This window comes from Theropithecus gelada, chromosome 17 (assembly GCF_003255815.1).
Source record: "Theropithecus gelada isolate Dixy chromosome 17, Tgel_1.0, whole genome shotgun sequence".
In the NCBI taxonomy this organism is placed as follows: domain Eukaryota; kingdom Metazoa; phylum Chordata; class Mammalia; order Primates; family Cercopithecidae; genus Theropithecus; species Theropithecus gelada.
In genome coordinates this window covers 91493387-91565475 of record NC_037685.1, presented here as the reverse complement: position 1 = coordinate 91565475, position 72089 = coordinate 91493387, and the positions used below count along the sequence as shown (strand labels likewise).

The window sequence follows — 72089 nt, the reverse complement described above, 5'->3', positions numbered from 1 at the left end:
GGTATATACCCAAAGAATTACAAATCATGCTGCTATAAAAACACATGCACACATTTTATTATGGCACTATTCACAATAGCAAAGATTTGGAACCAACCCAAATGTCCATCAATGACAGACTGGATTAAGAAAATGTGGCACATATACACCATGGAATACTATGCAGCCATAAAAAAGGATGAGTTCATGTCCTTTGAAGGGACATAGATGTAGCTGGAAACCATCATTCTCAGCAAGCTATCGCAAGAACAGGAAACCAAACACCGCATGTTCTCCCTCATAGGTGGGAACTGAACAATGAGCACCCAGGCCTGTCCTGGGGTGGGGGGAGGGAGAGGGATAGCATTAGGAGATATACCTAATGTAAATGACAAGTTAATGGGTGCAGCACACCAGCATGGCACATGTATACATATGTAACAAACCTGCATGTTGTGCACATGTACCCTAGAACTTAAATTATAATAAAAAATAAATAAAAGAAACCTTGTTTCCTTTTTTCTTCCCTCCTTCCTTTCTTTTCTTTCAGTCTTCCTTTCCAAAAAGCATTACACTCAAAAAGAAGAAAACCAACGCAAAAGTCATCCTCTAAATTGATAATATCTTCTTGAAGCTCTTTTATGTAGTGACGATCCATCTCCCACCTGTCCCACCTTCTAAATTTAGGGTTTACAAAAGGCTGTATTGAAATGAATAAACACCAATTTGTTAACAAATGCCTTAAAGAAAATTAGTTTTTTCAGGGCACAATGGATCCAGGCCCTCTCCAAATTCTCAAAGGCACTAGAAACATAACAACATCAGAATTCCTCTAGATTTATGCTTATAGTAACTCTTTTTGTGCAAGCAGGTATATGTTAAGTTGAAAATAAGTATTCTCTAAACCATAAAATAATTTTTCCACTGCAAATTATCAAATAGAAGAAAATAGAAGGAAAAACTACTCTTCCTGGGCTGTAAACCTGGCCCAGAAATTCACCGTAATTCATTTTATGCAATGCAACATGTATCCTTCCATTGCTAGATATAGATAAATCACAACAGACACACTGACATGCTTGAAATTGTACAGAGTCACTTCCCAGGAACTATGTCACATTATAGCATCCTTTTTATCATAAATATGTAATACTATTATGTATCCATAAAAATTAAAAGCAATAAACTTTTTAAGAATTCAAGCTGATAACAAATTATCATTAACAAAAAGAATAATTTCCATGGATCATGGTTGAAAGAAGGTAAACAGAAATTTCCAAGAAATATGTTTTAGGAAATTCTAAATATCATGCTTAGGAAGATAGCATTCTTCCCTGCTTAAGAATCCCAAATTTCTTCCTACAAACTTAGTAACAAAAAGATATTTTCTTTCATTATATTTTCACTCTTGTACTTAGAAATCACAGTGATCTACCTTGTTATATACAGGTCATATCAAAAACATTTGACAACATGAAAACAAAACTTAGTCTCAAGGAGGATATTAAAATATACCATGAATAAGACAGAACAACTATGTTACTTAAAAGGAAATCTTAATGGGATGCAATGGGTTCAATTGTAAAGTGTTCTTAATATTGAAAAGAGAGTAATTCTTATGAGTACATTGTACAATTTCACAGAAAGATTTAATCATTGAAAGAAGAGACAGATCAAACATGTAATTTCCTTCTTTCTGTGAGTAGAGGTTTTAAAGTACTTTAATAATTAACCCTACATTTCTGCTATATTTTTCATGTTCAACCTATTGCTAAAATGTAATAATGAGGGAAAAGAGAGGAAAGGAATGAGAATAGGAACTCAGTATTCTGGCAAGCAAAGCCTTTTGCACAGAAAACATTACTGTCAAAGTCTGTTCCACTCTGAATGCAAAGAGTTGGAAATACTTAGAGGAGCCCTGCAACGCTCTTAGGAGATGACTGAGAAAGGAGAAAAGTGACAGATGAATGGGATACAATTCCCAACGATGTCTTCTTTTGGCCCACAGTCTAGTGGCTGTGATAGAGACAGGAAGTAGAGAAACTCTCAGCAGACAGGGACAGGTTCCTGGCAAAGCCCCACCTTCAAGCTGAAAAGCCTGAAACCCATGGCCCAAAGTAAGAACTTCCATCCCTGTTTGCCCACTCTATCCCAATTGGTTCTTTCTGAATACTGTATTTTTACCAATTGAATGTTGCCTTTTCCACAACTACCTAATGCCTGGCCCACCCCCCATCCTGTGCCTATAAAGACCCTAGACTCAGCCAGTAGAGAGAAGTGGCTGGACATCAAAAAGAGATGCTTGACTTAAGAAAAGTGACTGGACATTAGAGAGAGGCAACTTGATTTCGAAGGAGAGAAGGAGAGAGGCAGAGAGGCAACTTGACTTCAGAGGACAGCAACCTGCCCTTCTCATACTCTTTCCAGCTCCCCTGTCTTCTGAGAGCCACTTTCAGGGCTCAGCACAATTGTCTGCATTTACCATCCTTCAGTTTGTCTGTGTGACTTCATTCTTCTTGGGCCCTGGACAAGAATTCAGGATGCACCAAATGTGGGCACCCAAAAAGGCTGTCACACTGGCCCTTTGCCCTCATTAGTGGAGGAAAGCCACCCCACACAACAAGGCAAAGGGCCCACTGAGCTGGCAACACACTGCTATCTGCATGCAGTGGAACTGAGAGAGCATAGTAACACACCCTCTGGGGTCTTGGGGTCACAGGCACCTGCACCTGTATGCTGCCACAGGGCCTGCATGGAGTTTGCTCCTGCCAACACCAAAGCAGCTGGTTCCTGCATTTGCTCACCTGCATGCTCCCTCCCACAAGGGGTGGGATGCAGCAGGCCTGAGTAAATGGAGTTTGCTTCTGCCAGTGCTGAAGCAGCTGGCTAGCTCCTGTACTCACTCACCTATGCGTTCCCTCCCACAAGGGGTTGAGCACAGTGGGATGAGTAAATGGGGCATCCCTGTCATGGGTTCCTCAAAGAGGTCAAACAAAATATCCTACATCAGCTGCAAGGTACAAGGGACCTTGAGCTAGCCGATAGGGCATTTCTATGTAATTACCTTCAACTCACTGACAATCATCTGCTGATTATTCTAAGCATGAGCAGGAAAGCATAGGAACGTGGATGAGAATGTCAGGTACCTATGAACTGGGTAGTTCTCAGAGTGCCAGTGGATTAAGGTGAATACTTGTCTCCTAACTAACTTTTGAGAAACAACCCATTGGAAGTCTCAACTGGAAAAAAAAGAAAAGAAAAAAAAGGGGAGAAGGCAGAAGAAGCTGTATGGTTTGAACACTTGATCATGGTCTCTGGAACCACTTGAGCAGCTGAAATGTTGAGAAATCACATGCAAAGCCTTCTTCAGGATAGAGCAGCTGCTTTATCCTGAGGCACTGGGGATGCCCTGAGATACTGCAGACTTTGGCTTAGTCCATTTTACAAGGACAAAAAAAAAATCTTGATGAGGATTTTTGCGTTACTGAAGTAAGGGAGGGTCCTAAGACCAATTGTGAGAGTTCCTGGGTCTTCTCAAACATGTGTCCTTATAAGCCCTTTGCCTATGTCTGTACCAGTTTGCAGAAATGCCATATATTCAGGATGGCATATAATTATTCAGTAAATCTCCATATGTTAAGATGAATACAATTACTACAAGGAAAAAAAAATCTAGAAGCAGACATTTGTCAATGTGCAGCATTTATTTTTAACCATTTCTCCTTAAAATTCTTCCAGAATTCTCCTTGTAAGAACTTCATCCTATTATAGGCAAAATTTAAATTTTTTAACTCTGATAAAATCAGAGCAAAGACAGCAAGAAACTTTTTCCAGGATGCTCTGAGGACCCCATTTAGTGCAGCACATGGAAATTGAGTCCACAGTGTTTCAGTCCTTTTGAAAGTTGTTTCTCTTTTGCTTTACTTTACTTGGCTGGGAAGGAGGAGAGAAGTGATATAAGCCCTTTAGAAAACAGAGAAACATGGCACCGTTGTGTCAAAACTATTTAGCAGAAAAGGATGCGTTATTTTTAATATATATTCATCACACACTGTATGATGTCTCAAATGTCATGACTGGAGAATGCAAAGTATTGTTAATATGCTTTGGAGCTCCGCCTTGTCAGCTGAATTAATTGTAAGTAACCAACAGATTGACAGCTACATATTGATGGATTGTATGGGGAATGATCCTTTAATGTTGCCATGTATAGTGTGGATGCCTAGTCACAGAATAAGTAATTAGCATATTTGACTGATCACATCTAGTCTTGTGTTTTTTCTTGTATCCATAAATACAACCAGTATAGCAAACAAACAAAATCCTTGCACAAATTGAGAATAACTACATGAACAGCAACCACTTGTCCTGTCATTTGTATCCCTGGCTGTTTTAAAGTAGTATAACAAGTGAGTTATCTATTCTAAGAACTAAGAATACTTGACATTGAATTTTTTCTTTTTTTTTTTTTTTTTTTTTTTTTTTTTTTTGAGGCAGAGTCTCGCCTGCCACCCAGGCTGGAGTGCAATGGTACAATCTCGGCTCACTGCAACCTCTGCCTCCTGGGGTCAAAAGACTCTCCTGCCTCAGCCTCCCAAGTCGCTGGGATTACCGGTGTCTTCCACCAAATCTGGCTAATTTTTGGATTTTTTGTGGAGATGAGGTTTCACTAGGTTGGCCAGGCTGGCTTGGAACTCCTGACCTCAGCTGATCCACCTGCCTCGACCTCCCAAAGTGCCGGCATTACAGGTGTGAGCCACCACACTCCGCCAACATTGAATTTTAAATAGGAAGGCATTTTTTTCACATACAAAAAAATATTAAATGTTTATGTACCAAGATGGACTCAGAAAGAACACATGTAATCATGTTTAGTTTCTAAACATGGCCAGGTTGGTGAATAGGAAGGAATGACATGGCAGTTGAATTGCAGGAACTCCAGAGTCAGGTTGACATGAGTTTTAAAATACTCCATTACTCATTAGCAATTATCTTGCACAAACTATTCACTCACCTATTCAATTTTCTACTTCCTAAAATCAGAATTATATAGCTGAAAGTTTGGATTTAAGATCATAGAATAATGTGTATGATTTAGCATAGTGTCTGGCATACAGTAGATATCATATAAATTATAGTTACTATTGGTAAGGAAACAGAATTAATAGAAATAAGGCCTTCTATAATTCTACAGAAATTAAGGATTGACACTATCACCTTTTACCAAAATTAAAATGGTAGCAGTGAGCAGTCAATGCAGAATACAGCTTTAAGTCCTTTCTTTCCACAGCTATTTTCAGTTTTATCTAGTTCTCATTCCCATTATGCCAATTCCTAATTTTGCCTTTCTTCACCAAAGTGGTCAAGAGAAAGGATAAACACCCCATCTACAATTATCATATTCAATCTTCCTATGAAATAGGAATTGACAACTAATCACTGATTTCACCCTATTCCAGAATAAGGCTTGTGGTTTTTTTCCTCATATGCCAAACCTCAACGTGGAATTAAGAAAGTGGATCTCTGACTGCTGGACAGTGACATGGCTGGAATTAGTGCTAAAATGTCTTTGCCCTATAGTATATTGATGCATCTTCCTGCTACTCTAGAAATTTTATTAACAAGGAGTTAAGCAAATCAAGGCATATTATAGATTTCTTGCTATGTTTAATTAGAAAACATTCAAAAATCCATAGTTTGCATAATCTACCTACCCTCCTGAGGCTGTTTCTTCCAGATACCACCATAGGTGGGAATTGAAACATCTAACAATGCATACTAATGAACTATGAGATTTAGTGTTCCAGGCCAACACGCAAGCAATCAAAGAATATGTCATGTGCTTAATTGTACAGGTCTTTGGGAAATGGTGAGGAGGTAGTTTTTTAGTACTCTTTTCAAGTTCTATTGCACACACTATAGACTGCCAATGCACTAATCTCCTGAGATTAGCACTTATGTAAATTTAATCAGTTTTCATTGATAGACTGCAAACCTCTTGTATGTTGCTTGTATTGTTGGATGATTGATTTGTTTTACTTTTCCACAGCTCTGCTCTTATCTTCATGAAGCCTAGATTTTCTAATCCAAAAACTTGCCATAGAGTTACAGTTTTTCCTTTGAAGACATGCCCTGATTCTGAGAGAGAAAAAAAAAAGGGCAAGAGAGATCCAAGCCTATTGTATTTCTTATAAAATAGTCTACAGATGAATTAGCTGCTGCTAAATAGATGATTTATCTTATACACAGGCATTCCCCACTACCACTTCTATCTTAATTTTTGTGGAATCTCAAATCCTGACAGGTACCATAAAGTGATGGCTTTGTTCATTTCAAAGTACAAGGAGGAAACAATCTATCAACAAATACTTCACTTGACTTTTTCTGTTGGTGTTTTGAATTCTAGCTGTGTTATATTCTCTCACATAAAAGCAAACAGAGATGCGTGTTATCTCAGATAGATTTGACAAACAAGTCAGAAGGGCATGTAGTGCCTTCCCCATAGCTTTTAGGAAGCAATATCAGCCAGGCTCTTATTTAAAGTGGAGTTGACCTTCCTGATAACTAAAACATAAGTTAGTGCCCTTATCGTTAGTCCTTGTGCAGGTTCCATTATTTCAAACCTGGAAGAACTCAAACAGATGATTCAGAGCAGGTGTGATTACTACTCATAAAATTTGTGTTGTATTTTTCATGCCCTATAGCAGCATCTCCAAGACAGGAAAGCATGACAATTGCTGCAAATGAAATCTCAGGACTGGCAACATGTTCATCTCACACCAGAGATTAATACATTTTGAAGTGTTCTGGAATACCTGAATGTACTTGTTGAGAGTTCTTAACAAAGCTTAAGGCCTGGAAATACACGGGTTGTTTGTAAAGTGATGAGGATAAAACTATTCAAGAGGTCAGCTGTCAAGATCCTAGGCACCCCATCAACCAGTAGCAAATAGCCTTCTGTAGGAGAGGATGTTCTCAGAGGACAAGTTCTAAGCTTCTTTGGCTTCACTCTCTGAAACTGTACATCAGGCAATGGATAAATAATCTATCAAAATGAACATAAATCTAAAAGGAAAGGGTCTTGAGTTCTAAAACTTGTTGCAACCCATGCTAGAGCCAAACTCTTTACTATTGTATCTCTACTTTCAGAGAAGCTTGTATGAGAATTGTATTAGTAATCTTCTCATCAATACAGCGTGCCCATAAGGTATAGCTGTGAGGTCAAGATATGGAGGTGCTGGCTTTGCTACCCAGAAAAACAGAAGCTGAATTTGATTATCAAAAATCTAGATTGCCTTGGAGTAATAACCTTTCCTCAGCTGATTCATATATAAAGTGAAAATAATAAGGAAATATGATCTTAATAATAAGAATTCAGGGAAAGATTTGTTGATGGTGAAAAAACACAAGTAAATATAAATATGATAATCATTTCTAAACTATAGGATGAATCTGGTACCCTACTGATTATTTTTAAAACCAGGAAAGCATCTTTTTGAGCAGGCTGACATTTTTCACCTCATTGATTCTTACTGCTCATTAAGACATGATCAACTGTTCATTGGCGTTTCATTTCTTTTAATTCTCTTTTCTCGTCTTGCTCAGCATTTCTCTGAATTAGTGCGTCATTTTGAACTAATAGCCACTGTAAGCCATTAGCAGCAGTTGATACCCATTCCTCTCTTCTCATTTCCTGACTAAATTGCTAAATTTTGCAGTCAGCCTCTAATGCAGTAACAAGAGGTGGCCACCTGGTAGGATTACAAGAAGCCTTCAGACTCCCCACTCCCTATCTATGTGTGTGTACCCCCCCCACACACACACACACGCATGCACCCCTCCCAGACCCAGGTTGCCACTCCTCAAGCCCCACTGTGGTCTTAGTCTACTAAAATGAAAGATTTCCATAAAAAGGAACACAATAGGATTATTAATATACCTCAGTGTGAACAAGTAGATCATTTCTCAACAGCAGGATTTACAGAGACAGGTCAGAGGAACCTGTTTATCTGTAGGAGTGGAAAGAGGTCAAGACACCCAGTGTGGTGGCTCATGCCTTTAATCCTAGCACTTTGGGAGGCTGAGGTGAGTGGATTGCTTGAGCCCAGGAGTTTGAGACCAGTCTGGGCAACATGGTACATAGTACATCTACAAATCATACAGAAATTAGCTGAGCATGGTGGTATGCACCTGTAATCCCAGCTACTCATGAGGCTGAGGTGGGAGGATAGTTTGAGCCTGGAGATGGAGGCTGCAGTGAGCTGAGATCACACCACTGCACTCCAGCCTGGGCAACAGAGTGAGATCCTGTTTTTTAATAAAATAAAATAAAATAAAATAAAATAAGGAAAAAGGAAAGGAAAGGGAAGGGAAGTGGGGAAGGGGGGAAGAGAAGGGGTCAAGAGCTCAACAAGTCAGTCAGAACAGGGCACTGAAGAGGGGAGCTAACACAGATCTCACAAAGGTCCCAAGTTTGCTTAGAGCTGCACATACACACAAACACACAAAGACATGACCAAGTAAGAGTTTGGCTCCATTCTCTGCCACAATCATTCTAGAGCTCTTTGTAGTTGCCTCTATCACAGTCCTAAATTATTATTGTATTATGTGTCATTTATATGTACAGCTCTCTCATAGGATTGCAGATGCTTGAAGGAGTAGACAGTGTCTTATTTTTTTAAATATCTGTCTGAGCACTAAACACTAAAGACAGAGTTGACAACACATCAGAATTACCTAGAGATAAATAGAAATACAAATTCCTGGATCCTTCCCCAGACCTACAGAATCAATATTTATAAAAATGTGGCCTGAGCAGATTTCTTGCAGTCTTAGGGATGATTTTGATATGCATATGGGTTGAGGCTAATTATAATATCTGTTGAATAAAGGAAATCGCTCTTCTTATATCCTTTTTGCTTACAGTCTACACTGAGGATATGTAATCAGAGTTGCAGCATTGCACAACTCCAGGGGGTCCAACTCACATAAAATGGAATGGGGAGGGGACCCCTTCAGACTTATGTGGCACTGGTACCCCTGGAAGACACACAAAAGCTCTGAGCCAACAAAGTTAATAGAGGAAAATCTGCTGATGCCTCCAAGTCTTCAGTTTTTATAACTTCAAAAACTTATCACTGCATGACTTACAAATCAAAAGAAAAAAAAACTTTCCATGATAAAAAAGAAACTGGCCTCTCATTTCCAATTCTCCACTCAACAATCTCAGCCTACAGCAGGGTTGACACTGCCTTATTATCTACCAGCATAATTCTAAAGCATTGCATCTTTTGCTGCTAAGAGTGTTGAAGGTCCTAATTATCTACCTAATGACTGCTACTTCCTTCTTAGAGGTTTACTGGGCCCTCCTCTGAGATAACTGCAACCCAATCCCCTTCCATACTGCTCCTTTATGACATGTCTCTTCCAAACATTACAAAACATGCACTTTGCCCAAAGTGTTGAAGACTTGGGAAATGGACTGCAGCTGTCATTTTGCTGGAGTAGACCAAGAGTCAACTTCCAACTGTGGTGATGTGTTTGCAACAGTAAAAGTGGCACCAACATTCATAGAGCATGGGACATTGATGCGTGGAGGAATTCTGTTCTATAGCAGGATGTGTGTTCCACTGCAAATACAGGTCTTGGATGGACATTCCAAGGAGGATGGGCCCTCTGATTGCACGACAGATTGCTAGGACCGACATGACTGGAGCCACCCCTCCATTTTTCCTCCAAATTCTTTACAGCACCACTTTTCAAACTTTCATGTGCTTACTAATTACCTAGAGATCATGTTAACACCCAAATTCTGATTTAATAGGTCTGAGGTTAGGCCTGGGGTTAAAATTCTAACAAGTTCCCAGGGGATGCTGGTGCTGTCTCACAGCAGACCACACTTCAAGTAGTAAATACTAAAGTACCGCATAGTTGGTGCACAAGGAACTTTGGTAAATCCTCTGTGGAGTTTATAATCACATTGTGCAATCTAGGTACAGAAAGCCTTTGACCCACATAGTCTTTTGAAGGTAATTTCAAACGCTGGTGAATTTAGAAAACAACAAACCAAAAACAGTTTTTCAGAGGGAAAAAGTGACTTTGTCATTAGCTTACCATGATTAAATTCTTTTATTTTTTTTCCCATGATTAAATAAATTCTAAAGGCAGAAATTAGATAATAGCTGCAAATGGTAATTGTGATATGCCCATATTTCAATTATTTTCTCAATTGCTACTGATAACTTCAAATCTTTACTGAAACAGTATTTTACAATTTGCATGAAAGAATTTTAAGCTGCAATCTGAGGTAACCAAAAAATGCTTCAGCACTCTATTCCACAAGAAAATATCCAGTACTTCTAGAAAGCCACTCTGCACACAAAAGGTTCTTCAAGGGCATTAGAGCCACTCATGGAGGAAGTGAAATAAAATGCAGTGGGAACCATGGCTCACCAACAGCAATGCAGAGCAGAATCCATGGGCAATTTTTGGATTATTCTGACTGCCACTTTCAGTCTTCACTCACCTTTGTTCCTGACTCGGTGGCCTTGTTCCCAAATCCGAATTCAACCCTGTTTTCATGACAACCTTAGAGGATATTTCTTAAAGTTCTATTTATGATTCTCTAAATTTGCACTTGAGATAGGAAATGTGAAGTGGATATGTGAGAATTTTCCTCTACAGGTGTATTTTCTCCCTTTGTTGACAGACTATAGCACTGATCAAAGTTTAGTTCGTAGGTATAGTTTCAGATCAAAATGTACCATGAATCAAAATGTAATTTTGTACCAGCAAATGAAACCCAGCCAGATATGTGTTCTAATATATTAATGTTACTTCCCTTCATAAGATGAAGTGGTTAAGCCAACAGTATACATCCTACTTCCTCTACCATGGTCTTAGGATGATCTGACAGAATCACCTCAGGGGAGAGGGGTGAGAGAGAGGCTAACCCACTTTGATGAACACAAGGGAAGTGGTGGGGGGTGGGCAGGTGGTTCTTACATAATGTCAATACAGTATTATACACGCACATATAGTCTGATCAGTCAACCTCCAACCTTATCAGTCCCAGACAAATCAGGACAATTTTCCCAGCACTATCTCAATTTTAACATAAAACTCCACATCCTATTCCCTGCCCCAGTCCTGGGGAAACTGGGGTGACTGGTCACCCTGGCCCTGAAACCTAATTCTACTCATCTGGCCCCACTTATGCTATGAAACAGCTGAGCAGTCAAGCTATGGTTCAGAAGGTGCAATCAAAGCCACATTTCCCTGTAAGCCTCGTCTATCCCAAGTGTAAATATATATAAATACTCATGCAAATATTCCACTCTGGTGAAAGAACTGGAAGAAGAAGGGAAGCTGATGATATCAGCTATTCCTTTTTTCCTTTTTTATACTTGCATCACGTAAGTCGAGCTTTGTAACGTCCTGAGTAAGAATGCCCAATAGAGTCAAATCAGGAGGTGAGATACAGAGATTGGAATACTTGCTTATTATTGGAGCTGTTTCGTGAAAAGCACTCTGAGGCACAACCCATTCTTGACATGACTTGCTTTGACTTGACTTTGACTTGCTCCCCCATTCCTACTTCACCTTAAACCTTTTGATAAGCAGTTTTAATACGTCCGAAAGCCCGAGGCTTGATTTCTACACATGGCCACAGTCTATGTCACCTGCACCAAGATACCAGCTCATCTCTGGCTCTCCTAGGTGTTCAGCCTCAACTCTAGTGGTCATTAAAGGTGGAGTCCATCAACACCTATAAAGGACTATTGAACACTGACAAGAGTGATTTGTCCTCTGAAAAAAAGAGGCTGTACTTGAGAAAATAACAATGAGAAATAGAGGAGTAATTGAAGATAGAACGGGAAGGAGCATTGTGTAAGATTTCTGGGTTTTATTTATGTGTCTGTTCTCTTGATACATACACACAGTTATGTTCTCCTCTCACACATTCAACTCACGTTTATTGAATCTCACACTAGACAAAAAGTGGTACCTTTCCGTTTATGTGGTGATGGTGCAGTAGAGGGTACTGCAGAAAAATGTACCAGGGAAAAATGTACCAGGGAAACCTTCTTACTATAAAAACAATGAGTTGGCTGAGACAAAAGAAAAGACTATAGCACTTTCATACTTATAAAGCTCCTAAAAAATAATCAAGATTAGTCCATTCTCACACTGCTAATAAAGATGCATCCGAGACTGGGTAATTTGTAAAGGAAAGAGGTTTAATTGCTCACAGTTCCACATCGCTGGGGAAGTCTTCACAATCATGGTGAAAGAGCAAGGGACATCTTACATGGCCACAGGCAAGAGAGAGAACGAGAGCCAAGTGAAAGGGGAAACGCCTTATAAAATCATCAGATCTCATGAAACTTGTTCACTACCACGAGAATAGTATGAGAGAAACTGGCCCCATGATTCAGTTATCTCCCACCAGGTCCCTCCCACAAGACGTGGGAATTATGGGACCTACAATTCAAGATGAGATTTGGGTGGGGACAAAGCCAAACCATATCACCTCCTTTACCAAGAATCCAAAAAAACAAACAAAAAGGCTTACAGCGTATCTTCTGTGTCACCTCTCTCTCCATATTCAGACCCTCTGCCTAGGATACAAAGGGCCTGGGCTCTCCCCGACCCAACCAGTACAGAAAATGTCTGGTCTTAACATATATCTGAACATTCAACCTGATCTGAGACACTTTGATTTTTAATTCCATAAATATCCACATCATAAGATAGAAAATGATAGAAGATATAATTCTTACCAAGTAATTTTCCTCTTTAAAAACATGTCTAGTTGTTAAAAACAAATTTCTGACCTGCCTCTTTGTAGATGATTGTGTGTTGACATTAACTTGTTAAATTCCAGCAGTTAGCTCATTTTAATTTTTCTTTGAAATTGAGTATTTTTCTTGAACTCCCTTCATGCACCTATAACTTTGCACCCTTACTCTGTCTTTTCCTACAGGAGATAATAGTCATACTAAGTTGAGCCCTAACAGATGGCTCTGTGGTGCTGTGAAGTAGCTTGGACCACTGGTCATATTTTATTCCAATCCATCCATCCCAGCTCTTCCCAATATGTACACCTGCCCTGTAACTCAGTCAGCCAAATCCTGATAAAGTCTATCCTTTTCACCCAATGTCACTGTGTTCTATTCACAGAAAGAGCCACACATTGAAAAGAAATAATTCACTTGAGCTTTCTGAAAAATAACTCTGAGTCTCATGGTGTTGCGCCAGCAGCTGCCTTTTTTCCATCTCAGCTGCCACTCTGACTCACTGGATTGGTCCCTGACAGCACAAGATGCCTTTGAGTTCTCCTTAGATGACTCTAATCTTACATCTACTAGACCAGTCCAGAGCTGCCAATTATGCCAGTGGCACCAAAGCACATTGGCTTCCTAAGGGGGCGACCCTGAGTAATACAAATTCACTATTCATTTTGAAATGATCACAGAATCCTTTAATTGAATATTAACCTGTTGCAGCAACAGAAACTCCCATTCTTCAGCAGTGACATAAGACTTGTAGAGGGTGAAGAAATTCTCATTTTTATCAACTGGCAACCTGAATACGTCCCATAAGGCTGCCCTTGCTGAGAAACTGTAGTAGATAAAGCAAAGCTACAGCAAAGTCTTTCTGGCACTCAAAGAAAAAACTGCTTTAATTGCTCCAGAAATATCTGCTTGACACAAAATATTATGCAATAGTAAGGCTTCTGTGTGTTTAATGATGTGTTTGTCCTGCAATGACCAATGAGAAAAGAAATAAGACATAGAAAGAAAGGGACCCCTAGTTGGCTCTTTAAGTGCTTATTTTAAAACACATAAAAAATAATGGGCACTATAATAGAAAACAACCAAGACAAAATCCTAGCTATTTTAACCTTTTTGAGTTTCATAAAAACTTTCTTTGATTCTATGCTGTTTTCTAATTATATTTAAGAGCATTCAAAAATTCACTTAAAGGTACTTGCGTATGAGACCTTAATGTATATTCATAACCTGATTTAGTGGGGGGGGTGTGTGTGTGTGTGTGTGTATGCACATACATGTGCTTATTTTTGCCTCTCATACACATTCCCATCAGTGTGACCATCTCAGATCATCAGCTCTGGTGAGACTCTCTGTAGAGCTGTAGAGCTAAGAACCTTAGCACCATATCTAAGACTGAACAGCAGCTGTATACTTAAAGCCTATCTTTTGTTCTTAATGTGCCAGATATATTATAAAGGATATAAGCACATATGAAGCAAACAGAAGTACAGCAAAGCATTTGGTAGCTAAATGGATATATTGCTTCTAATATTAAAATTATTGTGTGGTAGTCTCCCATTTATATTTTTAAACCAAAATCACACAATTATTCACTTTTAACGTGTCAGTTTTGAAACTGATTGAGAATGCTTAACATCTTTTCAGAAAGGCAGTAGAGTGTAGTAGTCAGGAATATAAGGGTAGGAGTCAGACAAAGAAGGGCTAGAATTCTACGCTGGCAACTTAGAGTAAAATGGGCAAGTTATTTAACTTCTGCGGGCCCCATTCATTTTCCTCATCTATAAAATGATAATAATACCTGCCTCATAGGTGTTTTGAAGGCTGAAAAAGTGAATGCCTATTTAGGCCACTTAGCATAGTGGCTGGTACAAATTACATGCTTAATAAAAATACATTTGCAGAGTTCACTACATTTTTATATTCAGTAAAATTTCAAATATGTAGCTGACATCAAAAATTATTTTATGGACATTTATTGATATTTATTGAGCATCTACTTATGTTCCAAGTACTATTCTAATTACAAGAATTACAAATAATAATGTAATCTACTTCCTTCCAATGATGAATCATTGTAATACTCATCTATATAAAGGACTCCTTGGATTATATAAAAGTATTCCTACTCAATAAAGACAATGAGAAAATACAGATGCCTGACCATATTGACACTGTTAATAAAGAGAATGAGAAAATACGAATTCCTTCTCCTAACTTTCCATTCAAATACTAATGTACAGACAAAGAGAAATGAAGAATTTCAATAGCTCTAGAAACTAAGAATATTGACCAATGATCTGCCAGATATTAGCCAAATCTGTGATGAAGTCCTGAGGCAGAAAGCAGGACCTTAAAGGAATGAAGGAGGTAGAAGAGCTTCCATCCAACATCTCCCATTGGATAGCTCTTCCTCTCCACTAAAGCTAGAGAAATATTCTGCCCCCATGCAAAGGCTTTCTATGGTGACCAATGCCCCCTTCTCTTTCATTTCTATCACCCTCATTATCTCCTCCACTCTTTTTTCTTGCTGTGTGTACTATTTGTCCTTTTTATCTTGAAGCAATTCTAGACTTATGTAAGAATTGCAAAAATAATAGAGAGTTCTCATACACCCTTCAACCAGCTTCCCGTAAGGGCATTGGTACAATATCATTAACTATGCTACAGACTTCATTCAGATTTCACCATTTTTTTCTATGTCCTTTTTAAGAATCTAATATTGCATTAAATTGCATCAAGTTGATACTGCAACTCATATTGCATTTAGATATCACGTCTTCTTAGTTTCCTCTAATCTATAGCTTTTCCTGTCTTTGTTTGTCTATCATGATCTTAACACTTTTGAAGAGCACCAGTCATTTTGTAGAATATCTCTCAATTTGGGCTTGTCTGATGCTTTCTCATGATTAGACTGAGTTAAGAATGATAGGAAAGGATACCAGAGACATGATATGCTCTTCTCAATCATATCAAGGGATACATGATATCAACATGCCTTAACTGGTGATGTTAAATTGATCACTTGGTTAAGGTGTTGTCATTTAGGTTTCTCCACTGTAAAGTTGCCATTTTCCCATTTGTATTTAATAAATATTTAGTTTCAGTCTCCCTTCCTTTTTATTTCTCATGTTAGAAATTCCCTCTTTTTCTCTGGTACTTCCAGTTGCATTTCACATTGAAGCTCAACCATGACCTCATGACAGTCATTCCCCAGGTCACTGGGAATTTATGGAGTGCACAGTGCTTCACAATAAGACAAAGGCATGCAAGTATTGTCTGACCCTTTCAACTGTAAGTTACAGAAGCCCAGCTTAAACCAGTTTAAGCAACAAAAGTAATCCAATAGTGGACTTTTGCAGAAGTAGTAAAATCTTTGGGCTCAAGAAACACCATTAAGGCTCTTTCTCTTCTTCTCTCAACTCTGCTTTTCTCTGTGTTCATTTGGTCCTGCAAAGTCTCTCTCCACATGGGGTGGAAGATGACTCACCAACAGCTCCAAATTCACAGCGTCAATCTAGCATCATGTGCACAACGGCATTTCCATTTCTAGATATTTGTGTATCAGTTTGGTAAATTGTTCTATCTGCCTACTTAACCTTTGCAGGACCACAGCTAAACCAACTCCTATGGTCTGCAGAACAGTTTACTCTGCTCCTGAATTTTTATTTTATTTTCTCTGGGTTTCTTTTCCTTTTACAATAAACATGCATCACTCTTGAAGTTACATAGTAATTAATGAAATAATTACAGTAGTGGTTAAATAAAATATATTTTAAATGAGAAAAGTATTCATTTTAAGAGCTCATCAACACTTTGAACTTCCCATCTACTGGGTCTCAGAGAGTCTCAGGAGATGTCATGAGTCTTTGAGAAGGTAAGATACTCTATTAGGAGTCCCTATTGCTGTGATATTTTTCTGCTAGGAACTAACAATGTGCCCACCATTAGCAAACAAAATTCCTGAGGGGTGATGGTGAATGTCAGCACTTTTTAAAGAGCTCAGCCTGAGAGCTGAACTCTCCTCTCATGGCTTGATTCTCGGAGGCCATCATCCCTCTCTTCTATCCCAGTGTGACTACATGCAAGGAAAAAATAACACTAAAATTTCACTGTCTGCTTAACATTCATTTATGGGCCAAGACCACAGCTTGTTAAATAATATTCTTTGTTAAAGAGAAAGAGTAGCAACTGCCCACCAGAAAATCGAATAAGAAACTTGGGGAGCCAGAAAATCTAGGCAGAAGCTTAGATCAATCACAAACCTTTTTAAGACTATCACCTTGCTGGGAGGCTTATCTAGGGGGAAAATGCTTATCCAGAAAAGACTAAAATTAGCCTGTAAGCACACAACTTAGAAGATTCTGGGATACTGTACTTTAAGAACTATTGACACAATAGTAATTCCTTGGAAATTCTCCTAAAGAAAAGAATGACATATCCCAGCAACAGCAAAGCCAAGAAGCTATTAAGGGAGGTTGTTAACAAGCACTACCAAGGCCCAGGGAAGACTACACATTTGCCTATGAATCCAGTAGCTTTTATTATTAAATCAAGAACAGGATGGTAACTACGTTAGGCCCAGATATTTCAGTTCAAATTGTATCTTCACATCAAACTAAATGCTAGAGCTTTCCTAAAGTCAGCCAGAATCGCTACGGCATCTGGTAAATTTGAGTAATGCATGGATATAAAACGATAATTTAGACTTTAAAAACACAAACAGCATTGACTGTTAGACCTTTAATATTAATTTGCTTCCCCAAAGTAACCCTACATTAAAAGAAATCAAATCTAATATAATCTCACATGTTACATTTTTTGAAGGCACAGTAGTATTCTGTGTGGAATCTTGTGCATAAGTTTATTCATTATTAGTAGTAGTTTTGTGCAATTGAAACCAGAACCTAGGCCTTATTTCATATCTTGTTCCATGCACACATATGGAGATGTTTTTGGATTTATGCAAACTAGTATACTTGATCCTCAGAGGCCAAACATGTCTACATTATGGTTCATTCAAATTCCCCTGGCTAATTCTGTAATTACTTTAATTAAGCATAATTAACTATTACTTAAAAATAACTTTAATTAAGCCGCTATAATTAAGTAAAAGGGCACTGTGATTTTTAAGGGTTTAGTAACAAATCTTTTGTTCTTGCATCTATCTCCTTGGGTGCAGCAGATTCCCATTACTTTATTTCTGAACTCTTTCTCACTTTAGGAAAAGAAATGGAACTAAGTTAATCACCATCATAAACCAACATTGAATTAACTTCTTTTTGTTGCCCTAATTATCTACATGTTAAATTGCAAGTGGTTTCTGGAATATTGAGTTTATTGACTTTTATGAACTTACATAAAACTCATACAGTAAATAAAACTCCAAATGCAGAGGACAATTAAAGCACAAAACTATTTTCTTACATAGGCATTTAGTGGTGGTGATTTTGAGTTTTTTCTAGTAAGCACCTTAGGTAGGAAAATGTAGAGGAATATGTCATATACAATCATATTCTTCTCATTCCAGAGATATTGAGTGGTCTCATAGACAAAACGTGGGGCTTGAGAAAAAAGATTAATTCCTATTTCATATTCTGGCTCTTCCTTTAATTTGCTGAGTAAAGTTAGAGAAGCTCCTTTAGCTACTTCAATTTCCTTTTCTTTATTTTTTGTATTCTATTATGATAATCCAATGAGATAAAGTTTGTCAGGTACTTAGGACTCAGTAGACACCCTAAGAATATTGACTTTCCTTCCACCTTCTTCATTCTTTTTCTTTCAGATATCAGCTCATGATCTGAGTGAAGAAACATCCGAGATAAACAAAGGACCTCAAATTTATTTATTTCTTGTGTTTATTTACACATGAAAACTGTTCTCAGAAAAAAGTCAACCATCAACTATCCCATGTTCCTCCATTTCTAACTACATTTTACTCTAACATTCTCTCGAGTAGGACTTTCTCTTAATCTACGTCTGTGGGCCACATCGACTTTGGGGATTCTATAGTTCCACATGATGTTTTTCTTTGGTAAAGTTACTTTAAATATTTCTTTAACTTTTAAGTTCAGGGATACATGTCCAAGTTTGTTACATAGGTCAACTTGTTTCATGAGGGTTTGTTGTACAGATTACTTCCTCACCTAGGTATTAAGCCTAGTACCCATTAGTTATTTTTCCTGATCCCCTCCCTCCTCCCACACTCTGATACGCCCTGATGTACATTGTTCCTTTCTATGTATCCATGTGTTCTCAACATTTAGCTGCCACTTAAAAGTGAGAACATGCAGAACACAGTTTTTTGTTCCTGCATTAGTTTGCTAAGGATAATAGCCTCTGGCTCCATCCATGTCCCTGCAGAGCACATGATCTGGTTCTTTTTTATGGATGCATAGTATTCCATAGTGTATATATACCACATTTTCTTTATCTAGTCTATCACTGATGGGCATTCAGGTCTATTCCATGCCTTTGTTATTGTGAATAATTCTGCAATGAACATACATGTACATGTGTCTTTATAACAGAACAATATATACTCCTTTGGGTACATACTCACTCATGGGATTGCTAAGTCCAGTAGTATTCCTGTCTTTACATGCAATGACATACATAGGCTCAAAGTGAAGAGACGGAGAAAAATCCACCAAGCACATGGAAAACAAAAAAGTAGCGTTTGCAATCCTAGTTTCTGACAAAACAGACTTTAAACCAGCAAAGATCAAAAAAGACAAAGAAGATCATTACATAATTCAATTCAATTCAATTCAAAAGTTTCAATTCAACAAGAAGGTCTAACTATCCTAAATATATGTGTACCCAACACAGAAACACCCAGATTCATAAAGCAAGTTCTTAGAGACCTTAAAAGAGACTTAGACTCCTGCAGATTAATAGTGGGAAACTTTAACACTCTGCTGACAATATTAGACAAAAAATTAACAAAGACATCAGGACCTCCTCTCAACACTGGATCAAATGGACCTGATACATATCTACAGAACTCTCCACCCAAAAATACATGATTCATATTTAAAACTGTAAAAGTATATAGCAAGTGTTCAGGAGGATGGTATATATGAGTGTGCAATCTTGGATGCACATCACTTTTCTGGGATAGATTTGATCAGATTCTCAGATATCTATAACCATTGATCTAGAAAAGTTCAAGCTCCTTAATGCAGCCAAAAAGCTCTTTGACCTCGTTGCTCATTAACTCCCTGCCTTGCTCTCTCACTCCAGCATCACTGAACTTCTTACAGTCTTTCTGCAACACATATCACACTTGGTGTCTTCTGTGCTTTGGACCACGCAATTCCTTCTATGTGTAGTGCTTTCTCCATTTCAGCTGTCTCTAGCTGGTAAACTTTTTATTACTAATTAAGATTCATATGAAGGAAGAGTCACCTTCTCTCAGAAGAATCCCTCCATGACATAATCCCCAGTGCTCCCAAGCACTGCAGCAAAGACCAAATTAGGCATCTCTCCTCTGAGCTGCCATGAAGGAGATATGTATAATTCCTACATATATCTGCATATTAGAGTCCTGAATACATATTTATCATTGCTTTACCAAATGTTATCATCATTGTCCGATTATGTGTCTGTTTTCCCCACCTGACTGAATTCCCTTAGGTTAAAAGATAGGTGATTTTCTAATCATCAGAGAAATGCAAATCAGAACCACAATGAGGGACAGCATCTCACATTAGTCAGAACGTCTATCACTAAAAAGTCAAAAAAAAAAAAAAAAAGAACAGATGCTAATAAGGCTGCAAAGAATAGGGAACATTTATACACTATTGGTAGGAATATAAATTAGTTCAGCACTATGGCAAGCAGTTTCGAAATTTCTCAAAGAACTTAGAACTACCACGCAACCCAACAATCCCATTACTGGGTATATATCCAAAAGAAAAGAAATCATTCTCTACATGTACTCTCATGTACATTGCACCACTATTCACAATAGCAAAGACATGGAATCAACGTAGGTGCCCACCATCAATGATGGACTCAATAAAGAAAATGTGGTACATATACACCATGGAATACTATGTAGCCATAAACATAAATGAAATCATGTTCTTTGCAGCACATGGATGCATCTGGAGGTCATTATCCTATGTGAATTACCACAGGAACAGAAAACCAAATACTGCACGTTCTTTTCTTATAAGTGGATATAAACATTGGGTACTCATGGACATAAAGATGGAAACAAAAGACTCTGGGGACTACCTGAGGAAGAAGGGAGGAAGGAGGGAGGGAGGAGTGAGGAAGGAGGGAGGAAGGAGAGAGGAAGGAGGAAGGAGGAAGGAGGGAAGGGAGCAAGGGTTGAAAAACTAACTATTGGGTACTATACTCAGTACCTGGGTGACAGGATCATTCATACCCCACACCTCAGCATCACACAGTATACCCATGTAATAAACCTGCATATGTACCCCACGAAATTAAAACGTTGAAAAAAACAAAAACAAAAGGTAGTTTTCATTGTTGTATGCACATTGTCTAGTATAGTATACAACAGAGAAAGCACTCAAATACTTGTAAGTGAATGGCAATATATCATAGTGGTTAACAGCAGTTAGCTTTGGGTACACAGACATGTGGGCGCCCATCTCAGCTCTGTTACTTATTATGTAGCTTTGGGAAAATCATCTGAGTCTCAATTTCTTCTTCAAAAATAAGAATAACAGTGCCTACACTATAGGACCATTGGCAAGACTATAGGTGATGATGCATGCAAAGTATATGAAGTGCTTAACACATTCAGAAATAATGGGGGTGAGGTGGAAGTGTGTATATGTGTGTACATATGTGTATGTGTAATTTCATGCTTTAACGACGAATCAAAGGCTAAAAATGTTATTTGGGGCATTGACACTTTTTCTTGTTATATCACAGAATCAATTGTCATTTCCTGCGAGACATCTAAGAAAGAACCTACATTGTCTTGTGTCATGAACAGGAATGTGAAAGAGCAAGAGAAATCTGGGCTTTGAAACCAGAGCAAATAGATTTCAATCCTGAATCCACTAGTTTCTGGCTGAGAATCTAGAAAATCACTAAACTTTTCTGAACCTCAGTTTCAATTAAATAATAATAGCTAATTTCCATGAATTAAGTGAGATGTTACACAACAGATCACCTACTATGGTGTCTGCAATCAGCAGGCAATGAGTAAGTTTGATCTTCTCTCCTAACACTCCTCCTTGAACTCAATTATGAGCTCAATGGTAACCACACTGCACTCACTTTCCATGTGCACAGCCTGTCTGTGAAGGCTCAGGGAAGAGATTAAAGTAGCCTGCGGCTGAGTACAAAGCCATAAATCTCAATTGATGAAAACCCAAACCAGTCTATTCTGTCACTCTTGTTCCATCCAGGATATTAGGTGGCTGTAAGTGGATGTTTAAAGGAAGAATAATGATGAAACAGGACTCAACGAATTAGTGTATGAAAACGGAGAGGACAGGAAATTCTATGATTTCTTTCCCATGATCTCATGATTTCCTCTCATGCAATGACCACAAAGCATATAATAGTTTTCAGATCAGTCTGTCAACCCCTTTAGGGCATGTGCACAACACGTTCTCCTTGTTTCTTGATTCGTTGAATTCTCAGGGTTTTGTGTTTTGTTTTGTTTTGCTTTTTTACATTTTGTGTTTTATTTTTATAGGTTTAGGGATACAAGTGCAGTTCTGTTACATGGATATTTTGTGTAGTGCTGAAGTCTGGCCTTCTAGTGTAACCATCACACTAATAGTGTACGTTGTACCCAATAGGTAGTATTTCAACCCTCAGCCCCCTCCTCTCCTCCCATCTTCTGGAGTCTCTAATGTCTATTATTCCACTCTGTATGTCCAGTATAACAATTGTTTAGCTCCCACTCCTAAGTGAGAACATGTGGTTTTTAAGACTTAACTTTCAAATGAGCTTAACTTCAAAAGCTCTTTGGAACTTTTTTCCACTTCAAGTTTTAACAAGTGAACTTTAATTCTGTTTGTAAATTATGAGAACACAATCTCTTATTTGTTCATCATAAAGTCTTCTTGCTTCTTTTTACAAATAGTGGCCAAGCAAAGAAAAACAAGGATATTCTCACCCTGACAGTTTCTTTTACTGCCAGCCGCTTTGCTCAGTGTTGGAGTGTGAATCATGGAGTACTCCATGCCAAATGCCTGATGACTGTCTCTGCCTAGGTCTCTTTCCCTGTGTCTACTTTTCTACTCTGCTGAAAATGTGCTGGACAACCACAACTACTCCCTCACTTACTCTCCAAAAAAAACTTTTTTAATGTGGCCCTGGAGATAAAATGGCAAGCAAAAGCAGATTCAATATCTGCTCTTCAGTAGTTCATAGTCTAGTAAGAGAAGACAAAGGTTAACCAAAGAATTAATAAGAGTGTTTTAATTTAAATTTGATGTCATTTTGTCCGTGGAAAAGAGAAACTGAGTGCTTGGGCTAGTTTTACATGCCTCAGCCTCAGTCGTTGTTGAGAAGCTGAATAAAGAAAACGAAGACTTAACATGCTACCAACTTATGAAGGCTAATTCTATGCATCAACTTGGTCAGGCTCTACGGTACTCAGGTATCTGACCAAACATTAATCTAGGTGTTGCTGCGAAAGTGTTCTTTAGATGTGATTAACATTTAATATCACTGACTTTAAGTAAAACAGAAAATCTTCTGTAATATGGGTGAGGCTCTTCCAATCAGTTCAAGTTATTAAGAGAGAAGAATGAGGTTTTCCAAAGAAGGAATTGTCTCCAAACTGCAACATAGAAATCTTGCCTGAATTTCCAGTCTGTTGGTTTGGTTTGCAGATTTCAGACTCAAGAGTATGACATCAACTCTTGCCTAAATTTTCAACCTACTGTACTGCACTAAAAGTTTTAGACTTGCCAGTTCCTGCAATTACAAGAGTCAATTCAAAAGGACTGCTTTTTGGAGAGCCTCGAATAATACACTACCCTTCGCCACAACATGCACACCTGCACACCCCCACACAAATGCACACACATCCAGCCTGGGCTATAAACCAAAAGCCCAAAGCCTAAACATCAAGATGCTGTTTCTGCAGTGGTGACTCAAATCTGATCACAGAAACTAATTTTGACTTCTTCCAATGCTGGATATCAAACTAACCCAGGAAAGCATCATGGCCTATATAACTCTAGTAAGTGGAAAATTTCCTATTGTCTCAAAGGTTTAGTTGAAATCCTAAAGCTGTTAATGATAATATGTAGTTTCAAAGATCTAGAAGGAGAATATTAAATGTTCCCAACATGAAGAAATGATAAATGTTTGAGATGGTGAATATAATTACCGTAATCTGATCACTATACATTATATGTGTTAAAGCATCACCAAGTACCCCATAAACATGTACAATTATTATTTGCCAATTAAAAAAAATGTAAAATTGTACAACTTTTAGAGGACAAAGAGAAGAAATAGTATTTCTAATAAATAAGTACATCTTTAAAATTTTTTGTGACGTCATCTCACAGAAGGCAGCTCTGCCAGATCACAGCACCACCAAATAAACCTTTGTCCTTTTCCTCCAATTTGCTGCTCCGCTTTCATTCTGACTCTAAAGGACCCAGAAACAGCAGAATGAGTGAGGCGGGATTAGGACAAAGATGCTTGCCCCACTCCCCACTGCAGGCTTCTGAACCTGGGAAGAGAAGCTTTAAATTAGACAAATAGGACTGGACTTATAAAAACAGGAAGCTCACTGAAGAAGTTATGGATTTGCTACATACTCAAAGAAATGTTGAGTATGTAGCAAGATTCTATGCTGAAAGGATAGTCTTGCCCACCTTTGTGTCAAACTTTGTTCCACAAAAGTGCAGCTTTATTTGCTATTTCATCTCTTCTACTTAGCATGTGCCCCAAATTTCCATCTTACTCAATTTTTCTAGACCAAATGATTTCCGATTATAATTCTGTCTTACCCTAACATAATTTTAAGGCATACTTAAATAAAATATACTACCATTTGGAAGTATAGATAAAAAAATCATTTTTCTGCATGCTAATAATTATGTCTGAATAACTAGGACCAGTAATAGAGAAAATAGTTTTAATATCTTTTAACCAGGAAACAGAAAACAAAAATGTGCAGAAATCATCATTTACTAATGCTTTAAACACATTATATTACCTGTATTTAGTGAATAAAAATTCCTATGAACACTTTCCTAACAGCCTAAGACTTAAAGCCAATCAGAAAAATAAATATAGCCACACATCCACACAAATTAATAAGTAATCGCTGTTCTTGTATTATTCATGCAACAACAACAGAATAAAGAGAGAGAGAATGCTACCAGAGCACACTGTCTTGTACTAGGAGAAATTCAAAGTTCTGAAACCACGAAGATATTCAAAATAATGGTAAAATGAGTAGAAAAGGTAAATTTGGGTAATAAGCAGCTATTCTTCTAATTAAAACTTAGTAATAAAATACTTACTTTTTATAACCCTTTAAATATTTTCATTTAAAGAGTAATGGGCAATGAACCAGATACCCTGATAATCCTGGCTCTTCCATTTACTAGTTAGAACACTTTAGACGAGCTACTTAATCTCTTAGGGTCACCATTTTACTCAACTATAAAACAAAATAAAATGGGCAGACTAGATCATAAAATCTTTAAAATTCCATCTAAATATAATATTCGATAAGTCAATTTCGTACCTTACCCCCTGCCTTCTTAAAGTTGTATCCTATTTCTCTTAGTCCTCCCTCCTCCTCTTCCTATGGTAAAGGATATTATGTGATGACAGAGAGAGAAAGCAAGAAGGCTTGCAAAGAATGTAAATGGAATCTTGACATCAACTATCTCCTAATTGTACTGGTTAGTGCTCTTTTGTTATTTCTGCCAGTCTTCATTTAATGGAGCACCCTGCCAGAAAATAAACTTGCTTGGGTTTTCTCCTTTGGACTAGTTAGAGAGGAGGTACTAGAAAGTCCCCAGTGATCACTGTTACAGAGCAGATCTCCTCTGATGCACTAAGGAGAGCTTGCCTCTGGAGGGTGCATATAAGGCTCTTTAAATGCAAGATACAGTTGTTCCTAGGAGGGTGGATAGAAAACAAACGACAGTCAGATCCATTTTTCCTGAACTTTGAAAAGAGAAATCTATAAATTAAATACAATTTTAAATACAATCTGGATGAGTTTGTCTAGTTTTAAATCTTGGCTAGCTGATTCTAAAATGTGTTAAAACACAAAGAAACAATTTTGAAGAGAAAAGAGGAGTCACTATCATATAGCAGGTGTTATTATAAATAAAACTATTTGAAGACAGCAAGATATTGAAACAGAATAGAAAGCCCAGAAACAGATGTTTCCATATTCAGTACCTTGATATATGAAAGAAATATCATTGCAGATCAGCCAAGAAAACATGGACAATTCAATAAATGGTGCTCAGACAATTGGTTAGAATACGGAAACAAAAATTGGATTCCTTTCTCACATCATGAATGAAAATAAATTCCAGGTGCTTTAAGGACCTAAAAATTAGCATTAAACTTTAGAACATTTAGGTGAGAAAAATAGAATATTGCTTTTCAAAACACCAAAAACTGAATCATAAAGAAAAAGATCAGTAAGTTAGGCTACACTGAAATTAGGAATTTCTGCATATCAAATGGCAATATTAAAAGAAAAAAAGTCAAAACATAAATATCTGGCTGAAAGAAGATTGTAACCAACTCAGCCTAGAAGACATCAATATCTACAATGAGCAAGTCAATAGAAAAACATGGGCATTGCCAGGTGCGGTCACTTATGCCTGTAATCCCAGCACTTTGGGAAGCTAAAACAGGAAGATCATTAGAGCCCAGGAGTTCAAGGCTGCAGTGAGCTATGATCGTGCCACTACACTCCAGCCTGGTTGACAGAGTGAGACCCTGTCTCAGAGTGAGAATGAGTGAGTGAGAGAGAGAGAGAGGAAAGGAAAGGAGGAAAGGGGGAAGGGAAGGAAGGAAGAAAGAAAGAAATATGGGCATGATATTAAAAGGTAATTCATAAAAGGGAAAGCTCAAATAATATATGAAAAGATGTTCAACCTTACTAGAAATCAGGGAAGTGTATAAAAAACTAAAACAAGTTGCCATTTCAGACCCATCCAATATCTATGGCATAATAGGAACTCATACACTATTCTTAGAAGTAAAATCAGTACACTCATGCTACAGAGCAATTTCACAATACCTAATGATTCAGGATATGCACAGATCCTTTTCACCTAAGAAACAAAATCATGAAGCAGAAAACGTCTGAAATTCGGGAAAATCAATGAATTAATTTTGGCTAGTGCTCATGTGAAGATGCATCAGATGAAATGAAATCTGTGGTTTGGCACAAGGTGCTCTTTAACCTGGCTGCAGGCTGTATTTCCTACTCAAATGCTGTTTCATAGGCAATGAGGATCACTCGAAGACTGATAAAGCAGGAGAACAGCAAACTCAGAGCAGAGCGTTGGGAGTTCAAACTTAGGACAACAAAGAGACCTCCGAATGATTTTAAACTGAAGAGTGACATGGTCCAATATGCATTTAGAAAGATCACTCGGGCAGGAAATGGGCATTCTGTTTTTGTGTATTTGCTGCCAAACAGAAGTGATCCTCGATAACAGGGCGGGGAAAGGGCAAAGGGACAAATGACCAGCAGAAAATGAGAGGTGGACAGACCACACTAGAAGAAGGTAAATTCTGAGATGTTTTCCATATGAAAAGTTCGTCTGACACAGACCATATCACTGGAGAAATTCATTGGTGACTATGAAGAAGAGGAGCTGCTGTGGGACTCTAAGATACTGCTGCAATTTTTTACTTTAACAAAACTTTCCCTTTATGATAAAGCTTCTTCCTTTCTGTCAACGGGCATGTTTGATATAAGAATTATGTAAGTAAAAATGTTTGCCTTGTTGTTACTTAGACATTTTTCACAGTCCAGATGTCTGTATAGCTCCTAAGGGAATAACCCATAGGAAAAATGCATCAAATCAGCACTTGAGAAATGTGAATGCAATAAAAGTAATATACTCATATACCTACCCCAATCACACCTTGCAAACGAATCAAGCTCCTTTGATGCATTATGACTTAATAACTTTCTTTACAGAGATCTGTAACCAAAATAAATGTTCATAGTCCAATGCCCATGATAGTGGAAGATTGTTTATTATAGATAATTGCTTATTAAGATAAAGCATTATGGAATTTATTATGTTAAGAATATGACATTCTTATTTTCTTTTAAAAACAAAATGCCTCCGTATATATAAATGTGGCATGTCAGAATGAATTCAATTACATTAACTTTTTTTGAGAATACTCCTATAGCAATTTTCAGATTCACATCACTATTTTTCACACTGTGTTGTTGTTTTTTTTGTTTTGTTTTTTGGTTTTTTGGTTTGTTTTGTTTTTTTTTTTTTGCTTTTCTTGCAACATCTGAAACTGAAAGAACATTTGAAAACTTGTCAAAATTTATTATTAAAAAACTACTTATCCCATTTATCAAAATCCTGTTGCCTAATTTCTACATAACACTAGAAGATAAAACTGATTTTCTTCTCAAATTTATGATTGAGAAATATATAAAAAGTCACTAGCTTTCGTATGAACATTTAAGAAATTACATTCACTCTAAGCAAAACATGACTAGTCTCACTAAAATAGTGTTTTAGTCTAAAATTATTCGTTTCAGTTTAATACTAATTTTTAGTATTTTAATACTATCTTATTTGACAAGTTTTGTGTTTATTTCCTTACAATAAGAACTTTCAAACCAGAAAAATATCGTGTAAGTTAGCATCATGAATTTGAGGTACCGATTCGAATATGCAGTGTATGTGCTTGCTTTTTCTTTTCTTTCCCCGTCCCCCTGTCCCCTGCACTTTCCCCCTGAAATGGCAATGGTTAGGCCTTCATGGCAACCAAACACAGATGCTAGATTGCTGAATGGACTCTGTTTTCAAAAGATATTCTTTTCAACGACATATAAAACTACAGAACTAATATAAAATTAATTCCTCCAAACACAGAAAGGGCTACGTTTGGATACTCTCAATATGTTGTCCAAATCCACCTCTCACAGATGAACAAGGTAGGAAAATGGAGCACACAGGGGGAATCATTGGTCCAGTTCCATGGATAATCATTGGCACCACCATTGTTATCACGATAAAATATATAGAATGCTGGCATTTCTAAGGTACGTGAAGAAAAGGCTAAATTTTTGCTTCAATTTTGTAACATTTTTCTGTTATTCTCTGTGACCTATAACCAGCTTGTTTCTGCTGCTATTATAACGGGAAAAGAAAACACTCATGCCCCATATGAATGCAGGAGTACCTATTCTTTCCTTTTCTTTCCTTTCCAAGTGTCTCCTGATTACCCACTTTAGAAAAATCACAGGATGGCTTATTCAGACAGATGTTTTTCCACAAAACTATCCTCTACTGAAACCTCTAGTAAAAAGGCAAGTATCCATATGAGAATCACATTTAAATGCATCTTAAGAGTTCATCAAAAAATGAATTAGTAAGACCACTATTACCTTCCAAAAACGCTAACATAATTCCATGAAAGAATGTGATTTCATTGAAGCTTTCTAATCTCTAACCATGAAATCTGACTCATCTGTATCATTTTTGTTAGAAAACATAATTTACATAGTAAGGGATCACATCTCTGGAAGTGGAAGTAACTTTGTAACTAAATTGTTACTATACTTAGAACTCCATTTTCTGCATGAAAAAAACACTCTCATGAATATTTTTTCAAAATTATTTTGTCTGATATTCTCAGTTACCTTCCAGGTAAAAGGAAAACAAAATTTTGGACTTTCGGTACCAAATAAAGAACATCAATGGTTAATTTTCTGAGTTGTTGTACTTACTAAAGAGCTTATCATTGTTATGTTAATTAATATGTAAATGTTGTATTAACTCACACCTATCTATAGGCTACTACTAATAGAGAATTTTTACAAACTAAGGATTTATAAAACCTTTAGGTAAACTCATTCTGTGCCTTCTGTATTTTCGAAGGAAAGGACCTTTGGCTACAACTTTTGTTCTGTGTAGGAAATAATTGTTAATTGCTAATGGATAAAGAAGTGTACCTGAGTGATACCTTGTACCTGAGAGCCACATCTCCATGTGAGTTGCACCTGAGAGCCATGCTTGGCTCTCCATCCTAAGCTAGATGCTGATAACAGTCTCCGTTTCCTATAGTGTTCTTTAGCTCTTTTCATCTTTCATTCCTAAAAATCTCCTTTAGGATTAAAAGCTATAATTCATCTCTTTTTAAAAGTAATTCATGAGTCTAATTTAATATATTTAAACCGAGGGCAAAACATTCATACGAGGCACTAGGTTTACCGGAGCCAGCTCTTGCCTTCAAGAGGATGTTTAAAGCAGCTTCAAAATGCTATGAATTAATTCTAGCACACTGTCAAGAAGAAACAAATAATTAAGTACCCACTGAAGCAAAACAAACACTCTAATATCAATACAGCACATAAAACACCACAACTTGTCAGGCAATTTAGCATTTTGGAATTCTTTCAATATAACAGACAGTAATGGCCCCAATTCTCAAGGTAATCTGGAAATTTTATCTTGTATTGAAATGCAATTCCTTTTAAACGTTGAATTCTGCACATTCTAACATCAGTTATTTTATAGCCTCATACATATTCCCATTTGTTCTGCTGTCAGAACCAAGCTAGAATTAGTAGACAAGACTAAAGAAATCCAGGTAGACTATTCCCTTCACCTCCAGAAAGGTCCCTAACTAAGCCAACTTAACATTCATAAAGAACTAAAATTATAAGAGTAAACAACAGTGGGATTTTACTGATTTATGACAACTGCAACTAAAGATGAGTAGAAGCAGGAATGATAACAGATAGCCTGAAATTTTTTGGTCCCTCTTTTTTACTGAGTTAACCCTACTGTGTAGGACAGCGTTTACACTTGGTGAGTGAAAGGGAGAGTGAATGTGTTTGAATCTTACACTGGTTCCAACTCTACAATTAGTTTGTGATAGCTTTTCTTATCTTGAAAATAAAATGAATTAAATGTATCTGCCTTCCATGGGATACCTTCAGCAATTTAGGACCCAAAACAACCTCTTTATCCTCCTTTGCCAGCCTTGTCCCTGCCTTTAATTCAGTTATTAGGTTTGGCATATGTATAATGCTTGGGTGAATCTAGATGCTTTATTAGAGAAGCCCTAGCTGCCATGACTAATAAAACAAACATTTCCAAGACCCAACATAATTAAAATTTGTTTCTTGTTTATCAAATAATACTGAGCAGGAGAACAGGAGAGGTAGTCCTTCCACGAAGCCACAGAAACCCAGGATTACATGAATTCTGCCATATTCACCACAAAGCCTGCTAGTTCATCCCATTGTTATCCTCATACCAACCAACTGGTAGGAAACAGAGCCTGGAGAAGAGTAGGCTTTTATGAGCCAGACTTGAAAGTGATGCGCAGCGCTTCAAATCACATTCCATTTGCTAAAATCCAATCTATGGCTGCGTCTAATTGCAAGGGGGTCCTGGAAAATGTGGTCCCTAACTGAACAACCACTTACCACCAACAGCTCTACAACATGTAAGGTGAGGGGTACAGGGAGGCAGAAATATTTTGTTTGACAGCTCAATGTCTTCACCACACATTTTCTCATCAGAGATATGCATTCTAAGGAAGCTTGGGACCAGGTCTGGCTGCTGCCCCATGCTGCCAATCTCAAGCTACCTAAAAGTTACCTTTGAGACACATATTGAAAGAGATGCAAAGATCACTGAAGAATATGTTTTGTGTGCTTTTGCTTTTTGCTAACTAATTTTGAAAATAAATGTTATTTGTGACATCGCCTGGGAGCCATCCAAGTGTTACAATTCAATTAACAGCACAAGTTGCCCATTCTGTGTGACTACTAGTTCAAATGCCTAGGAAACCAGAAACTGATGGTAGAAATCAGTTATTTCCTGGAGTGGAATATAATTTTGAGAGGATTTGTAGTTTAAATCCATGGAAAAAAATAGGTCCAGAACTGTGTTTAATATAGCCATGAATCTCCTTCTTAGAAGATGTGCGTCATAAACATGATCTTATTCATTTTCTTCAAAAAAAAAAAAAAAGGAATCTGATCTATACTCACAGTAGAAACTCATAGTTCTGGAAGTCAAATTTAAAAGTTTTACAAAGACATTTTTTAAAGGTGTTAATGACAACATCCTCTGCGTCCTAGTCTTTTTACTGTCAGTTTCAAGAGGACTGAACGGACTTAATGAAACAACTTGAACTCTTTCAAAGCGGTCAGTAATCCAGAGGAAATGCACCAGTTAGAAATAAATTAGTGCCTAAGCTCTTTCAAAAAGACTAAATAGAGCACTAGGTCTTAACCTTCCAAGTGGAAGTTGTAACTAATTCTGTCTATGTTTAATGAAAATCATTTCTCACGGAAAAAGCTACCGAAGTTACACAGCTGCCTCTACTATGGGACAAAGTAGAAAAACTATGTAAGTTGTCAGAGAAGCAGCTTGGGCTAAAATATTTCTCATAGTAAGTGGTAAAAGTATTAATAACTAAGATTTAACCTTTTCTAGGAACAGACTGAAAGTTGTCATTGAAACTTCTTATACTACGTCTCTCATATTAGACAGAATGAAAAAATACAGGAAACTTCTCACTTCTTTATACAACACATACCACTAACTGCCTCTATAGTATCTTCTACTACCCACTCACCTGTATTACATGCATATCCTTACAAAGCACTTGTCTCTCTGAAATTCACAATGGCAAGAAATCTACATATGAACTCGAACTTTATGTGAATTTCCTTAAACTGTAATTTGGTTGAGTATAATTAAGGGCACCAAGATTGGGAAAAAAGTCTGCTCACAGAGCTGGCAATATGTTACACATAGCAACTTGATCCAATTTAGCTTGTGATCAATAGTGGTGCTTGGGGGTAAAGAGAAAATAGACTGAGCATATCAATTAACAGTTGGTCTGGAATAACAGGAGCCACTTCAGATGAACTTTAACTATAGCTGAAAAATGTGATGTCCTAAAAGGCCGAAACAGTTTCTCGCCACCATCTACAGACTCCGCCATTTACATCAGGTTTAGAAAACTGGAGAAAACTCAGGGCTGGTCTGTACGAAATACAACACTTGCCATTTTGCAGTTTCTTATTTGACAAAGAAATACTCAGGTTCTCCATAGAGATGAACTATGCAGTGAATGACAAGTACTCCCAGGCAAATAACCACGTGCTGTGAATTTATTTTCACCTAAGAGGCTGCTCCACCATGTGTTGCAACTGAGTTTCTTGGGTAATCTCTCAGGGACTCTCCAACCAGCCACTCAGCAACCCTGCCTGCCCCTTTCAACATAACACATTATGGTAACGACAGAAGCTGATCCCCATAAGATAGCAGCAATATAAACTTGAAAACCTGTTTCTCCTCCCTATATTTACAATTTTGTTCCCTGGGCTAGCATGGCATGACACTTACTCTTGTTAGTCTCTCAGGACAAAAAAACTCATCTTATAATCTTGCTATGCTCTGTTTTTCATTTTAGGTATAAACATCATGTGTAGTCAGCTCTGAGGAGAGGGCAGAATATAAGCAAGAACATATTCTTGCTCTGGATAACTGAATGCTATTTTGGTTGGAACTTTAATTTCCTAGTGTGAAGTATTATTAAATATTCTCCATAAACTAATTATTGAAACTGGCAATCTTAGCAAGGTAATTCAGTATCCTTGTTACTCTAAAAAACCACCACACAATAGATATATGATACTTCACACATAAACTCTAATTACACTAATTGCAATGCAGGGGGGAAACAAGCTTTGTTTTGTAGATGTCTAATAAAATTGAGCATTGGAGCATTCCAAATGAACATATTAGGTGCTGATTAAGCAACAAGTCTCCTTGTCAGGTTATTTACAGAAACTAAGAGAAACAACTTTCCTCCTATAGTTCCTTTGGCCATAATTCTCCTACCTAGCCTCAAACATTTAATGACTAAAGTTAAAATTTAAAGTGGAGGTTAAAGCAGAACAAATGGATGTTTATGTTCACAGGCCAAACTAATTTTGTTTATTTACCTTTGACAAGACTAATTAAATAAGGTCACTATTTTATATCATGAGGCATCTTACCCTTCTATATTAAGACAGACTTGGGCCGAGTTAGGGAGGAGTACAAGAAGGACATCAGTAGTTCTTTATAAGCTGGCTCCAAGAAAGCTACAAAATATTGAAAGATGCATATAACCCTGAAAGGGTACTATCTACAGAAAGAGAGAATATAGAAAAGGAAAATGAAAGAAAATAAAGGATGACATGTAATAGTAGTGTGGCTAATGATGACCCTGTGACTATTTTCAAATTTTATTTTCAAGTGACAGTATGATCACTTATGCTATGATTACACATCAACTGGACATGAGTTATATTAGTCATAAAACTAACTAGTGAACTCACACAAGAAAATCTAAAATGCCTAGTGGTGAAGAAGAAAATATAGTAAAGCTATTTCTCTAGTGTCAGTCTATAAGAAAAAATTAAAAATTCTGGAAAAATAATGATCACATAGTTTTTGGATGTCTTTAAATATTTATATAAGGTAGCTAGACAGTATAGAAAAAAAATGGATAGTATTTACAACAAGCTAAGTGAAAAGGGCATCCACACAAACCCCAAATAATAAAACAACTGGAGACAATTCACCAATAACTGTAAGATCTATATGGTATCAGTGTATGTGCAGAAGAAAGTAAAGGGAAACAGGATGTCTGAGGGTCCCAAGCAAAAAAGACACTGGTAATAGCCAACAGATGTTCACTGGATATCATGACAAGTACATTAGAAAACAGTATCTGAAACTAGGAGGGATTTTGCCCAAACTAATAACAGGAGTATATAAGAAAACTGCATTAGGAACTGAAGGAACTGGAAATCTAGACTGCAGAGCAATCTAGACTTTAAGAAAAAATGAAACTAGATCCCAACCTCTCACGCTTTACAAAAATCAACTCAAAAGAGAGCAAAGACCTAAATGTAAGAAACCGAAACGTTAAAACTACTAGGGAGAAAAAAAAAAAAAGGAAAATACTTAGGACATTGCTCTGGGAAAAGAGTCTATGAATAAGACCAAAGAAGCACGGGCAACAAAAGCAAAAATAAACAAATGAGATTATATCAAACTAAAAACTTCTGCATAGCAAAGGAAACAGTCAACAGGGTGAAGAAACAACCTACAGAATGGGAGAAAGTATTTGTAAATCATTCATTTGACAGAGGATCAATATCCAGAATATATAAGAAACCCAAACATCTTAAAAATAAAAAAGCAAGCAAGAAAGCAAGCAAGCAAGCAAGTCAAGCAAGAAAAGAAAATTCAATTTAAAAATTAGGAAGCAATCTGAATAGACATTTCTCAAAAGACAAATGACAAAAAAAAAAAAAAATACTCAACATAACTAATCATCAGGGCAATGCAAACCAAAAACACAAGTAGATATCATCTCATCCCAGTTAGTATGTCTGTTATTTAAAAATAATGATAAATTTTGGTAAGAATGTCGAGAAAAGGGAACTCATACACTGTTGTTGGGAATGTGAACAAGTATAGGCACCATAGAGAACAGTAGGGAAGTTCTTCAAAAAACTTCAAATAAGGCTGGGTGCAGCGGCTTATGTCTGTAATCCCAGCACTTTGGGAGGCCGAGGCGGGCGGATCACAAGGTCAGGAGTCCAAGACTATCCTGACCAACATGATCATCTCTGCTAAAAATACAAAAATGAGCCTGGTGTGGTGGTGCACACCTGTAATCCCACCTACTCAGGAGTCTGAGGCAGGAGAATTGCTTGAACCTAGGAGGCAGAGGTTGCAGTGAGCCAAGATTGCACCACTGCACTCTAGCCTGGGCAACAGAGCAAGACTCCATCTCAAAAAAAAGAAAAAAAAATAGTACTACCACATGATCCAGCAATACCGTTACTGGGCATTCATCCAAAGAAAAGAAATCAGAATATCAAAAAGACATCTGCATCCCCGTTTTTATTGCAGCATTATTCATAATAGCCAAGATATAGAATCAACCTAGGTGTCCAACAACAGATGAATGGATAAGGAAAATGTGGTATATACACAATGGAATATTATTTAGCCATAAAAAAGAATGAAATTCTGTCATTGGTTGCAAAATGGATGGAACTGGAGGACATTATGTTAAGTGAAATAAACCAGGAACAGAAAGTTAAATACTGCATGTTCTTACTCATATGTTGAAGTTAAAAAAAAAAAAAAAAAAAAAAAGGTGCTCTCATAGAAGTATAAAGTAGAGCAGAGGATCCTAGAGGCTGAGAAGGGGCAGGGGAAGGGGGAGAGAGGCAGAGATGTGTTAAAGTATACAAAATTACAGTTAGGTAGGAGGAATAATCTCTAATGTCCTATAACACCATTGGATGACTCTAGTATTACCCTCCTAACTATTTGAAACTATATGTTATTTTTAACTAGAATCATCCAACAATGTTATACGTTAAATGTTGCAGATGAAGGATGTGCTAATTACTCTGATCTGATCACTATACATTATATGTATGGAAATATCACTATCCAAAAAATATGTACAATTATTATGTGTCTGATATTGTTTAGCTGTGTCCCCACCCAAATCTCACCTTGAATTGTAATAATCCCCATGTGTCAATGGTGGGGCCAGGTGGAGACAGTTGAATCATGGGGGTGGTTCCCCCCATACTGCTCCCATGGCACTGAATAAGACTGATGAAATCTGATGGTTTTATAAACAAGAGTTCCCCTGCACATACCCTCTTGCCTGCTGCCATGTAAGACATGCCTTTGCTCCTCCTTTCCTTCCACCATGATTGTGAGGCCTCCCCAGCCATGTGGAACGGTGAGTCAATTAAACCTCCTTCCTTTATAATTACCCAGTCTCGGTTGTATCTTTATTAGCAGTGTGAGAATAGACTAATACAGTGTCCATTTTTTAAAAAATAAAATAAAAAGTGAATGGGACAAAGAAAAGAGATGATGGAAAGTCAATGTCCACATGAAAGGTAAAGGAAGGACATAGAAGAAAGAAGTCTCAGAAAGCAAGCCACCAGCTTTTGAACACTACTTGTCTTAGGCTGTTTGGGCTGCTGTAACAAAACACTGTTAACTAGGTGGCTTGTGAACAAAGAAATTTGTTTCACACAATTCTGGAGGCTGAAAAGTCCAAAATCAAGGCAGATTCAGTGTCTCATGAGGGTCTGCTTCCTGGTTCATAGAAAACCATCCTCTCACTAAGTCTTCACATGGTGAAAGGGGTTAGGGTACCCCTGGGGCCTCTTTTCTAAGGCCACTAATCCTGTTTATGAGGGCTTCCCCTCCTAAATGATTAGGGTGACCTAATCACCTCCCAAAGGCATCACCTTCTAATACTATCACCTTCAGGGATAGGATTTCAACATATCAATTCTAAGGAGACACAAATGTTGTCTATAACCAAAAACGCTGTCTATAACCATTCAGAAACAACAAAAGGAGGAATACTCAGATTCGAATAGCATTATTAGCAACAAGACTGTGGTTTTGAATTGCCTCTTTCTGTTAAAAGAACCAAGGGCTTCCTGGAGAAATGTCTGCTTCCATGTCTGGGGCAGAATATGTACAAGGTGAGCCTGAAATACCTTGTCAAAAAGTAAGTCATGACTACTAGAAACATGTCAATAGGGCAAGCCAACTTTATGAGATTTCCAATGGTCAAAGATGGAAAAATTTACCATCTATAAGGACAATAATTGCCAATGGATTGAAATCAACAAATGTGAATAATCTATTCATTAATATTTATCAAAAAATAATTGATCACGGCCGGGCGCGGTGGCTCAAGCCTGTAATCCCAGCACTTTGGGAGGCCGAGACGGGCGGATCACGAGGTCAGGAGATCAAGACCATCCTGGCTAACACGGTGAAACCCCGTCTCTACTAAAAATACAAAAAACTAGCCGGGCGAGGTGGCGGGCGCCTGTAGTCCCAGCTACTCGGGAGGCTGAGGCAGGAGAATGGCGTAAACCCAGGAGGCGGAGCTTGCAGTGAGCTGAGATCTGGCCACTGCACTCCAGCCTGGGCGACAGAGCGAGACTCCGCCTCAAAAAAAAAAAAAAAAATAAAAAAAATAAAAAAATAATTGATCACCTTCAGAGGATGGTAAATAAAGAGAAAGAATCAAGCATTTATTCTGCTGTTCCTACATGGCTATATCACTGGGTAACCAAATAATAGGTGAAGGAAAGTATCTATTTTTAAACTCCAGCTAATAATTTTTTAAATAATAGATTATTGTTATTTGGTACTGCCCTCTGTTCAATGAGTTGATGGATCAATATATTAGATATTAATGTTTGCCAACAAAAACAGGGACAATAAGATATTTCATGTCTCCTATAGTCTTGCCAAAATGTCAAAATGAGTCTGATTAACCCTCTGAATGGTGCTACCATTTTTCAGGAAATAGGAGAAAAGAACAGGATAACTTAGCCAAGAATACACAATTAACAAAATCCAAACAATAGGAATCTGACAGTTAGGACTGTCTGGGTCTTTAAATGAGTAAATGGTAAGGGAGAAAAAGGGATAAGATGATGGGCGGAAGGAGGGGATGAGTAGATTAAAAGAGAATCTAAAAACATCAATTTTTAAAATGGAAAAAACTAAAATATAATGTGCAAGTGCACACTCATGAGTGACAAAACTGAAAAAATAAAATGCAAGGAAGCCATTACTATAGAAGCCAGGATGGTGTTTACCCTGATAGGAGTGATTATAACGGAAACAAGGTGCTTTTGGGGTGGCTGGCAAAGTTCTATCTCTTGGCCTGGGTGGTAGTTACAAAGGTGTTTGCTTTAAGATATTCATTAGCTAAAAGCAACATCAAAAAAAGGGAAAATAGAAAGTAACAACAGATTCATGGCAGTTGGAAGATGGTAGCAGTTGTGTGTAGATTCCATTTAAACATCAAAAAAGGCTGAATTAAGATTCTCAGACACTCACTTTTCACCTCCAGTGAAGCTCTAATTGGTACCGAGCTGAAGACAAGCAGCAGGACCTTCGTCGAAAGTGCTTTGTTTCCCTCAAATCTCTGTTGTTCAGATTCCTTGTCACAGCATTTTTGTAGCACTTGGTTATTGTAGCCACTGTAGATCCTATGATCAAGAAATAGAAAAACTGTCCTAGGAAAATTATACTTTAAATTGACAAAGAAAAAAATTAGCCTCAATGTTCCTTCATCTCATGTAAAAAACAAGAAGCTGGAATTGAGTGTTCCAGAGGATTTTATCTTTTTTTTTTCTTTATATATTCCTAACTTATATAACAATAAAATAGCTTTGGCATGGCAATATATTGTTATACATCCTATAACAATACATGAAAGTATAATTTAATGAAATAACAATTTTAAAGCCTGAAGCAACTGCAAATGCTTAACATAGGAAGAAGATGGGAGAAGAGGTAGCTAATTTCTTAAGTTGAATCAAAACCATGCTATGGGCTGGGTGCTGCGGCTCACGCTTGTAATCCCAGCACTTTGGGAAGCCGAGGCGGGTGGATCACTTGATGCCAGGAGTTTGAGACCAGCCTGGTCAACATGGTGAAACACCATCTCTACTAAAAATACAAAAAATTAGCTGGGGGTGGTAGTGCATTCCTGTAATCCCATCTACTCGGGAGGCTAAACCTGGAGAATCGCTTGAATCCAGGAGATAGAGGTTGCAGTGAGCTGAGATCACGCCACTGCGCTCCAGTCTGAGTGACAGAGCAAGACAATGTCTCAAAAAAAAAAAAAAAAAATCATGCCATGGTTGCTAGTCTTCTGCTGGTGCCCATTGTGTTACCCAGGCACGAAACCTCTTATCGTAGAAGAGAGAAGAGAGCAATGGCATGACAGCAACAAGAACAGTCTATCTACTATGGTGTGATGGGGTCCCATGCAGGGTGTTTCACCATCCTGCCTTCCATTCTGAAGTAATCTAGACATCAGCTGGAGAAGGGAAAGAAAAGGGCATCTACCTCCTCTTTAAGTCATGAAGAATACATATAGAATCTTTTAAAATGTTCAGGTGGTTATTTACTGCAAGTTAAGCAATACAGAGCCTACAAGGGGAACGGAGATCTAGGGACTCCCTGCAAAGAAGTCACAATCCTATTTATGGCATGGGGCCTGCAAGCTCACCCTTGATGAAGAGACTCCCTCCTCCAGACCTTTCCCTGCCCCCCGCCCCAAGTCATTTGCTCCAGTCCTATGCCTCTTCTTCTCTTTTAGATGGTCTTCAGAAAGGATGTTCAATCAGTCCTTTCTCCCTCCGGGTCTCTCACTGCTTAGGCAGAAGGGGTGCTCTGGATTTTCCATGGTGGCCTGGCCTTGGAGACCACCAAATACCCAAAAAACAACCAAACAACCCTGCGGTGGGAAAGATAACCCCCTGCTGGCACACCTCCTCAATATTATTTTGCTAAAGGGGCAACTTTTCCTTTCCTTCACTAATTACCAACCAGTGCTTTATCCTTAACATCTGGGAAAGGAGGCAGGCTAGCCACAGAGCTAATGCAAGGGGAATCAGTGTGTATGTGACTTAATACCAGTTTTGAACTTATCTACACATTTCCAGATATAAGCCTACCACATCTTCTATGTTAAGTCAGTTGCTCAAAAATTGTAATGGAAATGTCCAGGAAAACAATGTTAAAGGAGGGATTATAGAGGGTAAGGATGGGTCAGCTGTGAGGTAAGGCAGGGTTGAGTTTCCAAAATCTGAGATTTAAGAAGCTTAATTTTACCTCAATACTGTGCTAATATAGGCCCCGAATCTACCTGGAGACTTATGTATCCACAGACCTGCAGAGATAGGCCAAGGCTTCAGAGTGACTTAAAGACAGAACTGGAATTAATAGTCAGGACTCCGGGATTTAGGTGTTTGGCTTAATCTGCTCAAAATTTTCCCAATAAAAAATACTTTCCTAACAGACTTTTTAAAAAGATGGCCAGGGGGAATGGGTAGCATGTGTTTATTCTTTCACTGAACCAGTATCTTTGGAGAACCTCCTGTGTATGAAGCAAATGCAAGGTACTGGCGATATTAAGATAAAGATATGGTCACAAGTGCAAGATACCAGCAATCCTAAGACATTGCAGGCACATGAGGATGAACATTTGTAAGTGCTCTGAGAGAGGAAGACATGGAGAAGTTATGATGGGAGCATTGTAGAGGAGCACCCAAACGCTTAGGGGCTCAGAAGTAAAAACAGAGCTTGCTGGAGAAAATAAATTGTGAGCCAGGTTTAAAAAAAAAAAAGAAGTGAGAGGAAGGCAAATGGGGTATGGCAGTGAAGAGGCCAAACTCAAGATGAAAAGGTACTTTGTATGCTCAAGACAACCTTGAGCATTTGGTATTGACAGAGCATTCCAGCAAGATTTCAGACTGGAAAGAAGTTTAATGAAGGAGAGCTGCGAGGCCACCCTTATGAGCTCTAACTTTTGTAGAAGGGGAAACATGATCAAATTTGCAATATATTGCTCTAGTGGTTGTGTGGAGAAGGAACAAAACTAGAGTCCAAGAAACCATTTTACAAGGTTGGTAGTAACCCAGGCCAGATATTCTAAAGGTCAGAACTATGAAAGAGCATGACGGAGAAAAGATACAAAGGAAGACACAAAAGCAAAGGGTGAAAATCAATAGTACTATTTTTGTTCTTCTTTTGCTTTCTTTGGAACATTCCATAAATTGGACTTAAGTGTAAAGTACACTGTATACATTTTATACTGAAGTGTATTACAGGAAAACATTCCATTAATCAATAAATGTGGAAGAATATTTTTTTTTGTTAAAAGAGCATGTATTTTCAAATAAAGAAGTCCCTGAAGCTTTTCTTTTACTGTGCTAACATGTTTAAATGTTTAAATCTTGATTGTTGTCTGTAGAGTAGGAGGAATTGGATTTAAATGTTGGCTTAGACGCTTTTTTAGACTGAGTAGTAGATTCATTTATGAATTTACTCTAATTATTCTTTTATCAAAAAAGATTTAGAGATTCAAATGAGGTGGTGAAGAGCAACACAGTTTCCCTGAAGGGGAGGAAATGTGTCTTATTTATATTAACAAAAAGAGAAGCTTCTATTTAAACTTTTTCCAAGTGTAGAAACAGGAAAGCATCAAAATTCTTTTTCTGAAGCAAGGAAAACTTTTATACTGCTATGTGAGATAATGATTAAATTGATTAAGCACTATTCTAAGCATGTTTCATGAATTCCCTTTAATCGTCACAATAACAACCAGAATGTGTCAAGGCTGGGATTCAAAACCAGATGGTCTAGTGCTGGCCTGTGAGATCTTTCCCACCAAACTCACAGCCTCTTAATAATCATTTTAATGTGACTGGGAATAAAACTGATATACAAAATGAGTAACATATATATATATATATATATATATATATATATATAAAATAACAAGCAATTAGAAGCTATAGAACAAACTATAAAAGAAAAAGAAAACAGTAAAAAATAAAAATAATCAAATGTCCTATAAGCTTAAAAAGAAATTTAAATGAATACTTCTAAATGCACCTGAAGAAACTAAAGGGAAGACCCAAATAAAAGTATAACTTGTTCTTGGGTAAAAAGAAACAATTCTCCCTATGTTTATGTTTATACATGTATACATATAATGTATGTGTGTACATGCATGTATGTTTATACATATGTATACATATGTGTGTTATATACATACATATGTATGTATGTTATATACATGCATGTTATATACATCCATGCATATGTATATTTATTCACCTATATATACATACATGCATGTGTATGTGCTTATGTTTATACATGCATACATATGTGCATTGTGTATACATGCATACGTGTGTATATACGTATGTGTATACATATATGAATATGAAACATATGAATGTGATCTCTAGAAAAATAGGATTTCTTATTAACTTCAAGTCGATTTTTAAAACACCTGTATAAAAATAAATCAGCCAAGATATTTTTAAATAAAAGAAATTTCTACAATGAGAGCAAAACATGTTTAAATCCATAGTAAACTTAAATCTGCAGTAATAAAATGTAAATATACAGATCTATGGACTAACTAGAAATACACTCAAGTACATATAGGAATTCTTTATATCAAAAAGGTGATGTTTTATAAGAATGGAGGAAAACAAATTACTCACTAAATGATGTTAGGATAACTGAATAGCCATGAAGAAAACTGCAATTGAATTATCTTACCCTTTTTACAACAAAATTGCAAATAACACAAAGGTTTAATTGTACAAAGAAAATACAGATACAGATGTCTTATAATCTCAGTGCAAAAAAAAAAAACTTTTTCTTAACCTGACCCAAAAAAGAAAAACAGGCATTCTTATAATAATAATAAGTTCTTAAAAATTGTGGTTGAATTTAATTCATAGAAAAAAATACACTATAACTAAAATGAAAAGACAAATGAAAAATTGGCCAAACAAAAATATAACATATAGGTAAATTATTAATTTTCTTAATATTTTTAAATAAAAAAGAAAATATTGAATAATATCCCAAAAGAACAGTAAGCAAAAGATATGAACTATCACTAAAAAGTCATAAAAGCTGCAATAAATTTATATATATGTAGACATTTTAACATCGTCAGGAGCGCAGCTCAGCTGCCAGATGTCAGGGTAGCCAATGAAAAAAATAAGCCAAAATGAAAGTTACAGCGGAGCTTTCAATTACTTCCTGCAAAGAGACTACGCCAGAGAAAACACTGTCTCCTCCTGCTCATTTCCTCCCATGGAACAGTGTCAGAGGAAAGTGAATCAGCACAGAGGAAGCCCCAAGCAAAAGGCTCCTGCAACTTTACAGACCCGGAGCTCAAGGAGCGCAATGATGAAGTATAGAAAAGTACTGGATACTGTAGCACTGCCTCAGAGTGGAGAAAAGTGTCTTCAAATCTCCCCATACCCTGCTTGCCCAAAAGGAGATATCAACAGAGACACGTGAGGAACGTCTCAGCGAAAGGCTCTAGATAAAGAGGCTTCTGAATGAAAGAGGCTGAGCTGGAAAGGCAGCTATACTTAAGGGCATGGCAGGCCGAGGGTTCCTGGGTCCTTAACTGCAAGTCCTCACAGAGGCTGCAGTGCAGGGGCTGTGCACCAAGTCTGTGTGGGGAGGGTAGCTTCCTCCAGGAGGCCTGCCAGGCAAAGCCTTTCAATTGCCTATGGTCAGGTCTGAAAAATCACACAAAGGTTTTTAAGCAGGAGCTGGACTCCTCAAACTTCTGTTGTATTAAGAGAATAAAAAATAAGACTATCAAATTCCGTTTTTACTTGCGATTTAACAAAAATCAAAAAAGCTGAAAACCTGTGTGTGGTGTGAGTGTAGGGAAAAGTATTTACATACTTTGTTCATAGGTGTATAAATGGTACTTTTTGTTGTAAAAAATGATCTCATGTTAAGGAAATTTAAAAATGTCTATCAAAAGTAATTACACATATACCATTTATCCAAGCAATTTTACTTCTAAAAATTTGTCTTCATGTAATTTCACATATGTGAAAATTATTTGTCTTCAGGTACTCACATATGTGAAAATGCAAATTTTGGGGGATATTCTCCGTATTACAGTTTATAATAGAAACAATATAATAGTCATGAAGAGTAGTTAATTATGATTTATTTATATAATTGAGTAATAAATAGCCATCAAGAAACAGCCTTATGTGTACAACAGTCCCCACTTGTCCACAGTTTTGCTTTCTGCAGATTCAGCTACCTATAGCCAACCATGATCTGAAAACATTACATAGCAAGTTGCAGAAATAAACAATTCCTAATTCTTGAATCACAAAGCATTCTGAGAAGCATTGTGAAACCTTGCACAGTCCCTCTTCCGCCCGGGACATGAACCATCCCTTTGTCCAGAGTATCCACACTGTTAATGCTCCCTGCCCACTAGGCAGTTAGAAACCCTCTGGGCTATCAAATCAACTGTCTTGATATCGCAGTGCTTGTGTTCAAGTAAACCTTATTTTACATAATAATGGCACCAAAGTGCAAGAGCAGGAATACCGGCTAACCGGATGTGCCGAAAAGAAGTCATAAAGTGCTTCCTTTCAGTAAAAAGGGGAAAGCCCTCAACTTAATAAGAAAAAAAAATCACATGCTGCAGTTGCTAAGATACATGGTAAGAACAAATCTACGACATTGTGAAGAAAGAAAAAGAAATTTGTGCATAACACATACAGTATTCTGTACTATCCACGGTTTCAGGCTTCCACTGGGAGTCTTGGAACTTATCCCTATTGGATATGGAAGGTCAACTGTACTAGAATTGAATATCTCCACTAAATATTCTTAAGGCGAAAAGAAAGTGGAGCACAGTGCATGTCATATACTGCATTGTGTAAAGAAAGGATGTTGCGGAGTGTGATTAAGCCCAGCTCTGGCAAGACTATTCGGGTTCACTTCCAGACTCTGCCACTTTCAAGTAGATCTTTAGCAAATAAATTTTTTGGCTACTCAGTTTACTCACCTGTAAAGTGAGTATCATAGCAGTCTCTGGTCATAGAGCTGCTGTAAAAATTAAACAAGCCTGCTAGTTGTCTTCTTCCTGGCACACCCTTGACCACATTTGCCAGCCTTCCTTATGGGAAGATATGGCGTATGAATGAATTCTAGCCGATGACTGGCAAGCCAGGCCCATAAAAGCCTCTCAGTTGCCATCTTCTATGCTATTTCTTTTTCCAGCTAGATACTGATGCCCAGCGTGGTCTTGGAAGCCACATACCGAGGATGGCAAAGCCCCCATCAGTCAGTGCACTCAAATGACTCACTGGGGGGCCAGAGCACCCCCTCACCACACACACATATTGCTGATTTAGATCACCTTCTTCTGAGTTTGAATAATACCACCTTTTAGGGTCAATTGTTAGAGCAGTTAGTGTTACCTTAAATAATAGGGTAGGGTAAAGTGCTTAAGCGGTTGCTGCCATTATCACAATTATTACCATTTTGATGTTAGTACATAATACATCTCTAAAAGTTACATAAGAAATTAATAATAGTGTTTGCCTCTGGCAGAGGGTATTGTGAGGTCTCTTGCACCCTTCGAATTTTTGGCACTTGCATGGTCTGTATGCATGTATTGTGCCTGTAGCAAGCAGGCTAGGCTATACTATATTGGGATCAATCCTGAAATTCCAGTGCCTTAATATAACAGAGGCTATTTCTCATTGACATCAGCGTCTGAGGGAGGCCAGGAGGTTCTGCTGCCTGTGACTCCTCCACAAGGTGACTCAAGGATCCAGATAGCTTCCATTCGCCAACTCCTTTATTTACTGCAGTACCAGTCGGAGAAAGAGAGATGGAAAACGCACATCTTCTCTTTGTTTTTATTGTTTACAATTTATTCGAACTTTTATTTTAGATACAGAGGGTACATGTACAGATTTGTTAGATGGGAATATTGCATAATGCTGAGGTTTGGAGTATGAATCCCATCACTCAAGCAGTAAGCATAGTACCTGATATGTAGTTTTTTGACCCATCTCCCACTGCAACCTTTAGTAGTCCACAGTGTCAATTGTTCCCACATTTATGTCCATGTGTGCTCAGTGATTAGCTCCCACTTATAAGTGAGAACGTCCAGTGTTTGGTTTTCTGTTCCTGCAATACTATCTCACACAGTCAGAATGGCTGTTAATAAAAAGTCAAAAAACAACAGATGCTGATGAGGCTATGGAGAAAAGGGAATTCTTAAACACATCCTCTCCTAATTGCCATCGCTGCTCACAATTCAGAGACGTAATCCTACTGAGATCTTGGAAATATAATTCATCCATGTGCTCTAGGAAGTTAAATGACTTGATGAACCCGTACCTGTGCTTCTCCATGATGTCCTGAGAACTCTGACACTCCTGAAGAAACAGGCTGAGGGTGCTTTCTTGGTCATTTGCCATATTACAATGATTCCTTTAACCGTAAGCATGCAGATTAGAATCTATCTCTAGAAAAGCTTGATATTGCAAGGCTTAGGCCATTCCAGACCCACTACATAATTAATAGAAGATACAACAAATGAAAAGAATTAGAGCGTATCAATTCTTTCATCTTGATATCTTACACTGTGTCAGAAGAACTTTTTGTGGGCTTTCTGCTTTAATATTTGTATTCAAGAGTTAAGGAACCTCACCTCTCAGCACTCCAAATGAGAAAGTTAAAGCTTCAGTCAGTCGTTTTTACTGGCAATTTTCTCACGTACAAAAAAGGAAGGCAGGTCACCTCAAAGGAGAAGCAGTGACCAAGTTATTTTGAAAGCACTTACCCATGGATATGCCTCTTTTTGCCTAACTCTCTCAGGACTTTGAAAATCAGAGAGGTCAGGAATCTCTGCTTGGACAGAAACTTCACTGGGGGCTATTAATAAGGTTATTATCAATTGGTTTATTAATATTATCTTTAAAGAAAAGGTCTTGGGCTGAAAAAATTATTGATGTTTCTCTTATTTGCTAACTTTTTTTAAAACCACATATTAATTTGGGTCCTGTCAATAAAGGGGGTGGGGCAATATTCTGATCTTTATATGAATTCGTATGAAATAATGTATTAACTATTTTTAAAAATTAACTTCTATTTTTAAAAATGAATGCATCAGACCTAAAACTAAATATCAGTATTGATGGTTAGACCCTACTTCACTCTCTCTACCTCCAGGCAGGCTATTTACTGTTCTCTCCCACACTCCCCTGCCCCCCTGCAGTAGACAACACCAGGTGACTAGTTCTTGCCAAAGGGCTGTGAGCAGAAGCAAAGTGTGTCATTTTCAGACCAAAGCATTTGGGAGCCAGTGCCCAGCTCTCTCTTTTCCTGCCATGGTGACCTGGAAGCCTCCTGTTTTCCATGGCAGAGCTACAAGCTGCCAGAGGCCTGAAACTTGCAGCTGCCATTTAGAAAGAGCTGCTGTTGAGAGTCACCACTGGATCTGGAGAGTCACCACTGGACCATTCTACATGACTGAGAAATAACCGTTATGTGTTAAGACACTGAAATTTAGAGGTTGGTTTGTTACCAAACACAGCCTAGCCTAAACAGACTAAACTACTTCCAATTCTCTAATACATCTAAAGGACCTATTCCAATGTAATTCAATCAACAATACATGTTAAATAGCTACAATATGTAAACATAATAGGTAGATAGAGAACAAGTATTTGCTTGCATAAAATAGGTACTCCATAGAAGAACTAAAAGTCAGACGTGGGTAGAATAAAAAAAATGAAGCATTCTCTCTCCAGAATTATTTCCCAAGCTACTTTGAAGACACCTTTATTTTACTTCAGCAAATGCCTACTGAATGTCTATTAAGTACAAAGCATCTGCTGGGCAGAAAGCTGCAAAGATGGATAAGAAAATCCTTGATCTTGAAAGGTCTGTCAGGCCAGTGAAGAAGACAGACGAGCTCACAGGTGATTACAGGACCCTGTGTAGGGTCAAGGCAGAAGAAAGTGTGAGTTGCCATGGAGGCAGAGGGCTACATGGCTCAGACTAGGAGAATCATGGAAGGCTTCTTCATGGAAGTAATTCCTACGACGCAATAGCTAGATTGATTCTCATTCTTTTCTTTTTACAGAGGAAGACAGCTATCAAATCTAGATGCTGCTTTGCTATTCAGTTGGAATTTTATATGTGTAAAGTAGTTGGCTCTTAAAGAAAATAAAAGCAAAATGGAATTTCAGTTTGCTTTAGGCAAACAAAGATAGATATAAAACTCAATTCTTGCTGTGAATCGCAAACCATTGAGAGTCCCACCCTTCGTATGCATTTGCCCTAAATATAATCTTCCTCTGCACATTCATATAATAAGCTTCTAAAGCACATGTGTATATTCTATATTTCTGTTCCTTTCTATAAGTTATATGCCCATATTAACATGGCTTAGAATGCCAGTTGTATTTGGAATGTACGGTCCAACAATTTAGTAAACTAGTCAAGAATTTGGATTTTGAAACCAGCTTTCCAAATCCTGGCTCTGGCCATAACTAGCTGATCGCTCACACACAGATTACTAAACTCAGAATGCATTTGTTTCTTCAGCAGTGGAGATGAGATGAATGGAACCTACCTCAAAGAACTGTTATGAGAATTAAATGAATTTATATATATACATACACATATATATACACACACACACACACATATACATACACACATATATATAAATTCAACCTAGAATAGTAAATGTTTGATGAATCAGCTAATATCAATAATCAGAGTTTTGTTGTTAACTTTGTAGAAATATTTTCATTTGGAATTTATAATTCTGTCCTAAAATTTGATACTTAAATTTGCATGGAAACAAAGCAATATGTTTGAGAAATTATGACTTTAAAGACAGTGGTTATTTAATAATATTAATAAACTAAAAAACAATTCCCCAGCAGGTTCATAAAAGAAGGCATTATGAATGGAGGTGAGTCACTGTGGTACTGAAAAAAGGCATTCCACTGAGTGCCCCAGTGTCCCCTTTGTAAAAGAGATTGTCTATTTTGCCTATTTAAATAAAAGTTTCATTGAGAAGAATATGAATATTAAAATTTCATGTCTCTGTGAGGTGCCATCTCTGGAACATGGTCTTTTATACCTCAATAAGAAACATTGACTGAAAAACCCTAAGGTTAGGAAGTCATGTGAAGCGGTCTCCTCACTCTAGTCAAATTCATCTTAATTGTTTTATTTTACAAATAATACAACTGAATTCCGGAAATATTAGTGTTAACTAAAATTAAGAGTTGTAGCAAGGATTAGGACTCAAAATTCCTGACTCCTGGTAAAATAGCCTTACTGGGCTTTAACTTCAACCATACAGTGCTTAGTATTACAAAGTGTAACATCCCACTATTTTCTAAACTGAAAATAGATCAGTTGAGCGACTATAATCCTTGAAATCAATAAATTTTAAACATTGTTCTGGTCCTGATTTGCTCTATTCGAACCTCCAAGTCATTTATCATGTTAGGATTTCTCACACTCTAACAATAAAAAAATCAAAGCACTTTAATCCTACCTACTTCTTGGGAAGGCAATAATAATTGTAAAGTTATTTGAAATGGCAAGTACAAGGGAAAAAATCTGATTCAGTGTTCTCTTCCTATTTCAATATCAAACCCCAGTGCTGCAAGTTAAGGATAGAATGAAATCACTTGAAATCAAATGGTTGATAAAATTTCCCAAAGCTCAGCTGAATCTCATTATATCAGATCCTTTAGTTACTAGGGTATGCAACTGTTACACAGAAAGATTACACTGTCTGTTCAGAAGTAGGTTGACATTCTTCCCTTCACTCTGCGTTACCTCATACCCTTGATTTTTAACATTGTTCCAAACCTCCTTAGATTTCATGATGTGTGTGTGTGTGTGTGTGTGTGTGTTAGTGTGGAATGCTCAAAGTGTGAGCTCACAGAATATGAAAAACTCACTCTTCTTTACATAGTGGGAATGCTGTTTCCTTGGTCTTTTGTAAATGTATTTTTTTCAAAAAGTTCTTTTGTGCTTCACTTATACAAAAATAAAAATCTGACATTAGGATTGTGGGTGATAATGGGAGGTAAGTGATATAAGCATATTAAAGCAAAGTCCTTCATTTGAAGGACTGATCCACCCACTTCTTAAGTGTTTGTTGCTATTCACTGCAGAATCTGGAGGACTTACACACAGTACTTCTCTAGGTACCAACCACAAAGCTTCCATGAATTTATTGGAATTTTATCTTTTACCCTGGCCCTAATGAAACAGTACCCAGCTATGAAATATAGAAATATAGAAGCCAACACCATCAACCTCAGGTTTCAAGAGCTCCACATTTTTATTTATGTCTAATTCATCTCTGAAATATAGAATGGATAATGGAATTAATCCATTATTCCAAACATATCCAGAATAAGCTGGGTGGGGGTACTGACACTACAGCAGAGAACAGTTTAGGACTCACATAAAAGCTCTTTAATTTGACAAACAGACACACCTTACTTTTCATACTCCAGATAATTCAGAGCTGTGGGAGCACACAAAATAGAAGTTGGAAGTTTATAAAAAGATGCTGAACAGGAGGCTGTGCACACTGTAAGAGTAAAAGCTTGAAAATGTGAATGCATATAAATAAATTTTAACTTTAATCTGCTGAATACTTTGAGCAAGAGATCAACATAATAAGGTATGTGTTTTAGGAGCAGATTATGCATTGGAGTCAGAAAGATTTGTCAGGAAGCTAATATATGAATTTGGGAGAAGTTAATGAAGCCTGAGTCAGATCAATGACAGTGACCAGAAAGGATTAATTCAAGAGATAGTCAAAAGGTATATTTGAGAGAGTGAGAGTTAGAGGGCAGATGGAAGACTCTCAAATTCCCAGAAATTTGATTTCAATTTACTATCAGACCAGGCAATTTGCTGGAGACACATTATTCAGAGAGAGAATTGCATGATAAGAATAAGGAAGGAAAATTGGGTCCTTCTTTCCAACATAGTGGATTAGACATTTTTAGCATGCCTCTACCACTTGGAAATAGCAAAATAGTGCATAAAAATCAAATCTATGAGCTTTAATTTAAAAAGGAAAATGGGAATCTACCACAATCATGAAGGACACCTTAGATCCTGCAGCGGAGAACAACAGCAAATAGCCCCTGTGATGGCAACTAGCTGATAAGAGTGAAGCTTCAGTATGCAGGGAAGGCAGAGAGCCTCCCTCTGTGACTCACCTTTCCACTGAGGATCTGAGCAGCCCAGGCTGAGGGAGAGCACTTTGTTTCTCCCAAGCCCTGGAGCTAACTTGTGGACAGGCTTGGAGATGCTTTGAAGGAAAGACACCAGGAATAGCTGCAGGCATTTTCCCAGACCTGGAACACTGCATTAAAAATGTAGGATGCCATTTTTAATCTGGGTACATACAAAGACGGCCATTCTTTGATAACTTGGCAGTGTGGTTGCAGGGGCATTTTAGTCTTGGGCCAGAGATTGGAGCATCTAATCCAGAGCAAGGTAGGGACCTCCACAGTCAGATTTGTGGAAAGTGCCTGAGCAGTAGCTATCGGAACTGTGTTCTCAACCATTGTAGGCCTGGAGCAGGAGCAGAGCTGCTACAGCTGCAGTTTCTCCTGGATGACAAACAAGACTTATAGCCGGGACCAGCTTAGCAACCTGGAACTGATCTTCACGTGTCATTGCTGGGTGCCCCAGTCTGCTCCTCTGAGATTGTGTAGCAGGGTTATCTTTTCTTCACCCTCAGGCAGAAAACCAGGTAGACCAGCAGCCTGAGCCATACCACCCTTCATGGACATAGACCAGGGTGCAGCAGGGCTCTTCTGCTCCATGCCCAGGCAGATCTCCAGGAATTCAAAGCACTCTCTTACCTGGATCAGCAACCTGAGCCACCCAACCCTTCCTGTGCATAGATCATGGTGCACTGCGACCGTCTCTTCTCCACATGGAGGCAGATCGCCAGGCATGTGGAACAACCACTCACATGAAATAGTGGCCTGGATCACCCTATCCTTCCTGTACAGAGATCCTTTATAGGGGGCACCTCTCCATTTCATGCCAGGCAGATAGATCTCCAGGCATTCAAAGCACCCACCCGCCTGGATCAGCAACCTGAGCTTCCCCACCCTTTCTGGGCATAGATTTGTAGTGCAGATAATGCCTGCATCCCAGCACTTTGGGAGGCCGAGGCAGGTGGATTACTTTAGGTCAGGAGTTCAAGACCAGCCTGGCCAACATGGTGAAACCCTGTCTCTCCTAAAAGCATAAAAATTACCCAGGCATGGTGGTGGGCACCTATAATCCCAGCTACTCAGGAGGCTGAGGAGAATCGCTTGAACCTGGGAGGTGGAGGTTGCAGTGAGCTGAGATGGCACCACTGTACTCTAGCCTTAGTGAAAGAGCAAGACTTCATTTAAAAAAAAAAAACAAAAAACAAAAAAACAAAAAAACAAAAAAAGGCAATGCTAAAGGAAAAATCCTAAAAGCAGCTAGAGAAAAAGGTCACATCACATACAAAGAAAGTCCCATCAGGCTAACAGCTGACTTCTTAGCAGAAACCTTACAAGCCAGGCTAGACTGGGGGCCAATTTTCAGCATTCTTAAAAAAAAAAAAAATGAAACTCCAACCAAGAATTTCATATCCCATCGAACTAAGCTTCATAAGCCAAGGGGAAATAAAATATTTTCAAGGCAAGCAAGCACTAAGGGAATTCATTACCACTAGACCAGCCTTACAAGAGATCCTTAAGTGGTTCTACACATGGAAATGAAAGAATAATACCTGCTACTACAAAAACATACTTAAGTACATAGCCCATAACCCCTATCAAGCAACCACACAATAGAAACTACAAAGCAACTACCTAACAACTACATGATAGGATCAAAACCTCACATCCTCACATATCAATATTAACCTGGAAAGTAAATAATCTAAATGCCTTACTTAAAAGGCACAGAGTGGGAAGGTGGGGAAAAAAGAAAAAAATAACTAAATAAATAAGACCTATCTATCTTCTGTCTTCAAGAGACGCATTTCACACACAATGACACCCACAGGCTCAAAGTAAAGGGTTGGAAAGAGATCTGCCATGTAAACGGAAAACATAAAAAGAGCAAGGGTCACTATTCTTACATCAGATAAAACAGACTTTATACCAACAATGTAAAATAGGACAAAGAAGGTAATTATGTAATACTAAAGGGTTCAATTCAACAAGATGACTTACTATCATATATATGCACCCAACACTGGAGCACCCAGATTCATAAAACAAATACTTCTAAATCTACAAAAATACATAGCCACACAAAGATAGTGAGGGACTTCAACACCCCAGTGGCAGTGTTAGATAGATCATCAAGGCAGAAAACAAAGAAATTATGAACTTAAATTTGACAAATTGGACCTAATAAATATCTACAGAACACTCTACCCATCAACAACAGAATATATATTCTTCTCCTCTGCACCAGAACATATTCCAAGATTAACCACATGCTCTGCCATAAAGCAAATTTCAAATTCCAAAAACAAATTGAAGTCATACCTACCACTCTCAGGCCACAGTGGAATAAAAATAAAAATAAATACTAAGAGGATCCCTCAAAACCACAAAATCACATGGAAATGAAACAGCTTGTCCTGAATAACTTTTGGGTAAACAACAAAATTAAGTCAGCAATAAAAAACTTATTTGAAATAAATGAAAACAGAGACACAGCACACCAAAATCTCTGGGATACAACAAAAGCAGTGTTAGGAGGAAAGTTTATAGGACTTAATGCCGACATCAAAAAAATTAGAAAGATCTCAAATTAATGCTCTAACATCAAACCTAGAGGAACTAGAAAAACAAGAACAAACTAGCCCTAGGGCTAGCAGAATAAAAAAAAATTAAAATAAGAAAATAATTGAACAAAATTGAGATCCAAAAATCCATGTAAAGAATCAACAAAGCCAACAGCTGGTTCTTTGAATGGATAAACAAGATTAATAGACCACTAGCTAGATTAACAACAACAACAAAAAAGAAGATCCAAATAATCACAATCAGAAATGACAAGGTAATATTACAACCAATTCCACAGAAATGCAAAAGATTCTCAGACTATTATGATCATACTTAAAAGGCACAGAATGGGAAGGTGGATATAAACTATGCATGTAAACTAGAAAATCTCAAGGAAATGAATAAATTTCTGAAAACACAATCTCCCATGATTAAATCAGGAAAAATTTGAAACCCCGAAGAGACCAATATTGAGTTCCACGATTGAATCCATAATACATTAAAAAAAAAAAAAGACAAAAAAAAAAAAAAAAAAAAACCTCCTGTACCAGACGGTTTCACAGCAAAATTCTACCAGACATACAAAGAAGATCTGATACCAATTTCACTGAAACTATTCAAAAAAAAAATTGAGGAGGAAAGATTCCTCCTTAACTCATTCTATGAAGCTTGCATCACCCAAGTGACAAAACACAGGGAAAAAAACTGTAGAACAATACCCCTGATAAACAGACAAAAAACTGCTCAACAAAATACTAGCAAACCAAATTAGCAAACCAAATTCAGCAGCACATCAAAGTATTAATTCTCCATGGCCAAGTAAGCTTAATTTCTGGGATACAAGGCCATTAGTAAATGTGATTCACCACATAAACAGTATTAACAACAAAAATGATATGATCATCTCGATAGACATAGATAAAGCTTTCAGTGAAATACGACATCACTTTATGATTTAAAAAAAAAAAAAAACCCACAAGAAACTAGGCATTGAAGGAACATACCTCAAAATAATAAGAGCCGTATATGACAAACCCTCAGACAGCATCATACTGAAAAGGCAAAAACGGGAAGCATTCCTTTTGAGAACTGAAACAGGACAAGGATACCTACTCTTCCTACTCCCACTCAACATAGTACTGGAGATGCTAGCCAGACCAATCAGGTAAGATAAAGAAATTCTAAGAAGTTAAACCATCTCCCTTCACTGATGATATGATTCTATACCTAGAAAACCCTACAGCCTCCACACCAAAGGCTCCTGATGTCAGTAAAGTTTCAGGATACATCGTAAGTATAAAAAAATAAGTATTATTTCTATACACCACTTGAACATTATGTTCAAGCTAACAGGCAAATCAAGAATGTAATCACACTTACAGTAGCCTCAAAAAAATAAAATACCTAAGAATACACCTAACCAAGGAGGTGAAAGATTTCTACAAGAACTACAAAACACTGTTCAAAGAAATCATAGATGACAGAAACAAATGGAAAAACATCCCATGTTCATGACTTGGAAAAATCAATATCATAAAAATGGCCATACTGCCCAAGGCAATCTACAGATTCACTGCTGTTCCAACAACTTACCAACTTTTCACAAAACTAGAAAAAACTATTTTAAAATTCATATAAAACAAACCAAAAAAAAAAAGCCCAAATAAGCAAGGCAATTTTAAGCAGAAAGAACAAAGCTGGTGGCATCACATTACCTGACATAAAACTATACTATAAAACTACACTACAAGACTATCATGACAAAAATAGCATGGCACTGGTACAAAAGCAGACACATAGTACAGCGGAAAATAGAAAACCCAGAAACAAAGCCACACACCTACAGCCATCCTATCTTTGATAAATATGACAAAAACAAGCAGCAGGGAAAGGACCTTCTATTCCATAAATGGTGCTGAGATAGTTGGCCAGCCATATGCAGAATGAAACTGGACTCCTTTCACCATATATAAAATTTTACTCAAGATGGATTAAAGATTTAAACATAAGAGATTAAACTATAAGAATCCTGGAAGAAAACCCAGGAAATGGATATAAGCCTTAGGAAAGAATTTATGAGTAAGTCCAAAAAAGAAATTGCAACAAAAACAAAAATTGACAAGTGAAACCTAATTAAATTAATGAGCTTCTGCACAAGAGACTATCAACAGAGTAAACAGATAACCTATAAAATTGGAGAAAATATTTGCAAACTATACATCTGACAAAAGTCTAACATCCACAATCTATACTGAACTTAAAAAAATTAAGCAGAAAACAAATAACCCCCTTTAAAAATGAGTGAAAAACATGAATACATACTTTTTGAAAGAAGACATACATGTAGCCAACAAACATGGTAAAATGCTCATCATCACTAATAATCAGAGAAATTCAAATCAAATCCACAGTAATCAGAGAAATTCAAATTCAAATCCACAGTGAGATGCCATCTCATACCAGTCGGAATGGCTATTATGAAAAAGTCAAAAAACAACAGATGTTGGTGAGGCTGTGGAGAAAAGGAAACGTTTATATGCTGTTGATGGGAATGTAAATTAGTTCAGCCACTGTGGAAAATAGGAGATTTTCAAAGAATTTAAAACAGAGCTAACAATTTGACCCTGGAAAAGAAAATAAATTGTTCTTCCAAAAAACATGCATTCATATGTTCACTACAGCACTATTCACCATACCCAAGACATAGGAATTAACCTGGGTGCCAATCAATGGTGGACTGAACAAAGGAAATATGGTACATATGCACCATGAAATACTATGCAACCATAAAAAATGAAATCATGGTCAGGTACAGTGGTTCACAATTGTAATCCCAGCACTTTGGGAGGCCAAGGTGGGTTGATCATGAGATCAGGAGTTCAAGACCAGCCTGGCCAAGATGGTGAAACCCCGTCTCTATTAAAATACAAAAATTAGCCGGGCATGGTGGCAGGCACCTGTAATCCCAGCTACTCAGGAATCTAAGGCAGACAATTGCTTGAACCCGGGAGGCAGAAGTTGCAGTGAGCCGAGATCACGCCACTACACTCCAGCCTGGGTGACACAGCAAGACTCCATCTCAAAACAAAACAACAACAACAAAAAAAAACGAAATCATGTTCTTTGCAGCAACCATGGTTGTAGCTGGAGGCCATCATCCAAAGTGAATAACCATGAGAACAGAAAACCAAATACCACATGTTCTCACTTATAAGTAGGAGCTAAGCATTGTGTACTCATGGACATAAAGACGGCTAAAATAGACACTGGGGACTACTAGAGGTGGGGAGGGAGAAAGGGAGGGAGGGAGGAAGTGGGGCAACTATTAGGTACTATGCTCAGTACATGGCTGATGGACTTAATTATACCCCAAAACTCAGCATCACACAGTATACCCAGGTAACAAACCTGCACATGTACCCCCTGAATCTAAAAGTTGAAAATATTTTTTTAAAAAAGCATAAAGAAAATGTACTATACATCTTCTATGTGCCAAGCAGTGTATTAGGATCTAGTATTACAATGTTGAACAAAATTGCACCATCAACAGGTGAATAAACGATGGTACATTTGACAATGGAATACTATTCATCATTACAAATAAATGAGCTATGAAGCCATGAAAAGACATGGAGAAACTTTAAACACATTTGATTAAGTGAAAGAAGCCAATCTGAAAAGGCTACTTGCTGTGATTCCAAGTATATGACATTCTGAAAAAGGCAAAACTATGGAGACGGTAAAAAAGATCAGTGGTAAGGCATATATGGGAAATCTCTGTACCTTCTGCTCAATTTCGCTGTGAATGTAAAACTGCTCTAAAACATAAAATCTATTTTAAAATGCATTCCCAACTTAAAAATGCAAAAATAAAAAAGATCAATGGTTGTCAGGGCGGAGAGGAGAGAGGGATGACTAGGCAAGGCACAGAGGATTTTTATTTTTATTTCTTTTCAACTTTTATTTTAGGTTCAAGGAATACATGTGTCTGTCTGTTGCATGTTGTGGGATTTGGTGTACAGATAATTTTGTCACCCAGGTAATCAGCATAATACCCAATAGATAGTTTTTCAACCCCTGCCTCCCTCTCTCCATCCTCCATGGCCCCACAGTATATCCTGGGTTTACAGCCTTGCACTCCCCTCCAATCCTCTCAAAGTGGGGGCTCCTCTCCCACCTAAGTGCTGGCTGCAGATCTCGGCTCAACACTCCCAGACTGCACCAAATCCCTGGGGTGAGCTCAGACGTTTTGTTCCCTCCCCAGCTTCTGGCAACAAGTGCAATGGGGGCTTTCACTTGTCGCCTGGAGCTCCGCCCCCAGAGAAAGGCAGATCCACTGCCAATCAAAGCGATCGACCCAGGGTGGGGGCTGCATTGCAGGCCCAAGCTGGAGGGCCCTGCCAGGTTATGAGCAGAGGAAGAGGGGGATTTGCAGGGAAGACAAAACGGCCTCCCCCTAGGGCAGTTGTAGCCTCCCAGGGGTCTAGTAAAGCACTCGGGGTCTTTGTGCCTTCCCCAGCCCTAGGGTGGCACGGGCAGTACTGCTTCAGTGGCAGTGGTAGAGGGGCTTTCGGTTGGCCTGGGAGCTCCAACCCAGAGAAATGCAGAGCTGCTGCCAATGGGAATGTTCAGCCTCGGGTGCCGTGGCTGCACTCGAGGCCTGAGCTAGCGGGCCCTGCCTGGTGAAGGGCAGTGGGGCGAGAGTTCACAGGGAAGAGACTGGGTTCCACTCCGTATGGTGGCTGTAGTGTGCTGGAGGTACGAGTAAAGCACTCAGGCTCTATTGCTTCCCCAGTCTGAGGGCAGCAAGGGTGGACCCCATGCAGTGGCAATGGCAGAGGGCCTGTGGCTCCTCTCTGAGATTTCCTTTCCAGAGAAATGCACAGCCACCGCGGAAGTGATCAAGCAGAGGCAAGGCGGCTGTGCAGGGGCCCAGATGGGAAGCCCCACCCAGTGTGGAGTAGCAGGGACAGAGACCATGTGGACAGTAGACCCGTCGCTTTTCCATAAGGCAGCTAGCTGTACTGTGCAGGAGACCCACCATCAAACCCTTTAGCTCTTCACTCCCTGTCCAGCCTGAGGGCAGTACGGTCAGGGGCTGTTGCAGTGGCTAAAATGGCAGGCTTGTCTGTTACCCCTGGGAGCTCTGTCCCAGAGAAATGCAAAGCTGCTCCCAGCCTAAGACTCAGGCAGGGTGAGGTGGCTGTGCTGAGGCCCCAGGCCCGTGGGCTTTGAGTGGAGAGCTACAGTGGAGGTGAGGCCTGCAGCCCTTCTGCTTCTCAGCACTGTGGATGGAGCCCCTACCCTGGGTGCGGTCTGGGACATGCGAGAGAGTCTGACTTCTCTTGCTGGCAGAGCTATGGCAGCTGGCGCCAGGGTGCTCAGGAGTTCAGGCCCTTGGGGATCTACATGGGCCTGGGAGGCTCTGGCCAGACTCCACTGCAGCTCTCAGTGTCAGTCTAAAAACACCCAGGGGAGACGGTCAGGTGGATCTCCTCTGCCTAGGATTGCAAAGAGTCATGGTAGAAGCCTGGGTCCCCAGGGGCTCTCATTCACTCACCGTTTCCCAGCAGTGGGGGCCTCCCCGGCTCTAAGCCAATCCCAGGTGGGTGGCTGCCCTGTTTCCTTGTTCTGTGTTCTCCATGGGTCATGCTGCTTTCTTGATGAATTCCAACCTGTCCTCCTGGACCATCCAGTTGAAGAGCTAGTGTTTAAACATCACTCTATCTCCTCTCTGTGAGAGGCTCACACTAGCTGCTTCTAGTCAGTCATCTTGGCACCTCCCCACTCAAGTCCACAGGATTTTTAGAGCAGTGAAACTACTCTGTGATCCTGTAATGGTGGGTGTGTGTCCTTATACATTTGTCCAAACCACAGAATGTTCAACACCAGGAGTGAACCCTAATGTAACCTGTGGGTTTGGGATGTGTTGATGTATGTTCATCAAATGTAACCAATGTACCACTCTTGTGCCCAATGCTGATACTGAGGGAGGCTGTGTATGTGTAGGGGTGTGGAGAATTTAAGAATTCTCCCTACTTTCTGCTCAGTGTTGCTGTGAACCTAAAACTGCTCCAAAATATAAACTCTATTTTTTAAAATTATGCCCTCTAGAAGAAATGCATACATTCTAGGAGGGAGAGCTTACGCTGTAGAAGAAAAATACAAATTATAAACAAAGACAAATTATCACCTGATTACCAATGAACCAGCAGGGAAAAAAAAAAAAAAAAAAAGAAGTGGTTACTATACTAGAGTGATTGATTCTGACTATCAAGAAAATAGCTATAACGCAATTGGGCCAGAGAAGAGTATGTGTGGAATGCTTGAGGTCCTCAGGGGATGCCTTTTAGTACTCCCATGTTCTGTGATAAGAATACTGGATATGAGAAAGTGCTGGGGGGTGGGAGTGGCAGGGGGCGGGGCCAAGAGGGCAGAATAGAAGCAGCAGTGGTCAGAGGCTTTCACTGAAAAGAACCAAAACATGGTGCGAATCCTGAGCTGGCAACTGAGGTATCCAGGTTCTGTCACTAGGACTGACTAGGCAGCTGGCATGACCCTGGAAGAGGAAGGAAGAACAGTGTGGTGCAGCAGCCCACCTGAGAGCCACATGGGTCCCCCACCCCCAGCCAAGAGAGGTGGTGAGTGAGCATGCTACCCAGCCTGGAAAGCCATGCTTTTTCCATGCAACAGTGCAACCCATGGATCAGAAGATCCCAACTGTGAGACCACACCACTAGGGTCTTGGGTCCCAACCACGGAGCTGCGCAGATTCTCAACATCCACTCAGCTAGAATCTGCTTAAGCCTGCCAAGTCCCTGGGAGGATGGGGGGCCATCACAACTGTGGCTGTCTGCTGTCTAAGCCATCTGAGCTCCTTGGGGGAGGGGTGGTAGCCAACACTGGGACTGCTAGCTGACTAACACACTAAGTTCCCAGGGTGGAGGAAGGGCAGCAGCCACCTCCATAGCTCCATACCATTGTTTTCCCCTGCCGAAGCCCGGGAGGCTGGATGCCTTGGTCCCAAGAGGTATTCCCCACAGCCCAACACATTGGCCTCTTCAGGCCTGACCCTGACCCATCCCTCCTCACTGGGTAGGGCCTCCCTGCAAGAACTCCAACAACTCCAGTCAGGGGCTCGGGAACAGAACTCTGATCTCCCTGGGCCTGAGCCCCTAGGGAGAGGGGTGCTGTAGTCTCTGCGGAGTAGCAGACTTAGTTTTTCCCCCTGCTAGTTCTGAAGAATCCAGGCAACCCAAATGAGTGGGTCACCCCCCAGCAGAGCACACCCCTTCCACCAAGGGACAGCCAAAGTGCTTCATTCAATGAGTCCTGCTCCCTGTGCCACCCAACTGGGTGAGACTCCCCAAAAGGGGTTGTCAAACACCCTAAACAGGAGCATTTCTACTGGCATCAGGTAGGTGTCCCTCAAAGTCAGAGATCCAGAGGAAGGAGCAGGCACCCATCTTTGCTATTCTCCAGCCTCCTTGAGTGACATCTCCAGATACAAAAATGAACCAGATGAGTAAGGCCTGAAGTGAACTCCCAGCAAACCACAGCAGCCCTACAGAAGAGGGACCTGACCATTAAAGAAAAACAAACAGAAAACAACAACAACATCAACAAAAAAATTCCCCACAAAAATCTCAAAGGGTCAGCAGCCTCAACGACCAAAACTAGACAAACTCATGAAGATGAGAAAGAATTAACTAAACGCTGAAAACAAAAGGCCAGAGTGCCTCTTCTCCAAATGATCACAACACCTCTCCAGCAAGAGCGCAGAACTGGACAGAGGATGAGATGGACAAATTGAGAGAAGTGGCTTCAGAAAGTGGGTAATAACAAACTCTGCTGAGCCAAAGGAACACGTTCTAATCTAATGCAAAGAAGCTAAGAACCTAGATAAAAGGTTGCAGGAACTGCCAGCTAGAATAACCAGTTTAGAGAAGAATATAAATGACCTGAAAAACAAAGCATAAGAACTTCGTGAAGCATACACAAGTATCAATAGCCAAATTGGTCAAACAAGAGAAAGAATATCAGAGTTTGAAGACTATCTTGCTGAAATAAGGCAGACAGACAAGATTAGAGAAAAAAGAACGAAAAGGAATGAACAAACCTCTGAGAAATATGGGACTGTGTAAAAAGACTGGACCTACGATTGAATGGAGTACCTGAAAGAGATGGGGAGAATGGAACCAAGTTGGAAAAGAGACACTTCAGGATATTATCCAGGACTTCCCCAACCTAGCAAGACAGGCCAACATTCTAATTCAGAAAATACAGAGAACAGCAATGAGATACTCCAGGAGAAGAGCAACCCCAAAAACACATAATCATCAGATTCTCCAAGGTCAAAATAAAGGAAAATGTGTTAGAAGCAGCCAGAGAGAAAGGCCAGATCACCTACAACAGAAACAGCAGATCACCTACAGACTAACAGCAGATCTCTCAGCAGAAACACTACAAGCCAAAAGGGTGTGGGGTCAATATTCAACATTCTTAAAGAAAATAATTTTCTTCTAAACTTAATAAGTGAAGGAGAAATAAAATCCATTTTAGACAAGCAAATGCTGATGGATTTCATCACCAAGAGGCCTACTTTGCAAGAGCTCCTGAAGGAAGCACTAAATATGGAAAGGAAAAAGTGGTACCAGCCACTGCAAAAACATACCAAAATATGAACCCCAAGACACTATGGAGAAACTGCTTCAACTAGTGTGCAAAATAACCAGCTACCATCATGATGACAGGATCATATTCACACAAAACAATATTAACCTTAAATGTAAATAGACTAAATGGCCCAATTAAAAAAACTCAGACTGGCAAATTAGATGAAGAGTCAAGACTCATCTGTGTGCTGTATTCAGGAACCCACCTCACATGCAAAGACACACACAGGTTCAAAATAAAGGATTGGAGGAAAATTTGCCAAGAAAATGGAAAGCAAAAAAAAAAAAAAAAAAAAAAAAGCAGGGGTTGCAATCCTAGTCTCTGACAAAACAAACTTTAAACCAACAAAGATCAAAAAAGACAAAGAAGGGCATTACATAATGGCAAAGGGATCAATTCAACAGGAAGAGATAACTATCCTAAATATATATGCACCCAATACAAGAGCACCCAGAGTCATAAAACAACTTCTTAGAGATCTACAAATAGACTTAGATTCCCACACAATACTAGTGGGAGACTTTAACAACCCCACTGTCAATATTGCATAGATCAACGAGAAAGAAAATTAACAAGGATAGTCAGGACTTGAACTCAGCTCTGGATCAAGTGGACCTAACAGACATCTACAGAACTCTCCACCCCATATCAACAGAATACATATTCTTCTCAGCACCTCATCATGCTTATTCTAAAATTGAGCATATAATTGGAAGTAAAACACTCCTAAGCAAATGCAAAAGAACTGAAATCATAACAGTCTGTCATACCACAGTGCAATCAAATTAGAACTCAGGATTAAGAAACTCACTAAAAAACACACAACTACATGGAAATTGAACGACCTGCTCCTGAATGACTCCTGGGTAAATAATGAAATTAAAGCAGAAATCAAGAAGTTCTTTGAAACCAATGAGAACAAAGAGACAACATACTAGAATCTCTGGAACACAACTAAAGCAGGGTTAAGAGGGAAATTCATAGCAGTAAATGCCCACATCAGAAAGCAGGAAAGATCTCAAATTGACACCTTAACATCATGATTAAAAGAACTAGAGAAGCAAGAGCAAACAAATTCAAAAGGTAGCAGAAGACAAGAAATAACTAAGATCAGAGAAGAACTGAAGGAGATAGAAACACAAAAAAAACCTGTCAAAAAGTCAATGAAGAGCTTGTTTTTTGAAAAAAAATTAACAACATAGACCACTAGCTAGACTAATAAAGGAAAGAGAAAAGAATCAAATAGACACAATAAAAAATGATAAAGGGATATCTCCAATGATCCCACAGAAATACAAACTACCATCAGAGAATACTATAAACACATCTATGCAAATAAACTACAAAATCTAGAAAATATGGATAAATTTCTGTACACATACACCCTCCCAAGATTAAACCAAGAAGGAGTCAAATCCCTGAATAGAACAATAATAAGTTCTGAAATTGAGGCAGTAAGAGCCTACCAACCAAACGAAAGCCCAGGACCAGACAGATTCACGCCAAATTCTACCAGAGGTACAAAGAGGAGCTGGTACCATTCCTTCTGAAACTATTCCAAACAATAGAAAAGGAGCGAATCCTCCCTAACTCATTTTAGGAGGCCAGCTTCCTCCTGATACCAAAACTTGGCAGAGACACAACAACAACAACAAAAAGAAAACTTCAGGCCAATATCCCTGATGAATATCGATGTGAAAATCTTCAATAAAATGCTGGCAAAATCATCAAAAGCTTATCCAGCATGATGTAGTTGGCTTCATCCCTCAGATGCAAGGCTGGTTCAACATACACAAATCAATAAACATAATCGATCACATAAACAGAACCAATGACAAAAACCATGATTATCTCAATAGATGCAGAAGATGCCTTCAATAAAATTCAACGTCCCTTCATGTTAAAAACTCTCAATAAACTAGGTATTGAGGGAAAATATCTCAAATAATAAGAACTGTTTATGACAAACCCACAACCAATATACTGAATGGGCAAAAGCTGCAAGCATTCCCTTTGAAAACCGGCACAAGACAAGGATGCCTTCTCAAGTTCTGGCCAGGGCAATCAAGCAAGAGAAACAAATAAAGGATATTCAAAAAGGAAAAGAGGAAGTCAAATTGTCTCTGTTTCCAGATGACATGATTCTATATTCAGAAATGTAGAATCATCTCAGACCAAATCTCCTTAAGCTGATAAGCAACTTCAGCAAAGCTCAGGTTACAAAATCAACGTGTGAAAATCACAAGCATTCCTAAACACCAACAATAAAGCACAGAGCCAAATCATGAAGGAACTTCCACTCACAATTGCTACAAAGAGATAACAGTTGTGCTACAGAAAAAAAAGAGAAAGAACATCCTTGGCCAAGTGAAGAAAGGGTTGCAAGAAGGAATGAATATCAACTGAGGAGTGAAATAAAATAAGGAATTAGAATTGTACATTGAAAACAGCAATAGGGACGCAATTGGGAAACTTGAGAAGTGCCATTTTTGTGAAAGGTGATGGAGAGAAACTTGGTTGCAATAAATTCAAAAGAAAAAAAGAAGGATAGGAATTGGACACATTGATGATAGACAAATGTCCTAAGAAGCTTTGCTATAACTGGAAACAAACAATTGTTGCTGAAAAAAAGATGTGAGATTAAGAGAGTATTTACAGTTTAAATTGGAGAAAACTATACCACGTTTACCTGGTGGGAATGAATGATCTGCTAAAGAGGAGATAATGTATGATGCAGAAGAAAGGGGGAACAACTACAATGCCAATGTCCTTGAATAAGATCATTATTCAGGATTCAGTCAGTGAAGCAGAACATATTACAATTACTAATATGGAAATAAGCAATTTGTTATAGAGGTTAAAATTTAAACTTGTGAGGGAGATGCTGGGGAAGTAAAAGTCTTCAAGAGGAATTTGCAGAGCCACAATAAAAAATGTGAGTTACTAATCTGCCTACCTAGCTGGCCTGGGTGGATAATTTGGAGTGTGCAGGGAAATCCAAGAAGCCAAGCATTTCTAGCCACCAAATTAGGAACACAATGATGGGTCACATGGAGGTTATCTATGGGAAGTTGGTTCTGTGTAGCTACCACCTGTGTAGGTTCACAGCCAAACATCTGGTGGTAGGCTTGGGACCACCATTGGTCACCAGGGCCAGCAGTTATAACAAAGATGAGCTAGACATGGAGCAGAGGAGAGCAATGAGACCTCAAGACACCTCTGCACCTGACTGCCACACTCTGAGCACAACCTTCTAAAAATAATAGCCACTGATTCACTCTGCCTTCTAAATCTTGTGCAAGTTCCTCTATCAGCTACTTCTAACCTAATCATAAGGGATTCTAGAAAATACAGTTTCTAAATTGACAATAGTACAATCTAGGACTTTGCACCCCTTTCAACCTAGCAGCCACATATACCTCATTTAACCATCCTTAACTGTCAAATGAAGATAATAGTAAAAGGATGCTTCTACTTAATATGATGCAGTGACAGGTTGAGTATCCCTTACCCAAAATGCTTGCCCCACAAGTGTTTCAGGTTTCAGATTTTGGAATATTTGCAAATACTTACCAGTTGAGCATCCCAAATCTGAAAATCCAAAATTCAAAATGCTCCAAGGAGCATATTTTTTCTGTCATGTTAGTGGGCAAAAGTTTTGGATTTTTGAGCATTTTGTACTTTGTATTTTTGAATTAAGGATGCTCAACTTGTATCATACAACCCAAAACTGCAAATACCCTCCCTAAATAAAGGATATGCATACTTAATACATCTTCAGGTGATATTTATTACTCTTCTCCCTAAGTTACATGATTGCTTTGATATCTTATAACTTAAGTAAGATATAATCACTATTACTCATTTTTTTAAAAGACAGGGTTTCATTCTGTCACCCAGACTGGGGTGTAGTGGCATAATCATAGCTCACTGAAACCTCAAACTCCTGGGCTCAAGTGATCGTACCACCTCAGTCTCCCAAATAAGTAGGTCTACAGGCATGCTCTACCATACACAGCCCCCAAATTATATACTATTAGTCTTATATTAGTTGGTAGGAAAAGGGAAGAGGGGAAAAGAAATTTTAAAATGTGTTTATATATATTATATACAAACATATCCATGTAAAAGCAAGGAAGAAAACAAATACTAAAAATTCTGTAACTAGTTGCATAGTTATAGAGATATTTGCAGTGTCCTTTCTCTACTACCTATTCTATATTGACTTCAGTTGGTCATGGTTCCTCACCTGTGGAGTAACACACAGCTTCATTCCTAAAGACCCTGCTGGTTTGGGGTGGTTTTCCATTACATCTGTCACAGAACATGAGAATACTAAAAAGTACCTCCCCACATACGTATCTCTAGCACTCCACATACAGTCTTCTCTGGTCCAATTGTGTAATAACTAGTCTCTTGACAGTCGGGATAAATCACCCAGTATGGTAATTGCTTTTTTTTTTTTTGCCTGTTGTTTTACTAGCATGAGAAACACTAAGTTGCCAGGTGACTGGCAATAAACAAACCATTGCTTAATTCAGAATGAGAGAAACAGGACTATATAATGGTCAACACTTCAGAGCCTATTTCATCCTGGAGGACATTACTACAGTCCCACATGACATTCCCACCCAGATGGTGCTCTAAACTCAGTCTTCAAAGACATTCTACCATCCTCTCAGACCAACTACTCTAGGGTAAGGGAGATGATAAGAGCAGTGAATTTGGCCGGGCGCAGTGCTCATGCCTATAATCCCAGCGCTTTGGTAGACCAAGGCGGTTGGGATCACAAGGTCAAGAAATTGAGACCATCCTGGCCAAGATGGTGAAAGCCCATCTCTACTAAAAATACAAAAATTAGCTGGGTGTGGTGGTGCGCGCCTGTAGTCCCAGCTACTTGGGAGGTTGAGGCAGGAGAATCGCTTGAACCCGGGAGGCAGAGGCTGCAGTGAGCTGAGATCGTGTCACTACACTCCAGCCTGGAGACAGAGCAAGAGTCCCTCTTAAAAAAAAAACAGTGAATTCCATGAGCATGAACCCATCTTCTGTAAAATGAGTTGCTTTGACAGAAGCAATGCTGTGTGGAATACCATGACAGTGAATGTAACATTCTGTAAATCCATGGATGGTGGACTTGTCAGAAGAAATATAAGAGAAGGCAAATCCACATGCACAGTATCTATTTCAGTAAGAACAAAGTTCTGTCTCTTCCAAGTTAATTTAGTGCATCATAATCACTCTGCCGCCCAGTGGCTGGCTGGTTCTCCCAGAAAGTGGAGCCAAATCCAGGGCTCAGTGCTGATCTCTTCTGCTGGCATATTGCATACTCAGCAGTGTCTATGAGCAGTCAGCCCTGGTGAGTAGAAGTCCATGGTGCTGAATGAACCTGGGCATAACTTTCATCCCTGCCACCATGGTCATTTGTTCCTGAGTTCACTAGAAAGGACAGGGGTGTCTGGGAAAAGAGTGACCAACATCTACAAAATGGGTCATTTCATCTGCCCAATAATTAAATTCTTTCTCTGCTGAGATTTTTTGTTTGGCAAGCATTAACATGGGACACAAATATATGGACATTCTATACCCTTTTGGAGAGATTCATCTATGTTCTTTCCAGACCTCCTAGTTATTAACTTTCCAATCTTGTTCCTTCCAAGTCCCTGACCATCAAGCCGAACTGTTATCCACTTACCATGAAATAATGTAGATCTCTAGCTACCTCTGATCATCTCTCTCCTTCCACAAAAAATGGAAGAAAAAAGAGTAGTGCTCAAAGTACTGCCTCGAGAGAATTTCTCTCCACCACTATTTTTTTTCCTCATAATTTTTAAAAATATTTTAAGTTGTAGGGTACATGTGCACAACGTGCAGGTTTGTTACATATGTATACATGTGCCGTGTTGGTGTGCTGCATGCATTAACTCGTCATTTACATTAGGCATTTCTCCTAATGCTATCCCTCCCCCATCCCCCTACCCCACAACAGGCCCCAGTGTGTAATGTTCCCCAACCTGTGGTCCAAGTGTTCTCATTGTTCAATTCCCACCTATGAATGAGAACATGCAGTGTTTGGTTTTCTGTCCTTGCAATAGTTTGCTCAGAATGATGGTTTCCAACTTCATCCATGTCGCTACAAAGGACATGAACTCATCCTTTTTTATGGCTGCATAGTATTCCATGCCCACCACTATTTTTCAAAAATACCCCAGGAGTAGGGTTCCAAGTGCTGTCTCTGTACACTTTCTGGTGATGCCAGCACATTGCATAAAATCATCTGTAGAGTAGGCCCTATTTTGTCTTCCTCAGCCATCAGGTAATGAGAGAACTTCGCCAAGGCAATGGGTACAGACTGAAGGAGAAAGCAATGTGGCCAGAGGAGCGACCATGGGCATCTGTACTACTTGCCTGTGCAACTTATGTAAGACTTCAAGATCTACTCAAACTTAGTCTCACATATACCACCTACACTTGATAGAATGCTGCTACACACGTGCTACAGCATATTATTGAATCACATAACAAATGTGATAGTTATAATACCTTGATGATGTCATGTGTAGGGCCTAATAGCAAGCCTGAAGTTGTTTCTCAAAATAGTTACCTGAGAAGGGTCACATAGCTTCACTCCAAAATTCTAAAGGTTAGTGATATGGTTCACATATTACAATCTGCTAAAGGCCCCATAGAGCATTTCTATCACTGCAAGTACCATCAAATGGATCTGTTGGGTTATATTGCTTAGTGGTGAGATCAGTGCTATGCCACTATCTTTGTTGTAAAGGAGTTTACACGCAGTAACTTTATTCTTCAATTTGGAAGGAATACGTCAATGTACCATGAGACTGCCTAGAAATTTAACAAAGTGAAAGGTCTCTATATTTGTTTGGGAAGTGGGGGGAGCTTAGTCATTTTCTACCCTCTATTTTGCATGTATTTTACCAAGATATCTCAAGTAGTTGCTACTTTCTGCTCACTAGTTCAATTAACTCAACATCATTAAATTAGTGGCGCAGCACAGTGTCTTATGGAATGAAGAGGTAATCAAGTTCCCTATGGACAAGATTGTAAGAGAATTGGAGAGGAATTTTAATCTTGAGGTAGGACACTGAAGAGGTATTGCTGGCTTTGCTTATTAAAAGCAAACTGCTTCTGATGATGTCTGTTAATAAGAATAGAGAAAAAAAAAATCACTGTATCAGGGTTGAAATAGAACCAATAGAAATATACGTGTATATACACATGTATACATATATATATATATATATGAGATTGATGGCAGGGAATTGGTTTATGGAATTGTAGAGATTGGCTGGGCAAGTCTGAAATCCATAGGACAGCCTGTCAGGAAGGACAGGCTGGAACACTCAGGCATGGGTGCATGCTGCTATTCACAGGTGGAATTTCGTCTTCTTCAGGGAAGCGTCAGCTCTGCTATTCAGATGTTTCAACTGAGTGAATCAGCTGCTCCCAAAACACCTAGAATAATCTCCCTTACTTATCAACTGGTTATAGACTTTGATCAAATTTACAAAACACCTTTGTAGCACCACCTAGATTCACATTTGGGTGGGTAACCAGGAATTACAACCTATTCAAGTTCTATAGCAGGTACCAGGGGTATTGATATTTTCTCCAATAAATAAACCCCATCTAGAATAACAGTTGGAATAAGACTCATCACTTGGTTAAGTTTACAAAAATACTACTGTTGTTTTCTAAGATCCATCTACCCTCTGCAAAGGCCAAATAGGTGAGTTGAATTAGGATATGGTAGGAATCACCACTCCCATATCTTCAAGTCCTTGATACTGGCAGAGATCTGTAAAATCCCTCCAGGAATACAACATAGCTTTTAGTGTGTGATTTTTGGAACATAATCATCCTAGTGACTTCCACACAGTTTTTCCTACATAACAGCCCTCTCTTTATGGGTGAGGGAATCAGAGCGAGGGTTCTCCCAGCGGCTAAGTATGTCTCCTCCAACTAGAAATTTCTGACCTGAGAAAATAAACATTGAATAGCTTTGGGGACTAACTGAGCCACATTGAGATGGATACAAGCCAAAATTCCATTAATTACCTCATTTCCTTAAGTCTTTATTCTTATAGGTGGACCACTGAGATATTTTGAGTCTCCAACAATTAGTGTCACTTCAGAGCCGAAAAGTCTAATTAGTTCTCCTTTCCCAATTCACAGTCCCCCAGGTAAGTAACCACAGGTCCTTTTAAAGAAAGTAGAGAAAAAGATTTACAGTATAATTTCTGACAGAGTAGCAGGATTCTTCCTCAAAGAGACCCAGGCTTCTCTTCACTTAAGGGACTGTGTGGGCTAGGCCAATCCAGGAACAGATTGAGCGGAGACAACTCTTTCTGTGGTGACTAGAGTTAGTCAACTGCTCACAAGACCTAGAGCTTTCCCACTTATTCAAATCAAGTAAAGTGTTAGTAGACTGCTTGTCTATCTTAGTCCTAGGGATATCATGATCAATCAGTCAACACCAAAAATGTCCATGTCAAACGATTCTGATTTGACGTCAGAATGGTCAAATTTTAGCTCTGCTGTTCATTACAATAACATGCCTTCTTTGCCTCATCTTACGACCTGACCACCATCTAACCCTTGACCATTATCCCCATTAAATTTCCATTGTCCCCACTGGCTTCAGAACAGACTCCCTGAATTCCTTTTACCCCTTCTGAATTCAGGGAGTTCATTTCAATGTATTTCCTACTCTCTTTTCTGACCTACAGAGAATAACTACCACCAAGCTCTTTAAAGATGCTGGTGTACTCCTTACTAAGGTTTTCTCAGTCCCCTGGTGTCTTAGTTCAGGCTGCTATAACAAATTACCATAGATTGTGTGGTTTAAACAACAAACATTTATTTTGCACAGTTCTAGAAGTTGGAAGTTTAGATCACAGTGGTCAGGTTCTGGTGAGGGCCCTCTTCCCAGCTGCAGGCAACTGGCTTCTCTTTGTGTCCTCACATGGCAGAAACAGAGCTAACTTGCTCTCTGGCCTCTTATAAGAGCACTAATCCCATTCATGATAGCTTCACCCTCATAACCTAATTACCTTCTTAGTCCATGTTGTGGTGTTTAACAGAATATCACATACCAGGTAATTTACAAGAAAATAAAATTTATTTCTCACAGATCTGGAGGCTCA

At 38.6% G+C, this 72089-nt stretch overlaps 1 long non-coding RNA gene across 1 annotated transcript; it reads right to left on the bottom strand.

Moving 5' to 3' along the window:
• Positions 1-28241: 28241 nt before the first annotated feature.
• LOC112610595 lies at positions 28242-51762 on the bottom strand. The gene is made up of 5 exons (XR_003116436.1): positions 51673-51762; positions 38912-39063; positions 33125-33216; positions 29932-30083; positions 28242-28262 (listed from the first exon to the last, which is right to left on the bottom strand). It is a non-coding gene; the product is annotated as an uncharacterized LOC112610595 (long non-coding RNA).
• Between the last annotated feature and the right edge of the window lie 20327 nt (positions 51763-72089).